This window comes from Rissa tridactyla, chromosome 12 (assembly GCF_028500815.1).
Source record: "Rissa tridactyla isolate bRisTri1 chromosome 12, bRisTri1.patW.cur.20221130, whole genome shotgun sequence".
NCBI classification, from domain to species: Eukaryota; Metazoa; Chordata; class Aves; order Charadriiformes; family Laridae; genus Rissa; species Rissa tridactyla.
In genome coordinates, this window is record NC_071477.1 from 9,744,879 (window position 1) to 9,810,577 (window position 65,699).

General features: G+C 39.0%; 2 protein-coding genes across 7 annotated transcripts; both read right to left on the bottom strand.

Moving 5' to 3' along the window:
* Positions 1-1,509: 1,509 nt before the first annotated feature.
* On the bottom strand, positions 1,510-34,214 carry STAU1 (staufen double-stranded RNA binding protein 1). Of its 5 annotated transcripts, XM_054218336.1 has the most exons (16): positions 34,061-34,196; positions 28,242-28,308; positions 23,259-23,535; positions 22,295-22,419; positions 20,323-20,479; positions 18,794-18,935; positions 17,895-18,060; positions 12,082-12,180; positions 10,517-10,747; positions 9,818-9,961; positions 8,827-8,973; positions 7,958-8,030; positions 5,613-5,932; positions 4,742-4,864; positions 3,141-3,226; positions 1,510-2,507 (listed from the first exon to the last, which is right to left on the bottom strand). In XM_054218336.1, the coding sequence occupies exons 3-16, from the start codon at positions 23,449-23,451 to the stop codon at positions 2,420-2,422; spliced, it is 2,094 nt and encodes a 697-aa protein (XP_054074311.1). In that variant the 5' UTR covers positions 23,452-23,535; positions 28,242-28,308; positions 34,061-34,196; the 3' UTR covers positions 1,510-2,419. The 5 variants fall into 5 exon arrangements, with proteins under 5 accessions (XP_054074311.1, XP_054074312.1, XP_054074313.1 ...); XM_054218337.1 differs by lacking the exon at positions 28,242-28,308 and having other exon boundaries at positions 10,517-10,729; positions 34,061-34,214; XM_054218338.1 differs by lacking the exon at positions 28,242-28,308 and having other exon boundaries at positions 1,510-2,493; positions 34,061-34,214.
* Positions 34,215-38,773: 4,559 nt separating this feature from the next.
* CSE1L (chromosome segregation 1 like) lies at positions 38,774-65,426 on the bottom strand. Of its 2 annotated transcripts, none has more exons than XM_054218537.1 (25): positions 65,284-65,426; positions 62,369-62,464; positions 61,671-61,813; positions 58,970-59,071; positions 58,379-58,524; positions 57,982-58,072; positions 57,598-57,705; positions 56,618-56,710; positions 55,174-55,341; positions 54,948-55,077; positions 54,169-54,234; positions 52,123-52,325; positions 50,707-50,791; positions 49,881-49,942; positions 48,994-49,130; positions 48,728-48,831; positions 48,050-48,147; positions 47,265-47,415; positions 46,530-46,738; positions 45,681-45,778; positions 45,388-45,473; positions 44,230-44,311; positions 43,643-43,789; positions 42,615-42,846; positions 38,774-41,939 (listed from the first exon to the last, which is right to left on the bottom strand). In XM_054218537.1, the coding sequence occupies exons 2-25, from the start codon at positions 62,451-62,453 to the stop codon at positions 41,850-41,852; spliced, it is 2,916 nt and encodes a 971-aa protein (XP_054074512.1). In that variant the 5' UTR covers positions 62,454-62,464; positions 65,284-65,426; the 3' UTR covers positions 38,774-41,849. The 2 variants fall into 2 exon arrangements, with proteins under 2 accessions (XP_054074512.1, XP_054074511.1); XM_054218536.1 differs by lacking the exon at positions 65,284-65,426 and adding an exon at positions 64,438-64,879.
* Between the last annotated feature and the right edge of the window lie 273 nt (positions 65,427-65,699).

Sequence of the window (65,699 nt, forward strand, 5' to 3'; positions counted from 1 at the left end):
CCAAGAAGGTGAGGTGTCTTGCAGACAGCACTTTGCTAGTACTCAGAAATGTATGCTTTATACCAGTACCAGCTTGCTAGTCTACTGCAGCCAGAGAATTTCACCTTCTCCTCAGTTTTCTTATATTTCTGTTCTTCATAGAACATTTTATTATCTGTTGAATCAAAGTGTCATATAAAGCCTTCCGGTGATTACATGTAATACATAATCATTCTTCCTAGCTTTGCTGTGTCAAGCACAGAGCAGACAACAGAAAAAGCAAGTGATTGTAGTGCTCTAGAAAAAAAACCAGACTTTTATCTAGAACTCCCTTTGGCTTACCCAGAATCCGCATAGTGACCTGAAGTCTTCCATCATGGGGCTGTGATTACAAGCTCTTTGACAGAAGAACCTTCTCTTACATTGCACCTCTAAGATGACAGATGCATTTAAGACTATTGGAACAGAGGTATCTATGGCAAAGTACCTTCATTCAGGTTCATATGAAACACAGCATTATCAACAAATGAACGCTGCAAAACAGAAGAAAAGGCTCCAGTCCCATCCAGAGAGAGAACTCCTAAGTAACTGCGGATAAAGGTAGGCAGACCATTTACATTGCTATCAATGTGGTATTTTTTTTTTTTTTGCCCTATAAATTGTTTGGTAAGCAGTTTCTAAGTTGTAAGAATTTGCAATACAAAGCCTCAGCCTAGCAAGTTTCTTTTAATTTTTAAATGTACAGCATTTTAGTTCTACAAATGTAAAAAAAAAAAAAGAAAACAAAACCCAAAAAACTTTACAATGTTTTTTTTTTTTCCCGCTTATAATGCTCAAAACCAACTTGATTCAATAAAGTTTGGTATGCAGTTAATGTGGCCTGATTGCTTTTGATAATGCAAATAAAATGGCCGAGACATTTAGCTTTGAGAGACAGCAAATGCAGTAACTGCTTTCTGTGATGAGAGTTACTACACGCGCTGCAAACATGTGTTTAGGAAGTGCTGCTACAGATCACCAGTAAAGTACACACTGAACGTAGTTCACATCCAAACGATACACTTTCATGTGTCAGTCTACCGTGCCAGATTTTGTTGCTAGAGGGAAAGTTTTGCTTTGAAAGTACCACCCCCGCAAAATTACTAAGTGCAAGGCAAGGTTATGACTCAAATTACAAGCAAACAAGGAAACTTAAAAGTAGAGACTTAAACTTTGAAATCATACCAACCTGTTGTGCCAGGTTTCTTGTCATAATCTTAACTTTAGTTTAAGCTCCCATTAATACAGTTGCACTAACACACTGTGGCACAAATAACAAAATGTACCCACGTTACTTTTGAATTTCCTTGACCTTGCCAGGTTTTCACATCCTCAACATTACTAAATAGTAGTTATTTATATGTAATTGATAACCATTGTACAGTTACTCCATAGCTTTACAATACTGCCCGTACTATATCACAAGCATTACAAATCCTATAAAAAAAGCAGCCCCTGTAGTGGCATACAAGAATAAATTAACCAAAAAAATTTAGTATTACCATTTATTGGTGACAAACACTACGTTTTACTTACATTCCATGGGGAGAAAAAATTCCAGCGTAAACAATGAACTGAAGCAGTACTTAACTTGCAAGGCTATCGTGCTTTACCTGGACCATATGCAAAAAACTTTATTGCGCACGGTTCAGTGCGCAATAACACAACATCAAAAGCAACACAGTTTATATATAAACATAGGTAATTTTTTTCAGCCCTACATGGAGATGTAATTAAACAGTATAAAGCACTCAAGGAAAATCAATCTGCAGTTTTATATGCACTACATTGAGATCATATCCTGTAATGTAGTGAGCTGTGTGCCATCTATACACACAATCCTTAAAACATCGATCAGAGATCATTTAAAGTCACGTTGCATTCGAGTTCCCCTACCCCCCACTCAAAGAAAACTAGAAATTAACCAAAAGTGATCAAACAAAGTTTAAAATTCCTAAAGAGTTTTAATTCATTCAACCGTTGGATAATTAAGCTAAGGTTTGTGAAAATATTGGACTTTTAAAAACGGTGGGCACACAATTTGTTTCCAGTGAAACGTTGCTATTTCAATAAAAACAAAATAACCACATACATGGATATGATCTTCCCAAGTTAGTTCACAGATAACATGTCAGTCTCAGAAGACAAAGTTTCTAAACTGTGCTATTGTTCTAGATACAATTAAGAAACTTTTAAATGAAAAATTTATAGTGTCATTTCAATCAAAACAACATAATGAAACTAAAAATTTATCACTGTTTGAAGAAAAAGCAACGGTTATGATTTAGACACTACAGTAGGTTGTAAAGACTGTAGCACTCTAAAACAGTTAGGTTACATTAATAGGAAGCATTTGATTTTCTCTGGTGCTTTCAGGTTTGGGTCCAGTCAAAAGCCTTTTTTAGGCAGTGCTGTCCAGTGTTTGTCCCAAAGTGTTTGAGTTAGCCGGTTTGAGAAGAGGGTCACTTTCCATTTCTTGTTTCACACATCTACAAATGAGAACACACCTGTTACTTAGGAGATAAAACACTATTTCCATGAACAAGAAACTTCTAAATTGGATACAAAGAATTTGAGATGCATACAATGATTTGTTTCCATATAATTGGCCTCCCTTTTAAATCAATTGTCACTTTGTTAATTCCAGAACTTTGAGAGCTTATTATCTAAATGAGAGGCCAAACTCCCCCCAAACTCAAAGAGAGTTATTGGCAAGCCCTCCATGTTTCAAGCTGTGAAACCTATACATTGCTTACATTTTACAAACAGAAAATTTCTCGAAAGAGAGGAGCAGCTGCAACGCTTAAACATACCGAAAAGTCACACTATTTACAAATATATGTAAATAAATAATATAAGCAGAGGGATCACAGTCAGAATCGCGCTGTATCACAGTCATTACATTTTATCCACTTGCTCCTGCTTAGTAATTTGCATTTGACACATGAAAATTACAAGCTTGATCATAAAACCTACCCTCTCATCCTTCTGAAGAAGACAACAGCCCTTGGCATTTTAACTTTTCTGGCAAAGAAAAAACCCTCACATTTTATTTGTTTAGAGAACATCCTAGGGTTAGAAGTTTCCGTTAATTCAAGGGAAAGTCAATGGGTCACACTCACACAGACATTGGTCCATTTCCTGTTCGTGGCATCTCTGTGGTTTGTTGGTCCAACTCAGACAGCAACTTTAAAATATTCAGTGCAGCCTGAAAAAAAGAGAGAGCATTCAGCAATTCAACCTAAGTCCACTTCATTCATTTAGTGAAAGCAGGACCAGGGCTCACTTGAAACAAAGTAAATGTTCTAATTTTGGTAACATGTTTTTTAAGATATATAATTATGATGGAAAAAATGCAATGGTGTAGAATTTCATCTTGCTACGTTAAACAACAGAATGGTGCTGCGGCTAGGGGATTCCCATTGCAATTGTTTTAGCAATGGGGGAAATTTAAATCAGGAGTACTATTAATATCAAGGAAGAAGACACGAAATCAGTAATGTCTCAAACTGTACAGAGCTTAAGACAAAGAACATTAAAATACACAGAACCAAAAAGTCCTTTGCAGAAAAAGAAAGCCACTTACACAAGAATCAAAAATACAACACAGATAGGGCACATGTGACTGTTTAAAAGAAGAGTCAACGCGACAGGGCTAATGCAAAAGTCAGTCACCTTCTTTGAGAACTGAAAATTTTTTTCAACTTTATTCAGATTAATTTCAGGTGCACCTTTTCAGAATATCCCTGATTAGTTATGGCACATGCATTCCTGAAAGCTGAAACTGTTCTCACGTTGGCCCAGTTGCAACGCTTAAGCTCTGTCTATGCTTTTCCCTTCTACCTCCTGCCCTGACTTGTGTACTTAGTCTTACAGGAGCTCTTTGCAACAAGATGTAGAGATAGCTATGAAAATGTCAATATCAAGTGACAAAGATAAAAGGAATCTGTATGAAATTATAGCCATTAGAAAATTACTGCAAAATTTTTTAGTATAAAAAAAATCAGGTTTTCCTAAGTGCATTGACATATTGCAAACTATTACTTTAGCCGGCAGTCAGTACTCAGGTCGCCATTGGTTACCAAAAGAACTAAACTCTTTTCAAATTATAGTAGACTCTGTAGATACTGTTAGCAGTATCTAATGTCTTTTATAGACAAAGTCCCTTACAGTTGACAGTCTATAAGACTCATTCTTTCACAAAGAAATATTTCAGCTCCTGTGAATAAAAGATTGTTTTTTATAAAGGGAGCTTAACAGATTGAGAGTGTCTCCAGCTATCTAATGGTGAATTGCCTTTCTTCCATTTTGAATTCTGTTCCCGCAGAAAGTCTGGTAACGTGAACCCAAGTATGATGGTTCCCAATGAAATAGCAGCCCATTCTGGTACAGAAAATAAGCCGATATGCTCTTATGTTTTAAAAGTTCCTTTTCATACATTTTCTTTAATATACACTCATGCAAATAACATCAAGATAAAGTGCTTTTGCAGACCAAAATTGTGAGCATATATTAACCACTTTGAAGGTTATTTAGATTAGATTCTGACATTATTAATCAATTATTTCAGCAACCTGTGAAATATTAGACAAAAATTAGCCAGGGAATTGTACAGCATTTCATTCACTGCTATCCAGTAGTAACGTGAAACCTTGGTCTGTCTGCTGCATCCCTTAGCTCACTGAAGGCCAAAGAGAAAGCGTTTCAGCAACAGTCATCATACCATATCGTGGCAAGATTCTACATCCTTTCCAATTCCATGACTGATCAGTGGTGGCTGAGAGGAACAGTTTATAAGAGATACAAACTCATTCTTGTTATTTTTTGGAAAGTCTTTATATTCAACCTGAAGAAAAGAGAAGGATTTATTTATTTTCAGTTAACCAAGTACAGGAAATAGATCACAACTGCTATAGATTACTTGCCCATCTATGAAGCTGAACTTTAATCATTGTCAGCCAGCAGAACCATTTACTTTGAAGTTTGACTTCACTTGCAATGTTCTTTAGTAATCATGAGAGCTCTGCAAGCCTTCTGAATAAAAGTGGCTACGTAATAATGGTTGTTGCCAGGACCTTTACTCTGATCAGAGCTATCTGCATTTAAAATTTTCCCTATTATACTTTTTAATCCACTGAGCTCCTTTAACATATTTATATAGGAACTTATATGCAATTCCGATTAAAGGGACCAAACACAAGAAAATGTACAGCTTACAGCAAATGTTAATGTATGAATGATTATTAAAAAAAAATATTTCAGATCAGCCAACTTCAAGTTCATATTATGTTCATACATCTGGCAATTTTCAGAAAATGTTAATTTCAATTTTATTCTTCCAAGAATTCAGAGTAGCACTGAATTAAAGCTGAGGCTGCAGTACAGAAATGTACATTTGAAAACTAAATAAAAAAAAAAAAGCTGTAAAATTCAGTACACTTCATAGGTAAAGTAAAACATTTACATGAATTTCAGCTTAACAAGCAGCCTCCGAATACATCAGTCACCAGCAGAACTAAAAAGCTTTAGAACAAGCAACAGGTTGGACCGGTTTGGATAGCTTAGGAAGAAATCTTGCAAAGCTGAAAGTTTACCTGGATTCCTTGAACGTTGGAAAGATAGTCCAGCTGCTCAGAGGGCCTAGTAAGTGGTCCGTGGGGTACGTAGCCTGATGAGTTGTTATTCTTTAATATGGTCTCAGCAGTAGGAGAAGTACCACCATACAAAAGCTCTCTAGCAATCATTGCTGTTACGGTAGCCTTGGCAGGATTTGGGGCTGCCCTACTGAACTCTTTGGTGTGGTGTCCTTGGTTGGCTCCTACAGCCTGTGCAACCTCAGGGACCATGGGAAGAATTCCAGCAGGAAGCTGCTGATGGCTGAGATAAGGCATCCTAAATTCATCTTCTTTATTACCTGAGAAGAGAGAGGTACATACTAAACAGATGCTAGCTATTCCTATGATGCCTTCTGCGGGCACATGAAGGCATATATAGGCATCAAAAGCCACTTCTGGAAAAAAAAAAGTTTCAAATTACTTTGAAAGGCTTGATTCACCTTTGGTGGGTCAGAGATTCATCATCACCAAGACAGTTTCCTTACTGAATAAACAATTCAGTGAAACACCTGCTTCTGCCAAAAGAAGCACCTTTACCTCTGGGAGCAGTTTCTCCGGGTCAGTCAAGCTTACAGATGCCTCAGACAATTGCAACCACATTTCAGATATATCTTTTGGTTTCAGAATTTTTTATTTGATCATTTAAACTGTAGGAGCAAATAATGAAACCACAGAATGGCCAGAGCCACTGTTAAATATTGTAAAGACAGTGACAGATAGTCCACAAAGTTTAAACTGTATATTGTGAAAGTGTAAACAGGTAGGTAAGGTTAAATGTAATGTTAGCACAGTATGAAGAAGAAAGAATGACTATTTCCAGCAAATATCCAACCATGGTCAAGCTGACAGCAATTATTGCCACTATGGCATAAGTTAGATTTAAGAGGGATAAGAACAGCTTTTTACCAGGAACTCACGTACACAGAACTATGGAGGAAAATTACAGAGGTGTGCTCAAGAAAGGCAGAGAAGAGAGTGCCACTGAAATAAACTGAAGAGTGAGTCTTACGGCAGAACAGCGTTCAGCAGGACTGAGCTATTTCAAATCTAAGGATGAAAGCCAAAATCTGTAGATGGAAGAAAGCAAGGATGGCAAAGTTCGAATAAGAAATCAGGAAGTTTACCGAGGATCTTATGGATGCAGTGCAACGTTACTAAAATCCAAGTCAATTCCAACTATTCATGATTTAAGCAACAAAATTATACTTAAAAAGCACCTGAAACATACTATCCAGAACAGATATGTTGCGACAGACAAACTTTCCATAACGACTCCTCCCAACAGTTGACATTAGAGAAAGCCAACAGCTGTGTACTTGGTGGCCAGGTTTGGGTTTTTTTTGTTCCAGCCAGTCATCTGTGGGTGACCACTATAACCATCATCTGTCTGAAATAAATGCAGGCACAGTTCCTTGCTCTCAGTCATTAGAGACCAAGCACAGACGAAGAGGTTGTTCTGTACTACAAGGCCATTCCTTCCTTCTCCAATTCTGCTTTAGGAAGACCAATTTCAGTTAGTACTGACATCCTTTCTCGTCTTCATCCCAGTAACAGTCTTCAACATACTGCAGTTATTCCCTCAACATCTGTACGTTGATACGGCCAAACTTACCACAGCTAACTCTGCCTCAACAAATTCAGCACCACCCTCCCATTGCTACTCCACCTCAGGCTTAGAGTGACATTTCTGGGACAGTCTTTCAACCTGCAACCATTCTTCCAAATCTAGAAGGCTGTTCCTAGGTGCCAGAAACCCCAAACCTTTTCCCAGGAAATCTGCTCCCATCCCCCTTTGGACCCTATAACCGAGAAACGTTCTGCTGAGCCAGAGAGGCTGATCTCTCCTCCTCCCCTTAACCTTTTTCCCCATGGAAATTGCACCCACTTCACTCCTGCTGTTCGTTGAAGGAGCCTGGTCCCTGGATCAGAACCAAGCTCGGTCCTTTCTTGTCCTAGAAAGCCCTAGACACAGGTTGAAACCTGTCCCAAGATCCCTCAGATTGAGGTAAGACAAGCCCAAAGGCTGCAGGTAGCAGCAGCTGCACCTCCACTAACTGCTCGACTAACCCATTAGCACACACGCGCTTTTAGCTCGGCCCCGAGTCAGTGGCCAAGCAAGCTGAATACTGTATGACTTGGGAGGAATAAGCTCTTTGGGATTTGAACAAAACCTTCCCAAGGGGTAGACGGAGTTTGCAAGCCAGCAGTTACACACCTCTACTCATTACGGACTGTTAAACGACACTATTGAAGGGACTGAGAAACGCATCTTAGATACACACACACACTAACAGGGCCACGCTTCTCTCAGTAAGGTTACTTACTAGTTGAAGTCTCTTCAGAGCCTGGCTCAAAAAAGGTTACTTTTCTTCCATCGGCTGGTTTCTTTACCGGTGTCTTAAAAATAAAAGGAAAAAAGCCAAACACAGCATATTCCTTTAAAATTCTTTTGTCCCCAAGTCTTCAAGGTCAACTACTCAAAATTTTACTGAAAAATTTATTATTCCAAAACCTCAATTATTACATAGCTACCAAGAAGACACAAGTTCAGTGATTCTTACTGAATGACTAAAACTATCTACAGACCAGTGAAGTGGTACTAAGAACACAGATTTTGAGAACTTGATACCATAATAAAGCCAGTTAAACTAACATTAGTTATGCGTATTGTTGAGGACAACACACCGGACACAAATGAGCATGCACACGAATAGGAGAAAACTAAACCCACACTTGCCATTTTAACTCTCTGGTAACATCTGCTGAATTAAGAGGAGAACACAATGCTCTTTCCCTGCTAAGGACCCACCAAAGAAAGAGACCCATAACAAACTTTCCACTGCAGTTGGTGATAAGGTGACAGAACACTATTGCTACCACAAAGTCCTATAAACTACATGTCTGCAAGTTTCTAAGACCAATACATCAATTATCACAGGTTCTGAGCCATTCTATAAAGAAGAAATACATTCATTTAGCCTTCTGATGAGACTTTGATTTATTTGCAAAATTGAATCCTTAATGTTTCCAAAATTAACTATTTTTTAGAGAACAGTCACCTCAATACAACTGCTTCCTGGCTAGTGCAGAAAGCATGAATTTACTACAGACTTACTGCCTTGAAAAGCTGCTACTGTTTCAATTCAACTTTTGCTGTAGTATTAAACCGCGACTGATTGTTAAAAACTCTTACCTTCTCTTCTGTCTTTAATGCTGGCTTTGGAGGTTGAGGTTGAGGGACTTTGAAACCTAAAATTTCCAACATATTTTCAGCTGCATTGCGTTTAGCAACTTTTTTGTTCGTGCCCATTCCTTCGGCTGTGTGTACACCAACTTTCACCTGGACAAGAGAGGACAAAAAACCAAATCAATTCTTAAACAGAAGTATGAGAATACACTTACTAGTGATCTGTGTCTCAAGCACGCCATGAGTCACAAAATAGTTCAAGTGATCATTATTCTACGCAAGTTGTTTATTATCAATGATCATTGGCCTCCGAGCACAAAAAACCCAAACAGAAGTCACAAAAACAACTACATTTCATCATCTCACCTTGGCAACAGCCTAAATGCTCAAAACTGGTATCACAGCAGATAAAAATTTTCCAAGCTGAAACTACGGGTTTAGCAGATTTACTAATGTAATGGAAAGAAAGCAACTCACTTTCCTGTCTTGGCCAGAAGAGGAGAGAGGTCTGGAGAACGCGCTTAAGTATCAGAGGCTAGTAGTACTCAAAAATACTACTGTGCTATTGGGATTTGCAATGCAGAGTGCAGAAAGTGCTGCACTCTAAAGCAGCACACAAAAACTCAGGGGAAGGAGGAAGTGAAGGATGCCCGGGTTCCTGTTAATAAATCCTACATTACAAAATGTAAGCAGCTCAGTACCTCTTAGCAGAATATTAATATTCCTGTTAATTAAAACATTAGGCAATAACAACATAGACTGCTGGTGCCCTATGCAATTTTTTTTAAACATGATTCAGATCACTTCTCTTGAACCTTTATCTTCCATGAATGTAGCCCACTAGATGTTTTCTTAATAAATTTCACGGACATTTGGACATAATCCTGTTAACTTTGTATATCATCATGACAACTTGATTACCATAAGCCAACAACAACAACAAAAAAAGACAGACATTAAAACCATGCAACTGGATTTCTCAAATTAACATACAAACCTGCATAACAAACTCCCTGCGCCTTGGAAGGCCACGTTCTGTGATGAGCATGTACTCTGGTTCCTTTTCTTTCTTGGCCTGCTGTATCTGGGCAAGTCTGCTGATGGGATTCATTCCTTGACCATATTCTGGACTCGTCTGCAGCTAGGTAGAACAATGTTTAGGAAATAAGGCAAAATTTAAGAATATTTGGTTTAACAGACAAAATGCATCATGTCAGTGAATTCATGCATTTAAAAATTCAGGAATTTAAAAATACTGAAACAAAAGTTGCTTAATGAAACACTGTCATAGCCAGAGAAACACTTGGTTTATTCGACTCCGCTGTCACAGTTGACCACAGGTAACCTACCACTGGTAATAGTTTTACAAGTTCTAATCCTGCTATATTAGGAGGGACAGGCTCGCAGGAGAAGCTGCACAAGCAACAGCATGCAAAACCCAAAGCCTGAAAGTCAGAGCTTGATTTTTATGTGCCACTCATTCTTCTATAAGGTTTCCCTTTCGCCCCGAATTTACTGATAACTGTTGTAAAAGTGGTGCCAGAACCCCATTTAGAGTGGGAGCAAAATATCATTTGATTGGTAGTATCAGACCGATGATAAAGGTTGAGTAGTTGAAAAGTGTTTATAATTAACTCAGTTTTCTGATCTGATGATTATTTATAACAGTCAGATTTCCAATCTGTTTGTCTCTTACCTTCACTATTGATTTTGTTTTCTTTTTGATTCGTGGCTTCATTTTCTCAACCGTAGGAAGGGGTGGCAATTTTTTCAGTTCTTCTAGGACTGCTATTGCAGCGTTTTTCTTGGAGATCTTCTTGCTCTTTCCTTCACCTTCACCCATGAATTCTCCAACTGACACCTTGGTTACAAAGCTCTTCATATGGGGAGGACCACTTTCCTTGGTCACCTGTTTCAGAGGGAAAAACTGAGTGAAAGCGTGATAAACACTTATTAAAAATGGTAGGGCACATTGTTTATAGCAAACATCTCTCAAGAACTACGGATAAAGAGATTTTAGATTCTTATACAATCCAGAAAGTAGAGATGTAAATCATACTCACTCTAATAATATAATCCCACCCAAATAAACATATACTTTAAAAAGATTAGATGCAGCAAGCAGTAAACAGTATTTACATATAAGTCATTAACACATCTTATTCAATTTACTGATTTACTCTTCCAATATTAAAATATGACTGTTTTTATTTCATCAGTGTGTATTTCCACACAGTTATCACCTCATTAAATGCATCATGTTATGGTACTAGAACATTACAGAAAAAGCAATTCTTTAGGATCCAGAATTTTAGTTCAGAAATCAAGAATTCTAGAGACATCTAAGAGACAGCTGTCCACTGCAGATTTAGTCTTTTAACTCCATTCATAATACATCATACTTCATAATATACATAAAGTCGAAAAGTAAGAATGAATTAAGCACTTCCACCCACAACTGGCTTTATGTGACGATATGTTTTTACCAGTGACGCTCAGGCTAATCTGCAATAATTGAAAGCTTCCTGTAAAATTTCATAGAATGGTTTTAGAAGCAATTTAGTTACACACAATTGCATTTTCTTACTATTATAATTCAGATAGTTGACTTAAATGTTGCTCTGCCAGCTCAGGAAAGCAGCACGATAAATTAATATTTTAGTGAAACAGAGATGCTCCTGTGGAGGCTATGGATTTAAGATAACTAAAATGATCAAGGAGGGGCAAAGAGGCAGCAAGCAGCCAGGCCAAAGGGAAAGGAAAGTAAGATGCACATGAGGTCACCTCATGGCAAGAAAAGAAACCTATTTGTGAGATTCTGCAACTTGCGGGTAGTCCACATCAGTGCGTAATTACGCAAATACTTCCATAAATGTCTTTCAGAGTGAGCTATGCTCTTTTGCCTCAACTCTGCACTTCAATGTTCTAACCATTAATGTGGGGTTGTGTTTTGTTTCTTCACTGTAATACTGATTTTCCAAAAAGCTTGAAAAAAGATTGCACAGACAACCACAGCGTAGCTGTTCACTCATGTGATGATTTTAGTGCATGAATTCGTGAACAGGTGGATTTTTCTTTTTTCTTCACTTTACCATATAAACTCCCGAGACAATCAGGGTGACTGTCAAAGGTAAAAGTGTATTCACAACTAACAAGACATGTTAAAAGTCAGTTGTTTGGGTTATCTAGAAGAAACTCAACTTAATGTGTAACCTTAATATTCTACGAAAAACAAATCTAGAGCTTGTAAAATAAACATACCTCAAAATTCACAGGCAAGTTCCTTTTAAGTGCAATCTCAAAAACTTGGCTTATTTCAGATTTATTGAGATTTTCATCATCTGGTTCTTTTCCGTTAACCTAAAAAAAGCATACTCTATTTAAAATAAAGATCCTATTAAATTTAATTTTATCCATCCAACCAGTTTACTGAACTCTCAAAATTTTAAGTAGTCTAACCTTTCCTGCCATTTTACGTGAATGTGTAGAAATGCAGCACATATATTACAGAACTGAAATTTAAGAAGGTCATTTAAGGTGTACGTGTAAAAGCTAGCAAACCTTCATATTTTCATCTGCTCATTACAGGAAAGAACAAATGGAATAAGGGCCAATAGGTTTAAAAATCTATTTATAGAAAAACAAACTGAAGTGTTAAATGAACTGATTTCCAAATGGAAGTACCTTTATGAAATACAGTTTTCATATACTGATTGGACATTCGTACCAAAAGCACTAAGACAGTATCAGATAAGAGAAAGGGCAGGAAAAATAAAGATTCTGAGAGTGGGACCGATGTGAATAAAGTATGGCTAATTAGACCCTGCCACAGTCCTGTCTTTTAACATGCTCCCTTGTAAGCGCTTTGTCTACAGATCTTCTCAGCTGAAGAACATACTATCAGGAACTTGCCTTAAATCAAATGGTGTACATCTCTGAGAACTTACACCTGCTAGGAGGACAGCAGTGCCAGGTGAAGCTTACCTACAGGCACTTCTACGTATCTCCAGGTAAAATTTTGATTGTGATTCCAAAAATGTCTTCACTGATGTTGGGATCAACATGAACTAAGAGGCATGGTAACAGCAACAGAGAAATTTTAAGACTAAGTGTCCAACAGTGATATTGGAAAGATTATGATAAAGATGAACAGCAACAATTTCACCAATTATATCATGCCACAATACTAGTTATGCAACCAGGTAACAAAAATGATTTAAATATTTTATTGGAGCAGCAGAAATATGCTAGAGAGCTCTCATTGGTTAAAACTAGTTTTTATGGTAGCAAGCATCCCCAAAGTCCGTTAGATAAAAACATGAAGGAATTTTTTACCACCAACTTAAAGCAGCCTCTTCCCATTCCAGAAAAAAAATACTAGTAAAATTAATCTGTGGTTTTCACTCTTCTCACTGTCTCATCAGATTTCACGCTGTTCTTATGGGTTGACTTTGTATTTCAGGTTCGAGTTGCAAACGTTTCAGAAGAGCACACATAGCCCAACATCCTTGTAGAATGCTAACATCTGATACTTCTGATCCCACTACTACATCCAGTCTTCAACCTCTACGTGGAGGTGTACACTGAGCAACTTTCAGGTCTGCAAAAACTGAGACCACATGATGGCACCACTCCCACAAGGAGCCAGGTAGCTGTGCTGCGCCTCAGACTGCATGGCCATCGACTGCATGACCATTGTGGAGGCAACACCTCAACACCTGCGCTAGAGGAACCATACTATACCTCAGCAGAAGGAACAAGGCAGGTAAAAACTGTCAGAACCAAGACTGAATACAGGAGCCAAAAGTCTTGATCACCATATTCTAAAACCTATTTCAAATGCAATTGGTAAGTCCAAAAGGAATAGCATCATATACCCAGAAAAATGAACTACTAAGATCTTATTTTATTACGGTCTAGGTATTGCAGCAAGTTTACTACCAGCATCTCTACGAACGATCTGTCACAACCCTTACTGTCAAAACATTAGCACAATCACTTGAATTACAAATATTTTTCCCCTCCTTGTAATTTCAGATATATTCTAGTTTTTCAAATTACAACATTTTTCCTTGCGAAGGAGACGTGACTTGTCTTTATTGGGTTAGATTTTTCCTATTTAATATCCTTTCAAGAGAATGCAAATAAATAGCATGTAATTGTTTGCTATATTACAGTGTATATTCTTGACATATTCCAAATCTGTTCACATGGTAAAAAACACAGATACTTTTCTCCAATACCTTAATCTAAAAAGAGTAAATCAATAGCAAAATAACAATTAACAGACTATAGCTACTTTACTTCTGCTTGAGTTCTGGATTAGTTTATTTGATAAATAAAAATTAATCATAAACACACGCTCTCCCTCTTTCTCTTTCCCTGCACAGCTCAAGGCAGATGATCTATAAAGTCTGCTTTTAAAGGAGTTTGCATGTGTGCATAGACTGAACTCTCCAAGGAATTTATGCCTCTCAATCAGAATGAGACTGGGAATATAAGCATTTACCACTTAGCTCTCATCAAATTGTTCAAATCTGCCTCTAACAAGTGAAAGAGAGTCACAAAAGGAAACAGAAGTGATAGATTAAAAAACTCCCAAGCAAATTGCAAAAGTAATATACTCCTTTAAGAGGGATTCACCCTTCTCTAGGAACTCTTTCAACATGCACTTCCTCAAAGACTGCTTTAAGCAAATTATGAAAACCGGTGGAGCTGCTGATTAGAACTGCACTGATTTCAACACGGCTATCAGTCTGACTATTTTCTTCCATGTTAAGGGTATAAAAAACAGCTGATATTTACCAAGTAAGACGGCAAAATACGTAGAAGCAATTCTCGTTTTAGTATTTTCAGGCAAAAGTTAGAATTTCTGCTAGAAAGCATAACTTTCTATGTTTTAAGTTGATACTTTATCACCTCCGTCTTTGAATATGCAAAGTATGCAAAGTACCGCAACTTTGTCAGTGTGTCTTCAATCAAACTTATTTAGGTTGGAAGGGGCCTTTGGAGGTCTCTCCTCCTACAGCCTCCCACTCAAAGCAGAGCGGATTTTAAAATTAAATTGGGTTGTTCAGGCAGGGCCTTGTCCAGTTGAAAGCTAATACTATTAATTTTTTTTTCGTGCCACTTGCTTCTAGATTTGTGGTCTGAGAAGGTGTGGGAAATGGTCATTCTTACCCTTAAAGTCTAATCATTTTATTCTACAATTTCTTCTTAAGCACTGAATATTTTCTAATTTAAAAGTACAAGAGTAAAATCCCGTAAATACAAAAATTTGTAAAATGAAAAAAAAAATAATTACAAAATCACCCCCCTCTCCAAGAAATACGAGAGTTCGAGGTTAAGCGTATTCTGTTTACACACACATGAATGGGACACACAAAAATAACTACATTTAAAAGGAAAATTACTGGCAACATCAAGTGACAGGTAGGAATTATCAGCATTATGTCTGCTTGTGAAATCTTAATTTGCCTCCATTGTATACACGCATTATAATAGCATCTCTTATGATCTTACACTGCCGTATCCTTCAAGGGCCTTGCCTCACTGAATGCAAGAATGAACAGTGCTCACTTAGTGGTAAAATATTCCTTATTTTATCTTATAGAATCATAGAATGGTTGGGAGTTGGAAGGGACCTTAAAGCTCATTCAGTTCCAACCCCCCTGCCCTGGGCAGGGACACCTCCCACTAGACCAGGCTGCTCAAAGCCCCGTCCAGCCTGGCCTTGAACACCTCCAGGGATGGGGCAGCCACAGCTTCTCTGGGCGTCTTCCTCTTGTCTAGTGCAAAACACTGTTACAAAAACAGCAATTCCCTCAGACATTCCTAAAACTACATTTGAAAGTCACAAATGTTAATGAACGTAGTATTTAAGTACCAAACTTTAAATTAAGGACTCATTTATCCGACTACTTATTATAAAACAGTATCAGTGTTCAAAGGATTGCTCTCCTTAAGCATAGCTGCATTCCCTACTGTTCATTTTGTAGACAAGTCAAACATAAATAGAAAAATAAAATGACAAATGCATTTTTCTTGTGAAAGTTTAAGTGACTTGTCCAGCATATGTATAGCAGGGTCAAGACAGCATTCAGCTCCCACCGAGCTTGCAACTGTTTTACTCATAAAATAATTCTCCTTCTTGCAATCTCTGGCATCATTCACAATAGTATGTCCCTTATCATGTCCTAAAAAAAAAAAAAAAAAAAAAAAGACTCTGTAGGTTTACTTCCTTTACCTCTTGCTTTACACTCCTTACACTGAATGAGACATCCTATAGAAAAGGATATGTGGTCACGTAAAGACAATTGCAGTGTTTGTTCTGAAGACCTCATGTTACTCAACTGTAAACACAACTCTACAAATATTCAGAAAGTCACTTGTTCAGAAGCATTTCTGAAAAAGCGAACAGAAAAGAAGTCAGTTACATGTGATCCTGTTATTTTCTGCAGAGTCGGACTCCTTGGGTCCAGTACACACAACTTTGCTACCTGAGGTGGAGAAATGGCTGATGAGAGTAGGTTATCTTTTACGAGGGTGAGTGCAAAAAGAAGATGTTATATATCACTGACACAGAACGACAATACTCAGGAATCTGGGGTTCCCCTGCACTGAAGGAGAACATCTCCCTCAGGCTTGACCTCTCCTGCATGGCCTCCAGCTTGTCCCTGACCACACTCTGCCTATCACCGGTTCTAGATTCCAGTGCAGAACTCATCTCCACTCTTTCTGCTTCTATTCCCAGTATCACTCTCTTCTCCCTAATAGCATTTGTAATCCCTTGACTCTTAGTTGCCTCTACCATTCAATAACCTGCGTTCCTCCAGGAGAGCTTTGTTACCTGAACCGCTCCCATCAGTGCCTCCTCAGCCTCTTCCCTGAACCATCAGATCCTGTGGTTTTGCCTAATTATCCAAGCAATGCTTTCTCCCACAAGCACACTCAGAAGTTTTAACTCAATGTCCCTTGGCTTCACAACACATTTCCTCAGTCCTCTTGCTCTGCCGTTCCTGGTAGTTCCCAGCTGTTTTTTTTTCCCCCAGTCTGAGACCCCTTGTTACCTTCTTGCCCAATTCTTCATTTCCCTCCTTTCTCTGCACGTAGCCAGACTCCGTATCCTGCAAGTTCTTATGCTCCCCAGACTGTAAGTTATCAGTCTAACCTCCACTTCCCGTTCCTCACTTCTCTGGCAATGTTCTACTCACTCTTCTTCTAGGTTTGTATTGCATGACCTCCTCCTCAACATGATCTAGATGCCAGCATGGAGTACATCAATAGATCTCTTGCTCTTAGTTCTAACATCAAGCCCTCATAACTCAGACAGGCATAATGAGCCCATATAGGAAAGGCTAAATACACTCTTTGTAGTAGTCTTTGGCCAAAGCAGTCAGCCAACACACGTGGAGAGGGTGTATGCAGTCAACCAGCCCCAGAAGCTACGAGTAACTCCTGTGCACACAATGAGACCATCTGCCTAAAGCAACTTAACAAAAAAGCACGAAAAAACCCAACAGGGTCTTGCAATAGAAAGTGCTGGGCAGCCATAAATATATAGAGGGATAAAAATTTGCTTCTAATATTCATATCAAAATGTGCGAATGAGTTTACTATTTCCATGAACTGCTCTTCTAGAACTTCTGTGGCTCTTTCTGAAATCATGTAGGAATTTTGCCCAGGAAGCAAACCCATGTCTAATTTCTATGTTGCCCATACTAGAATGCAAGTACCCCATTTACACACTTCTTCAGAAGTTTGTATATGATCTGTACCTGATAAGATATTAGTTCCTATCTATGCCTCCAGTGCTCATATCTGACAGAGGTCTATAGCATTGCTGTGGAAAAATACGACAGCAAAAGAATTAATTTCTTCATTTGGGAAAACTCTAGTTCCATAGAAATTTATATTTTTAAATCAAATTGTTTCTACTGACACAAGTAGGTCAACACTGCTACACCGAATTAAACTCCACAACTGTCATATTCCTCTCAATAATGGAAAAATCTACAACAATATCTCAGTTTATCTTAGCAATTTATGCTTACAATACCAAGATTAATTCCCACCTCTGGTTTCTCAGGCAAGGGCTCATTCTGCAGAACTTTCAGTGCTTTAGCAGCTGCATCATGCTTAGCAGCTTGTCTTGTTCTTCCTTTCCCATGAAACTGCTGCCCTCCAATCGAAAGCTCAACTTGATAAAGTAAGGGCCCAACAGGAAATGGGTAAAAGTACCTGCAAAGAGAGATTTACATAAGGAAATGGTTTGTCTTACAAAGTAAACAGAAACATAAGTTACACATAGATGAATCTCTTGGATATCAGTAACCACGACTTAGCACTGAAGCACTAGTATTAAGCAAATTTTTGATTTAAAGTCTAAAAGATTTTAGGGGGAGACCTTAGAAACAGAGTATCAACATTTCTGTTTTACAATATGAACACAGATCTAACCAATTAGAACAGAGAAAGGCAATGTTACTGCACTTTTATAGACTTAAGTTTTGAATTCTCACTTCTTATGCCCATATAAAATTCTTCAAACTGAAGCTTTAATTTAAACGGCTTTCAAAAAAGCATCAATCTGTTTTCTTCACTTTTGCTTTTACACAGAAAGGAAATGTAGCTAATATTTAGCTATTCACTTCGTGAAGCTGGCTATATCCGAATGCCCTCAAAAACGCCTCATCATGTGGTTCAGTTCCCTTTTTCCTCCCCTTCCCCCTCCCCCCTAAAGAAAAAAGAAAACCTTACACAAGACAAATTAGAGATACTAGATACTAATGTGGTGTACTTATCAAAACCTTTTCCTTCATGAGCTGGCTCTGTTCCAAGCTGAATACCCCTTTAAGGGATGTTGCATTTTTAGCCAGTTTTCAGAAGATAGCATCAAAGCACTGGACAAAGAGAGCAGAAGTTCAAAGATATAAGACTGCAAAACCAAAAAAAAAAGTTAAATGATACGTACCGTGGAGGAGGATAAGTGCCACCTCTCATAGTATAGCTGTAAGTTGATCTCATCCCCGTGTAAGGATCGATAGGTTTGTACATAGGTTTCTTTCCCAGCTTCATGCAAAGTGCATTTAACTCCACTGTGGGGGTTACACTGTCTAAATAAAAAGGAATGTAAAGAGAGTTGTCCACCTGTCACAAGGAACTGAAACAATCTAAACTCTTGTGCTGTCTCAAAGCAGGGAAAAATAAGCTCAAGTTTTGCCATGTGCAGTATCTTAAATGAATGAATTATTAATAGAAATGCTAATGAACGCAAAGAAAATAAGTCTATATGATGCATATTAAATTAGCAGCCTAGTACAGCTGTGACAAATCCTGTTACAAAAAAGTGAATTTGTTGTTTGGGTTTATTTAATTCTTTTTTAAACTTGCAAAGCTACCTATGTATTTTTACAGCGTATCTAACAATGTGATCTGCAGAACAGAAATTTCTCTTCCCCCCAAAACACTTTTAAATTAAATTAACAGACATGCTACATACCTACTGTTTCTGTTGTTTACTGATAACGATCAAATGTTTCTCTTTGTACTCAATGACCTAAGAAGGGGGTTTATGACTCTTCAACTTTCAAATTGCAATTTGCTTTTTCAAAGGGAAGCTATATCGCTACTGAGGGCTACAAACATTTCCCTCAATGCAGATACCCTGTGGATGAAGAACTGACTCTGAGTACTCTCATTTGAGAAAGAACACTCACGTAAGTGGTCATTTCTGCTATCACAGGCCTCACTGGCTCAAAAATCAGTGTGTACTCTAGTACAACAGGATCTTGTTATAAGGCAATTGCCAAAAGAAAATGAAATTATGGAACAGATTCACAGACAAAATAAGTAATTGCTAGCTTCTAACAGTTTCACCGTTGACTGTAGAAAGTGTTTTTAAAGAAAGAATTTAGGTGATATGAGTATACAACTGGCACAAAAGATGAGTTTTAACCTTTGCTGAACATACTGATGCTGCCCCAATAGCTTTGGATTCAAGTGACTAAGAGTAAATACAAAACAATCACATGTGCAGCTAGTTCATACTTAATTTTACATTTTAAATATATCTTAAGAGCAATCTTAGTAAAGTAATAAGTACCCTAAACATAGCTAGCTACAACTTAAATGCTTTTATACACACCAACATTCGTTTCTTTTTAAAGAAGTATAAATGATGGAAATTACAAAGTTCTGATCCAATCCCTCAACACAAGTTTAACAGGACTTTTGTTGTTGTTTGTTTTTGTTTTTACTTACATTTCCAAAGAAATCTGTATTGGCAAGCTTTTGAATTATCCCATCGCCATAATCAACCACATTCATCTGCCCACACAAAAGATTATTCTTTGCTTTGACCAAATTCCTGTTTGGTTTTGCCATTGTTAAATATGCAGAATCACTATTTTTATTCATCCTTATGCAACTTTAAAATACATACAAAACCAGAAAGCTGTGTTCTATTTTTTTTTTTAAAATCAGTTTGCTGTGACATAATACCTGGATTTTTGCCTTCACTACGAGATGGACGAGCCGTAGGCTTAGGGAATTTTGTCCCTTCCAAAGCTTTGGCAGCTGCTGCATGTTGCGCTTTTTTAATACTAGTTCCTTCAGCTTCCCAGTGCTGGTCCCCAAGAGTCAGCTGAACTGTAAACACCTCAAAAATAGAAAACGTTAATTTTATTATGAGCTGCTTCACAACTCACGTAATTTATTAGACCCTCTTCCACAAAACAATGAGTCTTTTAGTGATGCAGAAGTTGAGAATACTGTAATCAAAGCTTTCCTCAACTACCATGTCATCTCTAGATTTTAAACGCTTTGGACATCGATAGGATTGCCCTGATTACTGACCTAAGAATTTCACAGTAATTGTAGCTAGCAGCTATCCTGCATACTGCACGAGACTGGATAGGCTAAAAAACAAAAGACACCACGTGTATAGAGGTGACAGCTACACGCATAGCTGGTATGCCATCATTACTCCGAACAGCAGCCTTGAAATTCAGACTTTTATTCAACATAGCTCAATCCTTGCTTTAATACTGTGGGTTTTCTTCAATGATATTTTTCAGCAGTTTGAAGAAATGTAAGTTCACATTGCACCTTAAAAGCTTCTACATGCCCACAGGTGAGCACAAGCCTATTTGATTAAAGAGCAAAGCTCTGTGACACTTCTTTTTAAGTATGTGGAATAAGGAAGGATATTTATTGTCCTAAATTTTCACAAATTAATCATACAACGGCAATCTAAGATCTCCCTGGTAATTAGAGGAAGTTTAATTTCAATCAGAATGAAAACACAAGTGAACACATGCTCTGAATGCTATTCCAATACTTTTTGTAAATGCAAACCTTGCTTCCTTTGCACATTGAAGCTGACGTTACACATATTTTGGACAAACGATTTTAGTTCTTAATATTATTTAATTCCAAGGCAATTTCTCTAACATACAACGAATGCTTTTCCAGGAAACACCCTAAGGAGATGATGTCAGATTAAATAGACACGTCTCAGGCAGATTTTCCTTGTATGCCTTGACCTCAGTCCTCATACAATACAGATCTTCAGTGAGGATGAAAAAATTTAAGATATGCCGTGCCATGGGATGCACCCCACATGCTGCTCTACCCTTGACATTCCTATATTCCCACTGTGAAGAACTAAAGATTCTTTTGCTGCAATAACTGTTCCACAACAGATAAATGTTCAGTGATGTTCAATCATACCGTACTTCAGGCATTAAAGAACATAAACCGAGATCCTTGTTTTCCAAATATCGGGCAATTAGGACAAAAAAGTTCATTTTATTTACAACTAAAACAGAGCAACAGCAAAGTAACATTCAGTTATGATCCGCACAAGAGAGAACAACTCTTAAAATTAAGTAGTAAAACTTATTCCAGGCATATCGACACATACAGATTTGTACCTCACCAACTACATAGACACAAAAGCGTTACAGCTACTTATGTAGTATTTTTCCTAAACAAAAATAATTGCCATAAATCTTCCTGCATCTCACGCAATGATTTGGACTAAGAAACTAATTTAATCTTTTAAAGTTTGTGGGATTATCTCAAAATGTACCACAGGAAGAACACAGAAAATCTGGAGAACAGGCAAGATGTAGAACAAAAGCTTAACATCATACTAGAAAATGACTGTATAAAGATCATCCATATTTAATACAAAATTTTTTAGCAAAGACTGCAAGGGACAAACCTTGGTTTGCTAAACGAAAGTTAAAGTCAAGCATCTCATAATGGAGCTAACATAAAGAACTCTTCCAAAAAGCTAAGCAGTTTTAGGTAACAGCTTCACAACTCCTTACCGTCAGTACTTTGTGAGCTTCCCATCCCTCACCATTATTCTGTATTATCTTGCACCGAAAGTATATACTTTGCCTTTCCACTTATGAAAGTGAAAGAGCATGAATAGCAGCAACAAGAAAGTTCTATGAATATTTACCTTAGAATGAGCTGGACCTTGCTCACTCAAAAGCTTATACTCAGGCTGAATCTTGTTGAAACGGGCTAACTCATTCACAAGACACATTGGAGTCTTCTCTTTGGGGTTTGCCATGTTTGAAGGAGCTGAAAGATTACATAAAATCAGATAAATGAACAGAGAGCCACGAACCCTACTACAATTTTTAATAAAAAAAAAATAATCTCATTGTCTTAGCATTTAGTTGTCTGCAATACACCAGTTCTCAGAAAAGATTTGCTGGAATAGACAGTTCTGGTCATTAGCAAAACAGGCAACAAATTACTGAACTCTGGGATTTCCAAGCAATGTGTGTGCCGAAAAGACAGCATTATTAAATTTAATGCTTTAACGTAAGCCAGAAGTATGAAGTTAGGAGACTCCCACATTTAGCTTACATCTTACGTAGTACATTTCAAGGAACAAATCTTCTACGTATTCATCATGGTCACCTGCTTTGAATAATTTCAAAAAGTCGGTTCATTTCTTTTTCCTTCTCCTATGTTTCCCTATTATCTATTTTTTATTTATTACCTTTTATTTGTTCTATTATATTTTATTAGCTCAATATATTTATCACTAAACTGGTCATGAAAGAACTGATGATAATAGAACTAAACTAACTATTCCAAACAACATAATTTTTTTGTATTTAAAACAAGCTACTTGTAGAAAAGATGGATAGCAATGTTTCAAAACCTCAATGTTATACAATTTTAAATATTCTTTACTATTACAAACATTTCAATTCATTATTAGAACTTCAAGGACAAGTACGCTTCTGTCTGTCTCGGATTTCATTCAATAGGAAGAAAGCATTACAAGCCGCTGTAGTTGGAAAAACGGTACTTTTAAAGCATTTGTAGGTGCAAGACATCAGAAATGTATCATGCCAAACTATAAATACTAAGAATATATACACTTATTAACAGACACTCAATCTTACCTGCAGCTGCATTGGTGGATGTAACTGACGCAGAGGGTAAAGCAGAGTTTTGGATAGGTCTACCTGCATTTTCAGAGGGTAAAGAACTAGTAGTAGAAGGAATACTCAAAGGCTGTGAGAGAGATGGGTTTTTATTCAATATTTGGCTCCCTGCAAGGGCAGCAGAAGGATTCTGAATTTGAACTTGAGACATGTTCACTTCCAACCAGAGCGAATTACTGTAGGTAAACAGCTCTGAATGCAGGCAAACTCAGTGTGATGAAGCCAAATTGCTGACCTAAAAGGTAAAGATGAAAAAAGAATTATACTAAATATTTAGCATTCTCTAACTAACAATCTATTGACATTATTTCTTCATCAACAAAAAGGGGAAAAGGGGAAAAAGCGTTCAATCAAGCATCCATTGTTTCCATTCTGTATGCAATAAATCACTTACACATCCAGTTTTAACAACATATTTCAATCTATAAGCCCTAACATCTAAATTTCACATTTCTTTCACTTATAAAAGAGTAGTACAGAAGCTTTATTTATGCTTGTTCATTTAAGATAACTATCCATCTGTTTTCCCCATCACTGAATCCACTTACAATGCAAATCCAGTTACTGAAACTGATAGCCACTGCTTATATACTAAACAAAGAGCAACTTTCATGAACAGATTACATTTCATGCATTCTACCATTTGAAGTTAAAGTTTTTAACTTGGAAGGGCAAGCAATAAATGCAGTCTTTACAAAACAGCTATTCAGAGCATGCATCCTTTATTATAATCATATACTTTGTCCCCCAGGCCAGCGAGGAGAACGCCCAGCCATTTATGAGCGTCACAACTAGTGTCCAGCAGAAAATGCCGAAGTAGCTGTGACTGGGAGAAGTGACGGTGTAAGAGTTCATAAACTTCATAAGCGACATGCATTTTGAAGGTTACCTCTATTTATGTTAGAACGTGTCTCAGTCAGAGTTCAAGCATCAATTTAGAGCTATTTGGCCTTGCAACACTGTAAACAAGTGTTGAAAGTGCTCACAGGCACCCATGCTCATTTAGGCAAAAACACCTCCAAGTGATGAACTTGCACCAGTCCATGTGAAACACTCTGACAGGTCTTTCCTCCACCGACAAATAATATTAGATTTCTCTTACACGTGGATGCAACACTATCTTCATGCTCAGACAGTTAAACCTAAATATATACTAACAGGTTGCCAGTCTGAAGGCTATCATTGCTGCCAGAGCTCAGCTGCCCATATCTGCTTACGATCCACGTATCAATTTATTTATTAAAAATAAAATTTACAGCCAAGTAAATACATTTTACACACAAAGGCACACACACATGCACACATACACGGGTCACCTATAGCTTTTATTAGGGCAGCAAACAAAGGTTTATTCTTTCATAATTTACGGATGACAAGGAGAAATCACTGCTCCAGATACCACCAGGGAGCTATTAGTAGCAACACAACTCCACTAGTGCTCTGTAAGCTTCAAATTCTGAACCTGTGAATGGACTTCCAAATGTAGGAGGAGCAGCAATGAGTCAGAGTGAAGTTTTTAGCTAGTTACTGACAAAACAAGCCTAAGAGGAGAACCTAGGTGAATATGTTAATGGATACAAAGATCTATTTACTGATTTATTTATTACATAAGAGGAAAGAAGCTACTGGGAAACAACAGATACACCAACAAATCCACCATCTGGAATATTCTCACTTTGAAAAAACATCATAAACATGTCAGGCTTATCATACTACCAGTTGAATAACTTTGCGTTTTACTAGAGAGCAAAACTAGTTCAGATGACCTATATGTAGGTTATACTCTCAAAACAAATCCTATATTTGACTACTAAATTTGCAGAAGTTACACATTGGGTGCACTGTAACCGTGAAAATGCTATTAGGGAGTCTATCTAAAGGAACTCCATGAAGTTCTAAGACAAAGATGAAAAGTATGTAGAATAAGACTCCAGGGTAATAATTTTATAACCACTAAGTTTCATTCCCAGGAGCATCACCAGAAACACTGAAAATTTTCAAACATAATACAGCAATAATAATTGCCTGGAAGAGACTATGAAGTCTTGCAGTGCAATAAAAAAAGCTAATTCTCCTTTCCTGCTGAAGTGCAATGCCCTTCAAAGTAATTGAAGTTAAACAGTTTCTAATCCACACATTTTGAGAAGACGACACCAAAAGTTTTTAATTTGAAGTCAGTAACATCAGGATCTTTCAGATTCATGCTGGAAAGGAAGTCTGAAATCCTTTTCAGAGAACTCCACCTACACGTACTTTGCTCTGAAAGCAAGGCACTATCCTTCATTGATTTGCCGTCACCTGGTTTCAGGGAACAGGGAATTTCAGCTCCAAAATACATACGTTAAAGTGGTTTTCTAGTCATACAATGCAGAGAAGAACAGTATACCAATCCCTAGTAATTTTTTTTTTCCCCAAGAAGGGAAGTCCCTGACAAGGATATAATTAGTTCACTTTCTATATTTACGGCAGATTACTAGAGAACCTCCCAGCGGAGCAGCTCAGACTGCTCTCTACCCAGCTCTCTCTCCACCAAGAGTTACAGCCATCAGTCTTCAGCCTGAAAAAGCTTTTCTGCAAACACCTCTGCTTAGAATAATATTCAGGACAGACAATTCAGCCATTATTCACAAAAATCTGTGGAGACCTGAGGTCACATCCTAGTGCTTGAAACAATAAGGTTTTGGAAACTGATCCAATTTCGAATAGACTTCGGCTGTGCACGTTCGACAACCAGACAAAAAAATTGCTGCAGGCACATCCACAGCTTATAACCTGCTTATTCTCAGCACGGAGCCCAGTTGCCCAACTTCTTTGGAGGTCTGGCTGCTCAGACCCATCTAAACCGACTCGCAAGGACCTAGGAAAGTGTGTGAAGCACACCTGGCTGGAATTCACCACGCGCACTCCCCCAGCCTTTCAGCAAACAGAAGAGTTCAGCCCCCCCTGGACCTTCTGGGAATGCAAAAGACTTCCAGCCTCACAAGAAACCAAGGATTCAGAGTTTAAGCACAGCTCACTTTATGCTTATGTAAGGTGGTAACAATCCCACACACCCTTCTTTGGAGAAACGCTTTGCGATTACAAGGTAGCAGTGATTTGATGACCAAAATTACCATACAGATGGCCTCTGGAGCCATTAATTTAGCAAGAAAGATGTACTCAACAGGATGGTGTGAGTGCTCCTTTCCAGGACTGTTTCTAAAGGGGAAGGAATGAAAAGCTGCAATGCTTAACCAAAAAGAAATGTGAAGGAATTAATAAGCTATATTTTTACTTGAAATAGAAATGTGAAACCTGTAGAACACACCGCTGCTCAAGGTTCATCCCAAAGACATTCAAGCAGCTGAGTACCTGGGCACGCCAGTCTTGCACCACAGCTGAACTGAAATTTATTATCAAGGAGAGAACTGAACTGCAATGGAAATAAAACTTTTCCAGTTAAATATATCATTTTTAACCTAAGTGAATACAATGCTTGTTTCTACATAAATTACTATGTCATTTCCACATAAATCGCTATGTCATCATCATCATGTTTCTCTCTCCTTCACCAATACACCAATCTCATATGTTTTTACATTCAGATCAAAACTTGAATCTACGTCCTGTGAGTTATCACCCATTCAGGACTATTGCAGAGTTCATTAGATTGAATTCAGGCAGAACTGAAGCAAAGCAGGCATTAAAAACATCTTCTGAATTGTTGAAATTCCACTTTACAAATTTCTGACAATTTTAGGCACTACATAGTAACTTACAAGATTATATGTTACAAGTTTATATATGCAAATATATATTGTATTTTCTTTTTAAAAACATTTACCTCGCACTTTGGCAAGCAACTTCAAAGAACAGCCTGACAAAACAAACTGGTATTTTGTTTGTATTTTTTTCAGCTACCTGTGAAGTTTATGATACTGTAGTTGATTTGTGTGAAGTATTTCACTAGGGTATAAGAACTCACTGTCCATCATTGCACATTTAATTATAGGTTATTTGGGGCCCATAAAAGGGTTTACAGTGCTCTTACAAAGCAATCTGCCCTTACCCTACAACTGCCTTACAAAATCCTAACAAGAAAAAGCACCCTAATCCAGAAAGTTGAGGCTAACGACTTATAAAGACTGTTTCAGTGGATAGAGAACCAGAGATGCCAGTATTTCAGGTGATTTTTCCACATAATCAGGGGTTAGCTACTTCAAACTTTTCAAGACAAATACAAGCACAAATAACTGACCCCTATACAATACTCTAGGCATTACCAGAACTTAAAACCACTCAAACATCAAAAAATAGGTGAACGAACAAATGTCTTGCTCATACCATCTCAGCCAGCAGCTAATCACACAGCTTGCTCCTTTCCCACCCTTCCACGCTTACTTTTTGCTAACTCAGACATCAATATTTTAAATTTCATTGAGATAGTGTTGCGCTGGAATATTATCCTTATGATGGTAATGGCCGCCATCAAACAATTCAATGACCTACGGACAATAAGAAACTTAGAGAGATGGATTTTCAGATGACAGAGCACCGCTCCCCACTCCAGTTTTTAGATTTTTATCTTCTTTTGGCGCATCAGCGCTTGGAATATTCCCAGAAATTTTGAATACATTAAACCACAAAGTTCAGAAGTCACTAAGGTAATGAAAAGGCAAGCAAAGAAATGCACAAAGATGTGAACATAGTCTCAGTCCACTCAGCCAAAAATAAATTAAAATCTTCCTATATAAAAGAAAGAATGTAGCATTTTCAGATAAAAGTTCTCTTGGGGCTTTTTTGTGTTGTAATTCTCAAAGGTGTTGCAGATAGAAGCCAGAGGATCAAACAAAAAACAGACACTTCCTGTGGATAATCACGTTTTACCACAACTTGTGGTTTCTTTAATATGATGCAAATAAAAGGCAAGAAACTTCAATGTTTTAAGTAAGTTTCCTGTACCTTTAGGAGATCCAGAAAACGAAGGTTTGGATTTAGTTCTGAATAGGACATTTATGATGGAAAATACCTAAAACGAAAAGCAGAGAGTTAGCATTTTGCTTCCTAAAGCTACAAAAAGATCTCCTGTAGTAAATGTCTCACCACTACGTTGAGTTTGCCTCATGCGTTTGAGTGACAAGAATTTGCATGACCATGACGTTCTCACTGACAGACTGCTCAACAGAGCTACGTTTTTCCAAGCAGAAATTCCAACCTGATCCAACAGTCTTCTTTCCTTGCTCCTTCCCCAAATCCAAGTGACTTTTCATACAGGAGCAGTGGAATCTCGCAACAGTGCTTCTTTGCAGGACTATCAGAGCCACTTGCAAATTTCCTTTGTGTAGTAAGGCTTCCAGTTGCGTAGAAGTTAACCTTCTTCCTAACAGCCCTGGAGATCAGCTACTGAAATTAGACCCAGGCTTTAATTCACAAAGCCAAAGCAAAAGCAAGCCACTAACCTGAGAATCTCTGGCAGCTATTAACTGCAAAAATCTGATACAGATTTTACCTTTTGGCTACATCTCCAGTCTAATGATTTCACTCATAAATAGGCATATAAAAATATCAGCCTAGCTAAAACCATTTTAGAATAAAATTGTTTTGGTACTGAATATGAAACCTGTCACTGCATGGGCTGCTCTAAATGGAAATCCAAACGTATTTTATTCTGCTTACAAATATAGCGCAAAGTGTTTAATCCTTCTTTTCCATGACTAAAGCCAACTGTGCGCAGATGCTAGCAACATTACTACCAGCAACAAAACGGGTAAGATCTCAATCTTGATTGAGGTTAGAAGAGGATGTAGATAAACAAGCTCTTGAATTTACTTCAGCCAGCCATTTCAAAACCCTACAACAAATCTTAGAACCATAACCAGTTATCCTGAAAGAGTCCTGTGGAACAGACGAGGACACAGAGCCTGAAAAAGGCAGATATCGTGCCTATTTTTTTAACTGGAGAGTGAAGGAGGGAGATGAGAGGATTACGGTCCTATCAGTTCAACTTTTCATCTAGAAGTTTTTCAGGAGGCTTAACTAAGCACCTGAAAACCAAGCAAATGGATAATATTCCCAAGCGGGATCAAAACCAAGTTGTACAAAGGCAACTGAGTTTTCTCCAGCCATCTCTGATTTTCTAACCCGGCTCAAAAACGAATCAGTTGATCTCAGCAGGAACAAGTGCGAGGTTCTGGGCAGCCACTGTCTGCCGACCAAACACAGGACAGAAAAACCACCAACTGACACCGGCAGAGCGAGAGAAGAGTTACAACCAACACAACATCATTACCCAACACAAGCCAATGCTGACAGGCTCTTTTAGAAAAAGCAATCACCACACTGAGAGGGAAAATGGAAAAATAGCCTGAGAGATATCAGCAGTGGTCCTTCTGCTCTGGATTCAGTGTTACCGAGCCCTCAGCGGGTGCCCTGCATCCACACACAGGTACCACGCTTCAAGACAGATGTGGACCCAGTCAGCAAAAAACAAAGTAGGAAAAGCACAAAACACTCAGCTTTAGAAAACTGTAACCTGTAAGAAAAACACTACAGGATTTGGTCTTGCTGAAGAGGAGAGGGTTGGCTGAGGCCTGGCAACCAGCAGTCTTCAAGTCATCAAAGGTTTTTGGAGTGGAAAAGAATAATCTGTCCTTCGTGCTAAAAGTGACAGAACTAGAGGCAAGAGGCTTAAAAGTGTATCAAGAAAATGCTTTCTGATAGTAATGGCCGCAATGAACTATACTGCTTTGGGTGACAGAGGCGACTTCACCGTTGGCAAACTTCAAGTAATTGATAAACACCCATTGAGAATGAGAGTAGCATAGCTGACACCACGGAGGGACGGACTACTTCACCCCCTCGAGTCCCCCCCAGCCCGCATTCCCATGACAGCCAACACTTCGGCGTACCTAACTGTAACTATCTTATCAGAGGAAGACAACGGCCTTGTTGTTAAACAACAGGTTTGGCAAAAAGGGGGATCTCACATGGGTCCTACTGCAGACTTGCTCTGAACTCTGACAATGAACCACAAGAGAGACTAAATCCTCAAAGAAATAGGTTTTATTTGTTGTCAGGACCAGAATACGGAAAGGTGTCCTATTCCTTAGGACACACACAGTCAGAAGGCTGGAAATTATGACATTCTCATTATGCTAATTGTTAGGAACTTGCATGTGTACCCCGTTAAAACTTCCTGTGCATTCATTCACGACCTAGCACCGGGCAGGGAGGGCTTTGTATGGAACGAGAACAGAGGAGAATGAGAAACAGAACAGATAGCAGATAAACCCATCACGATTCAAATTACAAGGACTTCTTGACATCACCAACTAAAAATCATGTCATAATCAACCAAGAAAAAGTTTTAGGTATAGGAAATGAAATTTTAAATTAAACATTAATTTCTTCCTGAAAAGCGGATGCTTCATAACATCGTGCACCTGAACAGTTACCGACACTTCAGTCAGACAGCAAGGAAGATTCATTGTTCCTTATCAACACCGAACCCTGTTCTCAAAGCAGGAAAGTTCATTTATCCCTATTTCACAGATGGGCAACTAGAACACAAACCCCACGTCCTATCCCTGCAAACGGACGCGGGTATCCGAGCTGGGGGTTAGGCAGAACTGAAACAACCAAATGAACTGCAGAAAGCGCACCATTTACCCACAAACTCCTTTGTCACCTGTATTTTTACATGCCCATAGCTCTATTGCTGCTCAATGTCAACCAACCCACACCTGGGCAAAACCGCGGCATTGCATGCAGCAGCGCTGATCCAACGGGCAGGAGCCGTCTGCTGAGCTCCTCCTGAGCAGCAGGAACCCTGCCCTGCTCAAGGCAGAAGTCACCCTCACATCCAAGACAGACAACACCACCACTGAACACCACCACTTTCGCCTCTTGTTTGCAGACTGGGGAATATTACGGTGCATTCATTACCTACATAAAATACTGGTTAGAAAGATTCCCCCTCTCCTCCCTCTTTTAAAAGGAGTTTTAAATAACTCAAATGTGGTGGTTGAGTCTCTTTTGTCCAACACTCGACCATTTTGGAGCATGAAGGACAAATTCCCACAAGTTCTAGGAGGTTTGTTGAGATGGTTCGCTTCCCAATATACCTTTGAAAAACCTGCATCAGTGGTAGCTTTATAATATATAACATAAAATTCTAAAGCAACAGTGAAACAGTGTTTAATAACAACACCTAACTCTTTACAATTGGAAATATTCAATATTTACTATCAAGATTAAAAAAAAAGACTACAAATTTTACAGACTTCAGGCTATTTACACAAAATGTAAAATGCTAGCTGAACAATGTTTCCTCCTTAGATAAATCTTTATAATATTTGGGCAAGATGAGGTACAGCTCAAAGGCAACATTCACTGTAGAAAATGATGCTCTTTTTGAGTATGGGTAAGATGAATTTTCAAGGGCAGAAACACTAAATATTAAGCAAATTAGTTCGGGAGCTAAGACATGGATTATTAATAAGAGAACAGGTGATGAAAAGCTAAAATTTGAAAGTAAAATCTGAAGGAAAAGAGGGAACTAGCAGATGCACACATAAACCAGACCGTTCCAAACATAATGCAAAATAATAAACCAGCAAGTGGGAAGTCAATCATGAATAAATATAAATGCTTAAACACTTACTTCTAGCTGAATTAGTTAGTACTGTGACAAAATATTTAATGAATTTTTTTTTTTCCTGCAGTAGAACAGGTCAAAACCGCCCACTGATACTGATTAGTTAACACAGTAATCAATGCACAGGTCTCCTCTATTGTTCCAGTTGCATCTTCAAGAACTCTAATAAAACAATCAACCCCTCAGCAAGGATCCTAGACAAAGCCATTAAAAAAAATTTTTTTTTGAAATTTCATATGTCCTCAGAATAAAGCTGCTGCTTTTCAGTCAGATCTGAAAGGCACAGAACAGTTTTCAATTTTGTTTGGACTTTGTACAGTTACATCACCCTAAATTTATGTCAACCCATGAATACTTCAATCGTGCCACAAAATACTTAATACTTTCACTGATGGTACTGATAGTGAAAAAATTATTAATGTTATGAAAAATCTCAAACAAAGAAAGAGTGGCTGCTTAAAATTATAATAAAAAAAAAGAATTGTATCTTGCATGCATCCTTTAAGAAGAATTTTAAAATGAGTTTCTGATACAACATCAGAAAATAGAAAATACAGTAAAAAATTCATCTCATCTGCTCTTTAAATTTTCATCAAGATGTGACAGACATCCAGTTAATATCTCTGTAAAAATTTGAACATACAAATTCATTGCACACCTGAGATGATCAACAGAAAAATCCGAGACCAGTTTATTACATCATACCTAGAGCTGCACCATTAAAACTCAAGTTTTAATGTTCACTAGTATTTTAAAAAAATACATTTCTGCCAGTTTGCACAAGGGAACTATGTAGTACCCTTGCACGTTCTAGTTAGAAGAAAGAACATTTTATAAACATACTGTTCCAGAAGCAGACAAAGGACTTCATTCAGATATTTTATTTCACTGCTATATTTACACCTAGCCTCCATTTACATTCCAAATGATCTTCCTCCCAGGTTTGCCTTAAACTTGCCAGAAAAGCAATGGCAAAAATACCCAGCAGATGAATAAATCAGAAAAATGGCCATCAACATTACTGGCTGTAGTACGACCTCGATGGACAACCCAAATAATTCAAACCCTGTAGAACCTCTAGAAGTGGTGTAAAGACTCAAAAGGAACTTGTTGCTGTTACATCTCCTGAAAAACTTAGTGTTGTGATCAAAACACAGTGAAAAGAAGTGAGGCTGGGGCAGCGATGGCTCCCAAACGCAGTGGGCAATGAGGAGAAAGTGTGATGATGCCCGTGTTCAGAAGGAAAGCTAATGCTGCTAATGCCAGCTGTCTCGGTGTTTGCACTGTAATCCGTACGCGGGGAAGGCTGGGGGCGTCTCCTGCTGTTGTCACCATATCTACACCTTTTATCTGAACAGTCAGACAAGTCTAGCTCAGTCTCGGGAGTTTTGATACCAAGATCATTCGCCCCTGAGACTTTGCAGAAGTCCGTGACTGTTGTCACCCGCTCTGGGCAACCTGGAGCAGTGGGATGGCCGCAGCCACTTTCTCCAAGGGCTTCGGAGAGCCTAAGCCAGATCTGCTGCCGCCAGCCCCTGCTCCTGGGGGGGGCCCGGAGCCACCACTGTCACCCTCCAAGCCGAAAGGGGGATTTTGGGAGAAGGATCGCCAACATCACCCGCCCGGCGCGCTGGGGGTGCCCGGCGCTGCCGCTGCCCCGTCTCGCAGCGCGCAGGGACCCCAGCCCCGCCGCTGTCACTGCCCTCCCAGGGACCGGCCAAGCCGCCTGCCGCCCCCACCGCTCGCCCCACGGGCTCGGGGCCGCCGCGGCCGGGCGGGGGCCGGCGCTGACCCCGCCAGCGGGCCCCATCCGGGCTCAGCGGGGCCGGCCCCGCGGCTCGCCCGCCGCCCCCTGCCCCACGCCCCCCCGCGGTGGGGCCGGGGGCTGCCCACCCGGCCCGCGGCCGCCCCCGGCAGCCGGGCAAAGCCCCGGGCGGGGCGGAGGGGACGCGGCGGAGCGGGGGGCGGGAGCAGAGAGGAGCGGGGGGGGCGGGCCCGCCCGCCGCGGGGGCTGCCCCCTCCCCACGGCCCCGCCGGCGCGGCCCCCGCTAGGCCCCGCCGCCGCCGCCACCCCCCGCCCCGCTGCCTCGGCGCCGGGGGGAGCCCGGGCCGCCTCCCCCCTCACCTGGCTGCCTGGGCTGCGGCTCCCGGGCCGGCTGGTGGTGCGGGCCAGCGGGCGGCTCAGTCCATGGGCCGGGTCTCGGGGGGGGCCGGGGGGCGACCGCGGCGGCGGAGGGAGGCGGCGGGCACAGGGCAAACACTAAAGAGAATGAGCGGGGCCAGCTCCGGCCGGGGAGGAAGTGACGGCACCGCGCCGGGAGGCGGGGCAGGCGTGTAACCAATCGAGAGCGGCCGAGCCCCCGCGGACACCGCCCCCCTCCGCGCTGTCAGCCAATGGGCGCGAGGACCGGCTGGGAGCACCTCCTTCTTGTCGGCGACTACGAGTCCCGGCGTGCCCAGGGAAAGAGCCGCTACCTCCTCGGGGCCGGGGGACTACAGCTCCCGGCGTGCCCCGCGCGGCGGAGCCGGACAACATGGCGGCACCGGAGGAGGGAGGAGCGGGCCGGGCTGCCGCCGCCAGCGGGGTCGCTCCCGGCCGCCTTCCCCCGGGGCCCGGCCCCCTCCCGCTCCGGGGCCCGGCAGCCCCGTTCGCTCAGCGGGCGATGGCGATCCGAGGGCCCTGGCGGAGGGGCGTCGTGAGGGCCCGCGGTCCGGGCCGGGGACAGCGGCCACGTACGAGGCGGCTGCAGCGCGGCGAGGGGCCGGCGGGACCGGCCAGGCCGCAGCCCCCGGGCAGAGGGTGGGTGCCCAAGCGGCCGCGGGGATGGAGCCCTTCCCGGCGGCCGCCCGCCCCGCTTTGTGCTTCGTTGCTGTTCGGATAAAGCAAAGACGCGCATAAAATACCCTTTTTCTACTTTGCTCCCTGCACTTCTGGGAAAGAGAAAAATCTGAAAGGAAAGAAACGGAGAAGTTGCCTGGGGAAGCCTGGTCTGCCTTTAGAGAAAGGAAACGAGGCCGAGGGCGAATCTGCATTCAGGTTAAACATCAGCGTGAAGGTGTTTTCAAATAAGAAAAGAACAGGTAGTGTCAGCCAACACATCTAGGGACAAGTATTTAAAAAAAAATAATCTCAAATTTCAAAACATGTGGGTGGGAAGGAAAAGTCATGCTGAACCTAAGATAAACCAGTAACTACATACATGCAAAATCCTTTGAACAGATACTGCCCAGGAAAAAATTGCACAATTTGTGTGTAGAGCTGCACACAACTGCCGTTATTTAACGTGGCAGCTAACTGGGGTACGCTTAAATTCAAGCTCTGCGTTGGAATCTAAAGAGTATATGTAAAAGGCGTGTAAGCTAAATTGTTTAGTTCCTATGCACAGCTTTAATTTGCCCTCTTTGCAGCCATCCCCCCATTTCCCAAAGCCTCCTCCACAACTGTCAATAATTAACTGCCGCTACCTTACCCATGGCTCTCACTTACTTTGTGATTGTTTCTGCTGGACTCTTGAAATTACTGCCTGGAGTGAATCCATGTACATTAGCTAAGTCAAAACCAAGATGGGAATGTATTTATTTTGCATTAAGAAAGCAAAAATTCCAGCATGCCACGACTAAAGTCTATGATTTCTAATAATTTTAGATTTGTCAGACAAATTGAGCCTTTAAATACTGTTCTGTTGCTTCAGATACTGTAGCTCTTGAAAGAAGAGTGCTAACGAGGTTAGCAGTAGCACGCAGCTGTCCGGTCAACTTCTGACACAGCACAAGCTTTCCTGCCCGGGTCACTGTAGCAATCAAAATGCCCTACAAGATTTAAATAAATGCCATCATTAATTTTTTTTAAAGTTAAGTATCATTAAGTATTTTAAAGATGCTTTTCCTAACCTGTATGATTTCTTAAAGCAACATGACTGCTTTTTCTAACAAATCTGCACTAGCAAAGAAGCCAGCAAGAACTGCAGTCCAGTATTAAACAGTCCTCAGTTGCGCTAGAATAGGTCAATCCATTCTGCCAGAAAAAGATACTATGAGAACATTTTGTTTTAGAAATATTTTATCTTTCTTAATAGGTAAAAATACACTTTAAGTTACAAGATTGCATTTAAACCCAACGGCATCATTAAATTGCAAGTCAGTAATTACTGCCATTGTTCAGCAACAAAAAGTGGCATCCAGCCCACAACATTTACTAACCAAATACATGGAACTTAATTCTACAGTAAATGCAAAAGCCTTCATATTTAGTCGGGAGAATCACAACTACAACGTTTCAGCAAAAACAAATTAGAAATAAAACCCAGTATACCTAAAGCTCCATATCCATTGCTGTATTTAATACTGATATGGATTCCAAAGATACCATAAAGAAAATACATCATACACTTAAAATCAATTGACAATATAGCATTTAAAAGACATTCTCCAGTATATAAGTATAGATAGATATATATCCCATATCACACTTAAACACCTATTCATATGTTCTTGTGGTCTGTTGCATAATAATATGTGCTGTTAGATGCTTTAATCATTCCAAGCCAGCAACAGTTATATTTCAGAAGGAAATGAAATTCCAACTGTTGTGTAATCATTACTCTAAGGCTTCATACCCTCTAGAACAGAAACAACATCTGTGCAGGTTTCCTGTAGAGAGTGAGGTGGAGACAGGGAATTAAAAGCTAGCTTTTTTTTTTTATTTTCCCCAGATTGAGTTACATTAAAAATTCAGTTTTATGGTACCTTTTCCCAGAAAATTGTGAATGCCTGGATAAGTGTAAAATCTGCACGATTGGGACAAAAAGTATCTGCAGCCAGATTATGAAGTTGAACATAATTTAAGCAAATCCATACGTAATTCGAAAGTCCAAGGAACACTTGGCGCCCCACCTCAAACATCCAACACGTTTGTCCTTTCAGCTGAAGGATATTTACTCCTCTAGTATGTGTATGATTAATAATTGTTCAAAAACATTACAAAAGACGATTCCACTCTTCTTTATGCAGCAGTTCAAACAAGGACAGAGACATATTTCTAGCTAATGATTTGCAAAATATTTGAAACTTTCATTCTCTTTCATGAAGAAAGCAGTACTGTAATTACAGTATTTTCAGATGTTCATGTAGAAATCTGATATTTGTTATTAATATATTTTCTTTGTTAAATACTTACTTCAAAATACCCCTTTACATCAGGCACAAAAACAGAGTGTGAATTTCTCTTCACAGCTTTAGAAAATGAAAACTTTTTACTAGGAAGCTAAATATACGAACTAGCTGTGCTAAAACCCCTTTATGCTGCTTTTCTGACATGTTACTCATTTGTAACAAAATATCTTTTACTTTCCCTTAAGATTTATTACCTTAATAATAAAGTATTTTGTTCTATTCTCATCTTGAATACAATACAGTAAGTCCAGCATAAGCTTTGACCTTGTGCGAATTAGAAGATTATTACTTTGAGATAAAAATTTTAAAGCCTACAGTCATTTTGCAACCAGCTGTCAACAGAAGCCACTGAGCTTTTCACGTACTGGCCGGTACCTGCTATTATAGCCCATATTCCCCCAGAACACCTCGCGTTTCCTCTACATTATACTAATGGCAATAATGACTGCATTTAAATAAGTAAGGGTAGAAAGCTAAGAGGAAATAAAGCATTTATCCTGCTTTCTGATAGCTAGCTAGCTGGATTTAAATTTTCACAGAGAAGTCATGCCTGGAGCGTACCTTTATCAGTTAACATCCTCATAATTTTAAAAGCAAATGCTTAAAACAGGAGAAAATGCCTTTGTAATACTTCTGCTGAGGGCTAAAAGAATGTGCATGACCCTTCTCTTGGCTTTTTTTTTGTTGATGGAATCCACAAAGCAGGTAGCAGGTATTAAGAGATACTATTGCTTCTGTGAAGAAAGGATTAAGCCGTTTTAAGACAAAAATCAGTTTGATATGGGGAGCTTTGGGACAAGGAAACCACCAAGCCATTCTGGAGCTGCATCCAAACTCGCCCTGCGTGACCGGCCGTGGGCAGCCCGGCGGAGGCAGCTCTGTGTCAGACGAGACAATTTACTCCACCAAATGGAGCTGGATGCCTAAACCTCCACACTGCTGCAGCCCAGCTGCTTCTGCTATCTACTCGAGCGAGGTACATAGATGCCGCGCTGCAAACTTCTTCCAACATTTTGTCAAAATGTTTTCGAAGAGATTCGCGAGCATTTTTGACAGCTTGAAGCACGCCGTCTCGGGACTGATGAAGAGAAGCTCACTGAATGAAAAACCTTTTCTGTACAAGAATGAGCGAACTTCAGAAAAGGGTGAAGAACTGTAAACAAATAGATGGCTGTGACTAGCTTCGAGCCGGAATCTCGCACAATGCCTTATGGTTAAAACTGGTGCTGGCGACAGTGCAGACACGCTCTGACAGCTCTGCTCTGGCCTACCCTTTCTGGACAATGTTAAGGTCATGGAACAAGTGAAAAGTCCATGCAACAATCAAAGGAACGCAGCCTGATAGAAGGCCATTCAAGCAAGCTACCGAGAGCCTGAGGAAAAACAAGTTTTCTGAAAGCAGAAGTCAGCTGAGAGAAAGAATATGCTCTGGCCTCACCAGAGAATTTTGGAATGAAACGTCTGGCTCACTGAGAGGATGACTCTTATCTTAGCACATACTTATATCAAGAAAAGGGAGTTAGAACTTTGCTTTAGTATGTGCTGCCAACATTGCAGGAATGCTGGTAGTATCACGGCCTGTTCACTACCCAAGAAAACAAGAACACGTTATCGGTCTTGAGGGTGGGTTGATTTTGCTTTTTTAATTTTTTCTTCCCCCCCCCCCCCCCCCCCCCTTAAACCAACAAAAGGTATTTCTTCTCCTACAAAAGCCTCAGAACATTATTTGGAAGTTGAAAACTACAAGTCAGTGGGCTCCAAAAAAGGACAGATTAGAGTTCTGTGGTGTCGAAAGATCCCCAAACAGGTGTCCCTTTACCTATTTCATACTGAAAATGGAGCAAGTAATCTTTTGCCCCTTGAACTTGAATAATCTTCTCCCATTGTCAATTGCAAGGGAGAACTGGCTACTTATTTTCAGAAGTGTTTCGGAAGAGGACCAGGAGTTAATTGTCTAACATTGAATTAGATGCTCCCAAGTCCTCAGAAGATCCATTGATACCAGCTGTTTCCAGCCTGGGCTTTCTGAAGAAACTGGTATTTGCCCAACTGTTTAACAAGGAATACACCCAAGGGCGGCCCAGAGAAGTTTAACAATCTTGCAAAAACTGTTAGGACATTGCTTGCATCAGTTTCCACTAAACTTAACAGACAAATGTAGTTGGAACATTGTGTTGCCTCCCAAGTCTTGAGAATGGGAGGTGTCAGAAGTAGCAACCAGGTCTCCACCTGAGTGAAGGTCGAGGGCATTGCCAATAACATTTGCCTGTACCGGGAAGCAGAGATGCATCCACTTGCCTGCACTACACTTGAAAAGTTCATTTCCCTGAAAGGGTAAGTGCTGTCTATAAACACTTGCATGCCTTATGAAGTCTGCAGAATACATCAGCGCTAAATAACATGTCACTAACAGTGCCACAGGCACAGCCATGTCTACAAAGTCTGAGTTACTCAACTCAGAGTGAACTAAAGGACAAGTATGCCACTAGTATTTGTTGAAGTCACTTAGGCACTTATTCACACGGAACATCTGTCCAACAACAAAAGGTCACACGTTGGGGGAAGTGCAAGATAGTGAACATTAAGATTCACTGATAATTTTCCATTCAGAAGAGCCAATTTTTCTTTGGCTACCTCTCAAAAAGTTTCTGGCTTGTTGCTGTACATTCTGTCCAGTTCCACCTAGGGTTGGTACTGGCAAGATAAGAAATGTCTGTTCACTTACTTACGCATCGCAGCAACCTAAAGAAATCTTGCTTAGAACTGTAGAACTACGACAGTCTAATACAACAAGCCCCTTAATATTGCATAGTGCTGGAGAGCCCCACTTCGGCACAAGGTTATGTAGCATACATGCACAGCCCGTCTACTCCAAGAGATGCAAAGGGAGCATGTCAAAATACTGAACGTGACCACCAGTACCGATTTAATTTTTGTTCTTTGAGGCTGACAGGGTAAGAAGGTCTGCAAGTTCTCTGTAGATTTGTTCTCCCTATTACCCAAGGAAAAAAGACAAAGCTGCAGAGCGGACAGAGCTCAGAGGATCCTTTGGGCTTGCAGGTTTTGAATGACCACGGCTCAATTAACATTGACATTCGAGGTAGGCATTCAGTTCCTTGCAAACGTCACACATCTCCCATGTGGTTTCAGCCTGTCTATTGAAATTCGTTCTGCAAGGCGCTTCGGCAAACTTATAACACACATCAGTCTCTCTCATCAGCATTAAGGCAGATGCTTTTCATTATCAACACTGTATTATTTCACTCTTGAGAACTGCTTTCACCTCATACCTATGAACAGAAGGTCTGACACAGCACTGCAAACCAGATTCAAGAAAACCTGTTGATGCTGACTCATTTAATACATTTTTAGGCACTTAGTTTAAATCCATTGTCTAACAAGCAACTCATTTCTTTATATTTTAAGAGAAATGGCCAGCACGCACTCTCACATGGCAGCCACAGACACTAAGAAAGAACTGAAAGACGTTTGATTCTTCTGCCCTATGTTTCACCCTCAGTAAATTCAGTAACTTTCTTGATACAAGGCCCAGCTTCAACAGGTATTCTAACTACAAAAAACCAGTCCTGATTCAAGTCATCTGCAGAATTTCTGTGGACAAGTAACTAAAAAAAAAAAAAATAAATCTGTCATGTATGACATTGCTTAGTATCACATAAGTCTGAGACTTCACTCTTGCTCAGGAGTTTTCCAGTCTCTATAATTAGATTTATTTATATCCCTGAAGTACCAGTGCTCTAAAAGCCTATGGTCTAGTATTTTGGTGCCCAGGCCATTTGAGAACACAGTAAGGCCCAGGCATTCCACTAGTCACTTAAACAGCCTTAACTGCAACGTAAACTGATGCACTTAGAATTCAAGGCTACCAAACCTAATCAGTATATTTATGAGGAGACAGGGAGAACATCCGAGTTAAACTTAACTCTAAGATGACTCCTTTAGTTTTAGTACATCACTAAAAATCCACTGGGAGACTGATACCCACTCTAAGAGGGTATATTAATTGCTTTTACCGCAATATACTGACATGTCTTGTACAAAGAGAAGGGGTGCACCTGTTGATGAATATCAAGAGTGATAATAGCTTTGGACCTTCTGCCAAAGTTTTAGATTTGCTCTGTATGATCCTACAATATATTTAAACTGTTACTTAAGATAAAGAAAAATCCTCACAGTCCCACTATTTTATATTCTATCCTAAGTTTAAAACATTATATTTTTTTTAAGCCAACTACATTCTTCTAAAACAGTAAGCGCACAGTGACAGGCATTTTAAACAAGTACTTCTTATTTATTCACAATTTAGATAAAGTTTAAGGAAAGACAAAAGAAATACAAAGGACAACATCAAAATGAAAAGGAATTTTAGTGACGGAAGTGAGTTTCTACAGCCAGTGCTCTCCGTACATTTCAGAATGTTATCCAAACACTGCAGATGCAGATCTCAAATAAATCCCATAACAAACTGCTATGACTATTCCCTTTGAAATTGAACTGGGAATGGAAGTTAGCCACCTTTTATCTATGAGTACACAAACCACCAAATTCTTTCAGTTTCTGCTTAAAGCCACATTTATCTTTTACAAGATGGATTCTGCAATAAGTTTTCAAGTAGCATTTTTAATTTTGTCTGAGCTCTGCTATAAAGAAAGTCACTGTCAACCTTCTGTATAACAAAACCGCTTTTGACTTTTTGATCTTGCTTGTGGAATATATGCAATTCAGAGCAGCGTCACACTTGCAGCTTGGAGGTATCCTTGGAGATACTGCAACGCTTCTGCATTCAGACTAGTACTCAGCATTGACGGAACCTTAAAACACACGACAGAGCAGAAGTGTCAATGTGTGTATACATTAAGCTACTGTTATATCCTGTTAATCACTGTGTCAACATATGGTACAAAGTCAAACGACATCCTGAGAGCAGCAGTTGCTGGAATTACAATTTCTGACGCTGACAGTTTTACGTTCTACTTATCTGAATCAAATATGAAAGAAGAGAGAAAAACTTGAGTTATTAAAGCAGAAATTTGAATGCAGCAATCATCAGATCTCTCAGGCAATCTTTACTTACCAAAATCTGGAACAAAACAAAGATGCTGTGGGTTAAAAGAGTTAACTGTAAAATTAACTTGTTTATATTTAACATGAGTTGCCTGTAATTTCCTGAGTACATACAATTGAACCGGAGAAAAGTATTAGTTATATACCTACAAGTGGATAAATTTTCATTTAAGAACTGGAATACTTAAGCTTATTGCTAAACTAAATAATGTGAAAATACAGCCTTTCTAAGGTTACTAGGGAAAAAACCTTATAAAAGCTATATCCCATTAAAGAATAAAAGAGAGCAATACCTAGCATTCTGGTTATGACGTACTTAATTTTGCTGATTATCAAACATTAGCAAAAGAGACCCATTACCAAAAAAGCATTTCTTCTCTGCAGAATTTCGCATTGGCATGCCATGTATAAGAGCCACCTACCCGGCCTGGGCACGCTGTAGACAGTTTGTGAAGAGACTGTGCCAGATGGATTCTAGGATTGTTCACCATTTGACCTACAGGATCGTGTTCTTTTTTTCCAGCAAAGGCCAGCTGAGAGAATGCAGTCTGATATCCTGGAGTATCTTCTATGTCAATGAAGTGTTCTTCATCAGGGATAGTGTCATCCTCAGGCAGTTCAAAGAGGCCAATGAGGGCCTGCAACAAAGGCGTCCTACATGGAAAGAGGGGAGGATAAAATTGGAGTGCTTAAAATACATTAGGACAGGGTGTATTCCACAAGAATGTTCAAATTACTCAGAACCCTTACAATTTAGCCCTTGCAGGTACTTGCTTAGCTACTGAAATGTAAGTGGCCAATCTAAGCTGAAGAATTGTGGGTCTGTGTAGTAGATGCTCATATTAAAAGCATGAACAATGTGTTTATTTTTTATCAGGTCAAATTCTTAATGAATCATACCTAAGAAAAGCAACTCTTTTCCAGATTATACCTTTTTGCTAAGTACGTTAAAAAAAAAAGAAAAAAGAAAAAAGGAAAAGTTCTAGTTCAGGGATCCAGTTATTGTCATTAAAATCAGGCTGCCTGACATCCTAGACTGGCTTACAGTCTTCCCAGATAGCTTCCCCCAAAATTCTACTGTCATGCTCAGGTGTACTGACTTTTAAATGTCCTGAACAGTTAAAAGTCAAAACTGGGCCTAGCTTTTCAGAAAGACTACAAGCGACAAGAAAGGCCTATATTTTCTTAAATGCAGTCCTAGCTAGCCCAGTCAATGCTATCTCCATCACAAAAATCTCAAACCGGTTCTGGCATCTGCTTTGAAAAATACAATTTTATTTGTTGAGAAGAGAAAGTGGTATGAAAAGCCTGAAACTCAGCCTCATAACAATAGCAGGCCCAAAGAAATCCCAACAGAGTTTATTTGAAGAATATATTTTGATGATAGCTCACATTTTCAAAAAAATCAAATAGCCTCACTAGCAGAACTTTGAAGAAGTGTTCTACATACCACAGCTTGGTGTACTCAGTGTCCATCATAGGAGGACATTCTGTTAATATTTTCGTAATGCCAACAGCACAGATTTTCTTTTCAACTTGTCCAGACACTTTCTGGATTTCAGGAATTATAATTTTCTCCAAAACCATTCCAAACATCCTATTATGACATTTAAAGAAAAAGTATTAGAAAGCCTTATCAGCCTCGCGGTAACAAAAGAAAACCAGAAACAATATGAAGCACTCAGAAAAAGAAAAAAACAGAAAATTTCTCATGATGCTGCCCCATTGCCATAGATGCCTGGTAGAAATTTAAGTGTACAAGCTTTCCACAACGGGAGAATAAAAACATCACTCTTTCCTTTTTATGATCTGCTTAGGAGATTAGTATCTTGAACTATCAACAAGGAACTGTAGGCAGCAAATCAGAAAAAAAAAAATTGCTAGACAGATAAATTAACCACATTAGAAGAAACATTCTGCTAGTCAAATTAGTGACAAATGCAGCTTGCAATTTTAGGTAAAGATGACAACTATTTCCTATTTTAAAAGGCAACAATTACACAGCAGTCTTAAATAAAAAAAATTAATCATACTAACTTTGGCTGTATGCTGTCAAATATTTCCTGCAGACCTAATGCACCGTATTTTATGCAGTACAAGTTAATGAAGACTAGGAAACCTGTAACAAGAAAAAAGTCAAAACTCAACATGAATAAAAAAAGAATAGCTTTAGAGTCAGCAGCAAAATGCAGTCTAACAAGATTTTCAAGGGGACAGAAAAGGCAATCTTTATAAAGGTTCAGTTTTAGTGAAGTCCATCATTTTGCTGCCTTGAAGTTTGTCTAAAAACTGCTGATCTTTTCATGTCCCGCAGCACACTAAAACATGGTGATAAAACCACCAAGTAAAGGTTTGGCCCTTTTCCCCCCTTATAGCAGTTCTAAAGCATTAGAAGAACTATTTGCAAATTTTTCAGATCAAGGACCAAAATAACTCTTCAATGCTTTTAGCCGAAAACTTCATGCAATGCAGTTTTTCAGATCAGTTGGGAACCCATTTGCATGGCCTTTGCCCCAGAGCACAGATGCAATGCGTTAAAAACACCACCATTATAAGAAATCCTATCATTCTTGCTCCTATCGGGTGTCATTAATCAGACTTTATAGGATTAAGTAATACACATTGCATACTTTGTGTAGTTTTAGTATCATTAATTTAATCAGTATGACAATAATCTTCCTGTTACAGAAGGAATAACCAGAATATTATTTCAATAATTTGTCACAGCTTTGCTTGTTTAACATAAAACCTTATCAATAACTTAAGTGATATCAAGGCAGAATGACACAAATGCATAGAATATTTAAGAGTAATAACACACAACTGTATGTAACAAAAGAAACTGTGGTCAGTATTACTGTGTTCTGTGAGCATATGAATTTGCTGGTATTAGTTGAGGATTAAATGGAGACACTTTCAGATAATTAATGATATCGCACAGAGTAAGAAAGAGGAATACACAAGTCTCTTCCCTTATTTTAGTTCCATTCCTTCAGTTTTCATGAAATAAGTGTCACCTGCTGCGACAACCTTGATTACACAAATAATTCGAAGCAAGTCACTAGTGTTAAGAGTCACTAGTATCCCTTCATCTGCCTAATCACAGGACATGGCAGGATGCTTATTCAGCATAGCTGCATGTTCTAACCGTTGGCACCACCACTGCTGAAGCTTTTTATATAGCAAGGAACTTACTTTTAATAAATTTAGTTGTTTTGGAATTTTGAAGTCTTTGGAATAGTAGAATGAAGATCTGTTTCCTGTACTGGTCAACTGACTCACTGGAAATTTAAAAGAATAGTTATTCAATCCATACTGGGATTTTATTAATGTCACTTCACAGAAAACATGTATAAAATTGTTCAAATCTATTTTAATGATAAACGTGACATTTTCAGTTTTTAAACAATAACTATGAAATGTACAAACATACCAAATATTAAAGTCTACAGAAATTAGTTTTTAATGTAATTTCAAGTCATACTCACGGAGGCATATGCTCTATAATACTGTTCAGAAGATAGAATCCTTGATGGTCATTAGCTTTAGAGGCAATCAACTTCTGGAACACACCTAACAATCCGGGCTGTAAGCAAAGCAAATATAAAACTCTATACAACAGTTCTCTATATGTGACCTACCAGAAAGTTGGCCCTTACCATCTAAGACGTACACCAAAGAAAAAGCTTTCAGAACCTAAAACAGGATTCTGTTTCCGCAGTTAAGGACAAGGAAGACAGATTTCTGTCGGGCCCAAGTGATGTTCCTTTGAGCATTAAGATTAACCTTGATCAAATGAACATCAAATCCAATTTGAACATGCATGTCTGCTTCATCAATGGCACTGTCTAATCAAGTCTGACTCTAGCAGATCACGCAGCAGAAATAACAAAAGCTAAGTATGCAGAATAAATCTCCCACTGAACTCACTAATCCTCAGATCCCCCCACATTTTGGTTTCTCCTCACTCATCTGAAGACTGTTCTGAATAGAACCTTTGAGTTTTCCTGATTCACAGTGTTCAACATGAGGCAAACAAGCCATGGAAACTGTGGAAACTTACCTGTCTGCAAAAAACTAAGCACAGGAATTTTACATCTTAATTGACAAAAGCATGACAGTCTAGGATTTCTCTTATCCACATAATGGAAAAGCATCCAAAAAGCCTGCCCTTCACAGTATTTTTTTGTCTTTCTGCATAAACACCATTAATTTCAAGTACAAACACAAATTCAGCACAAATCCAGCTATTCACTACAGGAAAAAGTTCCTTATAATTTTAATCTTAAATCAACATGTCTAGAGTCATACACTGTGACTAAAGCAATCCAACTTACAATTTTGTCAGCAGCAGCACTTGCTATCGTATTGGCACCCCGCTCTAAATAAGCCTGCAGGAGTCGGACCAAAGGAGGAATGTTTCCTGTCCTTTCCCATAATACTGGCTGAAGTAGATGAGGAAACAATGCCATATAGGATGATGGGATTTCATTTTTATGCATTTCCAGAAGTAGGGACATCACTTGAAACACATATGGAATGAACTCTGGAAAAGAAACGATGACATTTACAAATGCAGCAAATATGGTCACTGTCAATTCATAAGAACTATATATCTATTGATTGAACCTTTAATTTTATGATATTAACACAAGGATTTCAACAAATAAAACCATGGAGAAATGTATCACTTCCCAAATTCAATTATTCCAAAAATTTGCAAGCACTGTATATATTAAAAAAAAATTAAAAAATCTATTTCTTCTATTTGTTAAGGTTTCAGAACATGGAAAACAAACTACTAGAAACAATGCAATATAATGAAGAAGAATAATAAGAGGCTTTGGGGTAGTGATTGTTAGGTATTTTAAAATACATTTTGTTTTAAAAGTTAATACAGTCGATGTACCCTATGGAACAATCCAGATGCTTCCTAAAAGTGTTTATAAGGACTGTGAACACGCTGTGTTCTCACTTGGATTTCCTGCGTCACAGAAAAACTGCCATGAGGTAAATCATAGCAACCAATTATAGCAGAGAGGGAGCACAAGCACTTACTGATTTTAATTTACCTTGCACATCATTCTGTAGTATCTCAGTGAACACCATAAACAAAGCCTCTTCAAAGCTTCCAACTGCATCAGGGTTTGCTTTGCATGTTATCCTTATCGACAAGCATATTGATTCGAACATGTAATGGTTAAAGTGAGGTTTGCTTGGATTCTGAAAACAAACAGATAAATCAACCCAAACTTGCAGCCAAGCAACTTATGTAGCAAAACAGATATATTTTTATTTCAACTGAAGTCTAAAGTAGCAATTAGGAATAAGGATACTTATGACTTATTAATACGCTAATGAAAATAATTCCATTGATAAAAGCAAACATAAAAACCTTTAAAGCATAAAGGACGTGTGTTTTTTATGAATATGTTAAAGATGAGTGTTTTTCAGAATCTCTACATAAACTGGTAAGTAAAGTATGACAAAACAAAAGCTGGAAAAAAGTTATTTTTCGATCCTCTAAGTGCCTAGTCAATTCTTTATTGAACACTTCTTATACTCCGCAGCTAAGTTTAAACTATACATAGTAGAAGTTTTTTGTATAGTTGATGAAGTTATTCTAAAGGATTCTCTAATGTTAATCTTCAAGAATATTAGTCCAGCCTGAACAAAAATCTACAAGAATTTTAAGGAAGACAGTACTTCACTCGAAGGCTCTTTTAACTTATGTTACTCAGAAAATATTGAATAATTTACAATATCCTAACAGAACACAAAGAACAAGGGATAAAAAAAATCTTTAGAGACTGCTCTAAAAGGTAAAAAGTGAACATTTTGCTCAGATAGTCTTTACCTTACTGACAGCCAGCAGTTTCTGTGTAAGCTGTGTGATGACAGAAGGGATGTATGGAATTATGGATTCCTGTAGCAGAGAAAAACTCCTCATGATGGCTGCAAATAAATTGAAAGTATTATCTTCTGGAGAAAAACATACACTTCTGTCACCCATCATATGCCTAAATCCTTTACCTTTCACTATTAAATCGGATCCCAAGGAATTAGGTACAGTAAGAAAGAGCACCTACTGCAAGAGCAATCAATCTATAATCATGACAAAGGATAAAGCAAAGCCTCGTTATCCCCATTCTATAGATGGAGCACAGCAGATTAAACAACTTTGCAAAGACCACCGTTTATCTTGGGCCAGTCTCAAATCTTGGCAAACTATTAGCCATAACCCGCTCAGATCTCCTACTGACACTGCTCAAGTAGCTGTCCTGACTACATGAACTACCATTTAAGAAATAATTTGTCATAATACCATTATGTTTAGTGTTTCTCTTTGGTACCATACATTTAGCCAAAGATGCCTTAATACAGCCTGGTAAATAACTGCAGGCTGAGCATACCTCTTTAGCATGTTTGCATAAATGAGTTTTTTCAGATAAAAATGTCAGTAGCCTGTACCTATAAGCCTTTCTCTAAAGTCAACAAAGTTACTCATATATTGTAGAACTCATAAAGCATTTACCTTTCATGATGTATTCATTTTCAGATGAGCCAGGAAGTGTCAGTGCTTTAAAAAGGTTTGTTAATAGCACTTCTACAAACGGTGCCATTTCTGCAGCTGTAATGCTGTTAAGTAAAACACAGCTCTTTAATGATGAAAGACAGTCAAACTTCAAGCATTTTACAATATTGTAATACTAAAAAAATAAAAGATCCCCTACATATATTTCTCATCCTTAATGGACAAAATCTATGTAGCAATGCATTTATTTCTGCCTGAAAACTTACAGGGTAGTATTATTTGTCCCCCTCATGGTAAACAGTCTTTCAAGAGCATGGGCTGCGTAAGTATGGACTACAATACTTTCTGCTTGAAGATGATTGATTAAGAGAGGAATAGATACCAACAGTTGTTCTTTAGGTACCTACAAAAATATAGCAACAAATTATACATATGTTACATAAAAATACAGATGGTTCAACACTAGAGCATAACCACTTTAAGCTCATCAACTACAAAATGAGAGCTTGGCAGAGGAAGAAATCTTAGAAGGCTCCTCCAGTTGCTATATCACACCTTGACAACCAAGAGATACTTGTTTCTGTCATTGCTTCCCCCAAACATCAACGTTACGTTTCATTATCAGTAAGTGCATATATTCCCAATGTATATTTATTTTTCCATTTTACTTTGTCTTAACGGGCAACTAAAAAAAAAAAAATCAAGCTTCAAAAATTAAATCAGAAGTATTTCATAAGAGATTAATAAAGGTAATCTAAAATTTAGAAATAGCACTCGAATATTTTCTTATTGCATCTCAAATCAGAAGAGGCAAAGGACAAAGTTGCTGTACTCTTTTAACAACCACTTCAACAATACGAGCAATCAAGTTTATTTAGACTAACATTCACTTGAAAAAGTCTGAGTATGTCACAGAATTAAGCACGCTAAGACATTCAGTGCTCCAACAGCATATGGATAGCATATAGACTACATGTTAATTGGATATTTATAACAATATCACTTATTTCAAAACTAAAAATTCAGCATGAAGTGTCATACATGACTATCAAACACCTGTTGAGTTAACATATGGCCAAGTAAGATAAATTAGGCTTGGCAAGTATAAAGTAACAAACTACAATATGTTTTTACCATAAAAGAAAAAACTTACTTGGTTTCTAAAAATCATGATATATTTGATACCATCTGCTTTTAGCACAGGGAATTCATTCACTGCAATAGAAAAATATGCAAATTTTATCGATAATTTTCATATAAATGTAATTACTGAACATATACTATATTTAGAGGTGACATTAAGTCATGATTTTTCCCCTCAAAAATAATACATACAGTGTTTTTCTACATTGCTTAGTTTCTGCATTTCTGTATGGGCACTGCTAGACAGAATATCAGTTTTGGATACAAATCACACCCCAGTACTATTAAGTATACAGTCCAACTCTTTCACATGAAATTTCTCCTTTTGGCTCTGATTTTAACAGCCTCTACTACATATTCCAAGACAATCCACTACGTTCCAAACATACTGAGATAACTGCGGAAGCATAACATAAATTGTGTGGCTTAAATCTAGACAGCCGTAATCTCATCAATATGGGCTGATACAGGCTATGACCTAGCCTTTAGTATTTTAACTTCTCAGGGTTTTCTACAGCATGGAAGTTTGCCATAAGGTCTCAAATACAGAAATCAAATTACTTTGATTCAACAAGTTTAAGCACGTAGCTGATAGTAACCACGTGTGTACATGCTCTGATCTTGCAGATAGCATCTGGTAATCCACCTTTCTTTAAAAGCTCACTCATTGCCAGCCAAACAAATTTGAATTCCTGTGTGCCAGGCGTTAACAATCTTCTGTCTCAGAGATTATGCTGATACATGAGTGCTTGAGCCTTAAGAAACAATAGCCACTGTCAAGGTTGTAGATATATGACAGAAAATGCCATAACAAAATTAACATTAACTTAACTTACCACTAGCAGACTTTAAGTCAGGTTGAATGTGATTCACAAAGAATTCTGTCAGATTAACGAGTTCATTGGCTTGTGTTATTCCATGCTAGAAAAAACAAAAACCAAACCAACTCTATTTTTAGATGCTGACATTCAGCTAGTTTTCTTACTCATTTTTATGTGCTTTTAATAAAAGGAATCTAAAGCGTTCATGAACGTGATGAGATTGTTGAAACTGCATCTTCAGTAGAGAACCATCCAATTTCTTTTTCTTAATATTTTTAGCATGTAGGTTTCAGCTGTAGCACTACTGAGGTTCAAAGTTACCGGCTCTGAGTTGAGGAATAATAGCACATAACACAGTAATAATCAACAAAAATTTCAGATAGAAAATATCAGCATCTTACTAACTTGATACTTTTTTTGTGATAAGCCTTTTAAAAAGGAAAAGTTTAGGACTCAAACTCCAATTCTGAATTAGAGCAGCAAAATAATGACTTAGTTTTCTCTTACGAAAAATGCAACTAATTTTTAAACCAGGATTTTCAGATGGGTATTTTTCAGTGAGGTGTTCTAAGTGATATTATCCTATATTTGCCACTGAATAGCACAGAAGAAACATGTACAACTTAACAGTTTTCTAATTGCTAGAAGACTGTGGTTCACTACTGTTGGCAATTGCTGTGCAGTAGTATATAACTAGACTTTTAGGAAAAGACTGAGAACCTTCAACAAAAGTGCATAAAGATGTTGTACAACATGTTTTACTGTGTTGACCTCAAATCTGTCTTGTAAAGCCACTGAGATTTGAACTGTAATAGCATTTAAAGTATGTATATTAAAATCTGTTCTATAGGACATTTGATACGACGCTACTGTTTCCAAATACAGTTCAGCTCAGGTGTGGCTTTTCAATGTATCCAGCCTATTAGTTGCTTTCTCCCAAACAAGTAACGGTATCCATTTCCAGCCATCATTCACATACCATTTCCAAATCATAAACACACAAATAACAGGAAACATTGGGAAATATAATTACAAGAACTGCAACAGTCACTTAAGATTCCTCCTAGTCTGCTTAAAACACTTCTGATCTGTGCAACCAAATTTGGCCTTCCATAGCTTACAAACTCTGGGTCAGTACCATTTAAAAGCCCAGAGGTTCTAGACCCAAGCTGATTTTGTTTCTTTGTATGGCTGCTTCACACATGCTAGTAAGACTTGCCAAATGGTCGCAAAATGTTGTTAACTTTGCCCAATCTACCTGAAGATCAAATACCACCAAATTACCAACTGTGATAGGATTATGTAATGGACAACATTAAACTACAAATACAGTTGCTCCCATTCTGAAACAGCATAAAATGAACTGCAGTCCTCATATACACTATAATGTTTGAATGCATATGGATTAAAGTGAATAGGATGTAAAAGTACCTTCTGTGTTTGAGCTTTGGATGCCAAAGACGTAACAAGGTAAATAGCTGCATCCTTGTGCTTCCAGTTAACAGATGGATTCTTTGCATATTCTTGCAGCATAGAATTAACATATCCAGAAAAAATCCCTGTCACAGGTCCTTCAAAAAATTTGCACAAGCCTCTGACTAGATCACAAGCTGCTCTGCGCCTGGTGTCAATATCTGCACAAGAACCAAAGATTCTTTGGATATGAGAAAGTATACAGTTTTTCATATTAATAAACATCAAATTAATATCCTAATAGTATACAGCTTCTCAAGTTACAGCCACACCTTCACTCTTCCACACTGATGTGTACGAACGTGTTTAAGTCTTTTACTTACTGTCATAATAGGGACTATTTGTACAACAAAAAGAGGAGCGGACAGCTACCAATACTGCAGGAGCATTCACAGGTTTTACTGCCATCTAAAGAAAGTTTCAGTAAACACGCAGGGGGAGGCTTTTCACTATGTTGACAATTATGCACCTGAATCTGGCTGGGATGGAGTTAATTTTCTTCACAGCAGCCCATATGGTGCTGTATTTTGTACTGGTGACTAAAACTGTTGGTAACACCCCAGTGTTTTGGCTGTTGCTTAAGAGTGCGTGCACAGTGTCATGGCTTTCTCTTTTTTCTTCACAGCAAGTAGGCTAGGGGTGGGCAAGAAGCTGGGAGGGGACACAACCTGCACAGCTGATCCAAACCAACCAAAGGGATATTCCATGCCATGTGACATCATGCTTGGCAAAAAAAACTGAAGGCAGAGGGCTTTCGGGAGGTAGCCATTGCTCATGGACAGGCTGGGCATCAGTCTACTCGTGGGAGATGGTGAGTCATCGAGTACTCCCCCCTGCCCCCCTCCCTTTTTTTTCCCTCCTCTTTCTTTCACTTAAGCTGTTTTTATCTCTATCCACAAGTCTTCTCACTTTTACTCTCCCTCATACCATTGCAGTAGGGTGGGGAGAGAGCAAGATGATGTGTTGTGTGAAGCTGCTGGCCCGCCACACTGCATCAATACATTTTTGGAAAAAAAAAAAAAATCTATAAAAATTCATTGTTTCAAGAAAGGAAAAAAAAGTCAGCTGGCCTTTAATACAATATACTAACAGAAGCAAAGGAAGGAAAATAAAGCAAGTCAATTTAAATGCAATAGAGGAAATAATCTCTGAAGAACACAAATACTTCTTGCCTCAATTCTCTTAAAAGCAGGAGTAGCTAAAAAATAAAAGCTTCACAAATACCTAGAATGCAGCCAATCCTGGGTAAGAATGATAAAACATTTGCTTGAAAAAAGTTCAAAAACACTTTCCTCCAATTTTTGTCCTCCACTGCAAGTGTACAGTAATTTCTTAAATCTATTATGAAGTGTCATTAATCTAAAAGTGTCAGCGAGCAAACTGTTAGTGGCATGGAACAGCATATACAGAATTGTCCTACAGATCTAGATTTGGCTCATCTGTGCTCTGACCCAGCTGAAGACCAGAGAGCTACAACCAGAAAAATCAAGTATCTCTGTTAGCACAGCACTGTGTTTTCAGGACGGTTACTGTATTGGCCTGAACACAGTGCCAGCATACAAGGGCTGGCTGGTGTCCAGCTGGCTTCATCACAGATTTGTATGCAACACCGGTCAGAATTTCAGTTTTAACACGACAGACTACTAAATACAGGCACAGTCTCTCCATGTTATTTAAAACTCTACACATAGGAACTAAATACACGACTGTGGCCACTATTCAGCATTGACTTACAGGCTATATTTGCTGAAATGAGAGCATGTGCCGTGCAGGAGACATACCAATCCAATTAAGGAAAAAACCCTATTAAAAACATTGTTCAAAACAAAAAGACATTGCGATGGGCACATCATGACAGTAAACTTGATCAAAAACTGGATAAACTCTCTTGGGGGGGAGCCTTCCCAATTTAAAAATAAAGTTATGAAAGCTTCAGTAAATTGCTTCAGCTCTTTAGAGCTATATTTAAAGACCAAGTATTCTTAGTATAAATCTGTGGATTACCAGATCCTTCCAAATCCCTTCTTATATATTCTTCAGAATTATCTTCAAATGCTTCTTCATCAGCCGCTGAAAATATGAAATACACAGAACTTTAAATACTGAGGGGTCTGCGGTTTTTATGCTAAAAAGGTGTGTTATTATCAACTTGCTATTTTTTCCAAGTACTTTCTATAACGTTCATATAAATTAATCAGAAATATCCAGCCAGACTAGCTTGTTTAGCTTACTGCTGCCCCACAAATTAATCTTTAATATTCATGAGCTGATGTATTCTTGATTTAAAAAAAAAAAAAAAAAAAAAAAAGAAAAAAAGATAGGACATACTCATCTAAGTGTATTTAAAGAGGCTTCCAGAGTCACCTGGAGGCTTCTCATCACTGCAATACATCTTCACTGCATTTTAGACAGTAAGATCAATATGAGCCCATCAAAACATGGAGAAATAGACAATTACAATTGAATAGGCCTGATATCCATGCCTATTTAGACTCCTTCAATTATTCTGAAACTCACTTTAATCATGAAGTTATTGGTGGCACATGACCTAGACTTCCTATACTTTTCAATTTGAGATCCCAGTAAGACAGAAAAATTATTAGATATATTCATACAATTCTACAAAGCCCATAGGGCAGCAGTCTGTTGTAGAAACTTGGTTTTGAATCTAGTACTAAAATATACAAGAGGTAATCCGCAATTCTTAGTCCTGCAAAGCCACGTACCATTATAATTAGTTAGATTTTATTGTGTCTTTGAAAATGTAAGTCTCAAGAAGTTACCTCTAAATTCCATATTGGGAACAATAACTTTTTCACAGATGCTTGTCAACGTATTCTGGTCTTCAAACAGATGCTTGTAATGTGGTCTCTCACAAACTGAGGCGAGAAACTGGATTGCATTACTAACCAGCTAGAACAACACAAACAGAACACACACAGTTTTAGCATGATTGACCAATTTCTAATTCATTATTAAATGTGACAAGATCAGTTTATAACAACTTACCAAGTCATATTTCACTTCCTGGCCTGTTGTGACTAACAAATTCCAGATTGCCGTTACAAAACGTGGCAGGTAGGGCTGGAATTCTTCATCATACTTTTGAGCATATAAAGCAGCATTATCACAAATTTGTGATTTTAAGAGCTCCAGTAATCCAGCTTCCTCTTCATCCTCACATAAAAGAAAACTAATAACTTAAACATCCAAACTTCAACACCACTTAAATATTAAAAGTATCAACATATTTGAAGGAAATAGTTACACTTTTATTTTACCATGTTCTAAAGTGGTGAAAGAAATCCCTCTCACATCCTTAGTATTACTGTATTTTGCTGATTTGAACTGGAACTGCACTGCAATTCATAAATCACACCTATATTTCAATTGAAAGTACTATGCACTTTAAATCATTTAGACCCAATAAAGTTTGACATGAAATTAATTTACAAACATCATAGGAAAAAGACAATATAAGGCGTTGAAAAAATATGCTTAAGAGACATCGTATCTTGCTACTTTAAATTGGAATAGTTGTAAAAGTAGTTCCCTCCCCTTCCCCATACCAGCACAGATGCTTGTGGAGCCACAAAGCAAAGTGAATTGGGAAATTGAGCTGCACTTAAAAAAAAAAAAAAAACCAACCACCAAACACCACCCCAGTTCTGTCTCCCTCTGCCAATCCCCACCTTTCAGTTTTAACGCATGTCAGTACCTGACACACAGCTGCATGTCTGTCTGTACTGGGCAATAGCCCACAAATGCAAGAGAAGAGAAAAGAGCTTAAAACAACCGTGAAACTATAGCACGGGATAAACTGAATATGCCTCCTTATGTATTGTAAAGAAATTTATAGAGTTGCTTTGGCTCCATCATGTGGCAAACTATTGTGTTGTATCTGGAGGACATCAGCATTTAAAGTGCAGAAAGCATGCACAAAATTAATTTGAGCTCTGGTGACTTGGTATCTTCTTTCACCTGTGAAACTACTAATTCTTATAATTAGAGAAAGATAGCAAACGCTAAACTAAAGTACTTAGGGGGGTTATTCCTTTTTTGTTCAACTGTTTCAAGTTCTTTAAGATATCCTGTTTCCTAAAATATAGTGCATGAACCTGCTGAAAGGTACAGAAAACAGCACTGTGACTCTAACAGTCTGGTTACTTCAGCAGGTGTCCTCGAAAGAATCTGCTCATTGATGATTAGCTGTAATTCCATTTGTGTGCACAGCTGTGCACAGGGTATACCTGTATCCGAGATACAACTTAAGAACTGGACCTCAAATTTCTTAGGCAACAGGGCAACTTCTCTTAAACCCCATTTCCTTACAGTCGTTCTATTCCTTTGTTTAGCCAATAAAGAAAAGACTACATTGTTCAGAGTTAGACCTAAGTTCTCAGCCAACCCTCTCCACTACAGAGGCAAACCAGGAGGTTTATGCAGTACTTACATCAGTCTGCAAAAGTTTATTATCTAAAGTTAAAAGACTATGAAAATTTGTCATCCATGTTTCCATGTTATCTTCAAAAAACTCGGGAAGATCCTGTGAAGGAAAAGCATAAATCTATATTTTAATTTCTGATTGCAATGCTTAGATAACATATCTACATTGTAAGTAGTATGTATGCACCTTATAATCTACTGAGGGACAATAAAGTGTGGAAAACAATCTTCAAAATGAAACACTACCCCCTCCTCTTCCCAAACGAAAACCTGCCAAAGGCTTTGGAATACACTATTTCCAAATATACTAGTTAGTTACAACCTATAGAGTTTTATAAAGAAAGAACCTTATTGCCTCTTACTCTCAGAATAAGACAGCATAAGCCTCCCTTTTAACTCCAGCTTGACCTTTTTCCCAGTATGGAAGAACAGCCCAAGCAATCAAGACATGATCATCACACTTCAGACTTATGTTCGCGTGGAGACACAAAACATATGTCACCTCAGCAAAGTATCTTTTTACCATTTTTCAGATAGTGCATTTATTTAATAGTGTTAGAAATTTAGATCTGATTTCAGAATAAAAATACTCCATACTGCTACCAGAATTACTTGCCACCGTAGTGCTACAGAGCTACTAGTTTTAACTGACTTTTTTCTATGTGACTGAGTTCGTGCACAGTGAGCACAAACTCAGGCATTTGACTTCTGTCTTTCACAGCTCATGCTTAGAGAGCTACCCATACAAGCCTCCTTGCTATGACAAGAGGTTAGACTCTCTTGAACTTTTGTTTAGATAGGGCCAAGCTAACATGTTAGTTAACCCCATCCTCACTGTTCCTTTACTCCAGTGTTGATGCAGATTGTCAACTTTTATTTTTCCAATAAAGCATGGCCTTAAAGGCTGCCTCAAATGGATCCTATAAATAAGAGCATAACAGCTTTGGGAGATCAAAGCAAAACAATTAGAAGAACAAGGAGGTTCACCTGAAAATTTAAACTGTAGAACAGCTTCGCAATTAGAATGAGAGAAGAAAAGAGAACCTTCAAAGCACTAGCATCATTTGCGTGAGTGCTGCAAAGTTCAATAGTTGCCTAGAAAAAGACATAAGATTCAGTCAAGTAGCACACACACAAACCACGTTGACAAGAGGTATTTTAAAAAAAAACAACAACAAAAACCAAAACCAAACAAACAGAAAACAGCTCTTTTTTCTCCTCATCAATCCTCTCAAGTCTCGCTTCATGACTTCAGTTTGAACCTCATTAACAGTTTCAAAGCAACCATTCTTAAGTTTTCATTTTGCAGGCTTTCACAACAAGCATTTCAGAATGCTAAACTTGTTTTAGAAATGATTCAAAAAGAAATACCTTAAAGAGATTTGTCAAGGGCAAAGCAAAGGCATCAAGGACAAGTTTGATCTCTGTCCATAATTCATTTGACTTAAATTCATGGCGGTACCTGACAAGTGAAATACACAAAAAAATAAAATACAGTCTTCCATATAATTGTTTTTTTGTGCTCAACCTTCAAACAAACACTGTCAAGTAAACGATAAACAAAATAGTTCATACTAATATATATTAACATAATACCATGCAAGGTGTACAATTTGACAAACACTTAAGTTCTTAGTAAAAAGTCAGTAAGCGTAAGTATAAGCCACAACTGTAGACTTTGTAAATCCACAAAATTAAGTCTAACAGTAAAAATTTAGAGTTGAACAGAACTTTACAATACATATACTAACGCCCTTATCTCCAATACCTTTTAAATAAAGAGTGAGCAGTGCGAAGAACCCCATTAATGACATGGAAATCTCCACTTTGAAAACGATTCACCATTTCTGTCAGTAAGTCTGGCCATTTCTGAGGAAAGTCTTCCCGACCAATAATACTAATAGCATCACTTAACTGTAAAGGAAACGTAACCATTACATGATATAATAGCAGGCTCCTCACTACAAAAAACACATCAGTCACACCAGATGTTGCAAATATCTAAGAAAAATGCTTATTATTCTTGTCAGATTCAAAAATCATCAGGTTAAATATCAACTAGTTTTCACCACAAATAAATAAATCTCACTTTAAATCCAATGTGTACACGGAGTCTTACTTTCTGGAATTACTATATTTAACTGTCTAATGCTAGAACTTAGCTATAAGATTATACAGTAAGCGCCTTTAAAAAAAAAAATAAAGTAGGCAGAAGTAGCTGTGACAATATACTCCAAGTTACTTGCATTGGGATGACCGCATTGGTAAGGAAAGTGAGCTCTGCCAATAATCAAAGCCTCTAAACACACTTAGAATATTCCAAAAGTCTCATGGACATAACCAGGAATTGACATATTACCTGCTTTTGAATTTGTTCTGGGCTGCTAAGCATCAAGGGCACTATGTTGGCTTTAATGGCTATCCTGTCTGATTCACATATTTTGTTCGGTTCATCCTCAACCTAAAATTAAAACAATAATTAAGTCACAGACGTATCAGTATACACTAGGCAACAAGCAAGTACCAGCATTTCAGAAACCAATTGCTTATGCTGATTTATGTAACTATTACATAGTTAAAGAAACTAAGAAAGAGATCTGTTAAAGATATTGCCTACAACGAAACTGTGACAGTAGTACCTGAAAAAAGCTGAAAGAAATTCCGTCTTTCTGTAAAACCTTGAACTAGTTTTCTCCTTCTCAGTGACTTTCCAAATCAGCAATTCAGCCATAAAAAGTGTGCGTGCATATGCCAATAGCAAACCTAAGTTTAACCAATAGCGTCCTCTTCCACCACACCAAACCACATCTCTGTCCTCACTTCTGCCAACGTCAAAGATTTGTTTTGTGCAAGCTGCCTCAGGCCATACTTTCTAGAAACCGTACATGAAGATGGGTGCAGGTTACACCAGCAAAACCATAACATTGACTTTAAGAGTTATCTAATCAGTTCAAAATATCAATCAGTTCAAAGTCCAGTCAGTCAATAGTGCCAAGTGGTAGTAAATTACGAAATTTCTAGTAAAGAAATAAAAAAAATAAGGAGGCTTGTCACCAATTAGCCACGGCAGTGATAGTCACATTATCTGTGATGACAGCACCAAAGTTAAGAAACCTAGAAATCATCCAGCAATTTAGAAGAGGCAAGCACCTCCAGAAAGTAATTCAATGATCTTAAAATACTTAAGCCAGATGGCATTACTACCCTCCCTCTTACCTCCCTTTCATCATCTTCACATAAACTTAAAAAAAGGTTTATTAATTTCAAAATTTCAAGACTTATTTTTGTAACTGCTTGTTTATAGCTAAAAATAAGTCACAAAGAACTTTTCCACTTCTATCACATTGCACTGAATCAGAAGAATGTATAGAATCATTATATTTATATTAAAAACAAACAAACAAACAAACAAAAAGAAGATGACCTCTAAAACCTGAGCTTTACAAGTTCATATGATGTGAAAGGCAGCAATAACTGTACTAAGCAAGTTCCAAGTAGGGAGGCAAGACTTACCGCTACACATTTAGATAGATGAGGACAGAGGTGGAGGAGAGATCAGCAACAGCAACTCCTACTATGGAGTTATTTATAAGTTTTTTCAAAGAAATGAGACCTTTTTACAAGACAAGACATGAGAGGCAGCACATAGACGAGTACTTTGTACATACTTTAAAAATAAATTTAAAAAACAGACTCTTCCCTCTGTCTAGAAGTGCCCTGTAGACCTGGCTCTCCAAGCTCTACCAAATCCAAGTCCTTGAACAGGCAAAACCCTTTTACTTCCACTAGCCTAGTATCAGGCAAACCCAAGGTTGCTAAATTAAACCATGTGACCTAGGTAAACTAGCCTTAAGGCTGCATTTTATGTTCATAGAGCTGCTCTTGAAATGAAAGTTTCCATTTCGGACAAAACAACGTGCTTGAAGCCACACAGCAATCATAACGGTTCTCTGGATGCACTTACTGCATAGCATCTCCACCTACTCCAAAACAAAATCTCATCCTGAATTACATCAGCAATCCATAAAAAGGAAGCTACTTAGAATTTTTTCCATAACAGAACATTATTTCTACTTACAATAAAGATGCAATTTGGGAGAAGTGATTGAGAATACAGTATTACAGAAACAAAGTTTGAGAAATTTCACACCAGACTGAATGCACCAATCTGATTAAACATACAGGACTGCTATAGTTTCTTAATATTAGTATTGGGGGGGGAGGGGGGAAAAAAAATCACATGCAAATTTGTAAATAGGTACCAGCTAAGATACAATGTGAAATACTGACCAGTTTCCCTGTAGTAAAGCAACATTATATAATTGATAATTTTCAGATACAAACAGTACTATCAGCCAGACAAAGTATAAACAGTATAAATGAAAATTGCTGAAGGAGTTGAGCTTTCAAGTATTTTATACCATAAATTAAATTTCATGAATGCTGAAAGCTCTGAAATGTTTCTGACCTCTTCAAAACAAAGATAAAATGGGATTAAATGGCAATACTTCTATTTTATGCCTACAAATACTTTTTAAGTGCTAAACTGGCAAGGCCACCAAAATAAACTGTCCCACACTATTCTTTGCCCCAGAAGCACTGACATGAAAGGGAAGTTAGCGTCATCACTTTCAGCTGCAGTGTTGGCTTGAAATGTTTGTAACACTATGATAATAGATACTGGTGAAATTGGCCAGCTCATGCTTAACTAATAGTAACATTATTTAAAGAAAAGTAATTCACAATTACTTTTGTTTAAATAATGTTACTATTAGTTAAATGAGCTTTAAAATATTGTGCTTCTGCAAAATATGTATATAATATTACAGAAAATTATTCGTTCATCATTTTATCACCCAGCTCTGGCTTTTTTTAATAGAACGGACTCCAATGGTCCAGGTATCAGTCCCTCAGCAGTAAGTTACACCTTGTGTTTCTTCTCTGAATGATCTACTTTCTTTCACAGACATACACGCATTCTTCAAGGTTACTGCAAAATATCTTATTGTACCTCAAAAGGATTATCAAATCTTAGCATAACTACTCACTAGGATACCTACAATTCTCCAGTTCCTTTTAATATAATTCTTGAACGTTACAGATGCGCAAACTTTGATGACGTTTTCCTGTGATTTCTCCAATAGCGTTAAGAGTAACAGCGGATAATTCTGGCTTCCTTCCACTGACTCAAGAAACTTTTCCGCTGTAAGAGAATATACTAAGGTTAGCAAAAGCTGAACTGATTTTTCTAATGGGAGTCCTATGATTCTTCATGTGTCTATTTAAAATAATCAACACTTGAACACTTCCCCAGAATTTCACAAGAACAGAAACACAGAAGTCTGACAAAAGGTACTGTAGCTTCTTTACAACTAAGCTCTTTAATGCTTCTGCTATTAACAAAAGCTCTCGATTCAAAGCAGGATGTGGAAATATTGCCTCCTCACCATTTTGAAAAGCCATAACACGACAGAAGTAAATCCTGGTTTATTGTGAGCAGCAGCACTGTCGTAAATAACAACAGTACAAAAAAAAAAAAAAGAATAATACAGGAAAATAAAATTACAAAAAGCAACTAAATTAAATTTATATTTACATCCATCCCTCATTAGTTTTTTGGGCTTTTTTTTGTTTTAAAAGGATACTGAGAATTTATGCAATAAACTCTTTGCAGAAACATCCACTGGAGTTTGCTATATATAGACAGAAGGGCCAAAAAGAAACTAAACTTTTTTGGTCACTCCTAAGATTCACTTACCAGGACGCCTTATAGCAGGATCTGGATCTAGTGTTTTCTTTAGATACTCAGTTAAAGTCTGTAAATTGGCATCACTCAGCTCCATTTTGGCAGAACCTAAAAGCCACAAGTAGTTTTGTTATAAATACAGATCAGAAAATCTATCCTATAAGCTACACACATGTGAAATTAGATTCCACAGAAGACACATATCAGCTCTTTTTGACTATACCTCATAAATCATGGTCTTATCATAAGTCTCATCCAATAAAACAACAGGTAGCGTGCACCAAGCACAAAACAGAGAACATTCAATTTCTTCAACTACATGTAACCACTATTGTCCAGTTTATTGAATCCAAACTTTTAGAACAGGATCACACATCCAGCAAATCATGAACCAGGTATAGCCAAAAGATGGTCTCTTGCCCTTTCAGGACAATAGGAGTTTGATTTTGCTTTCAAGAACTAGTGTCAGACGCAGAAATCTGCTCCTGGTTGAAAAAGCTGAATAGTTCTGCCCTACATAACAATAAATAGAACAAATTAAAGTGTATTGAAGAGTCAAGGCTTGTTTAAAATTAAATACTCATTATCAAAGAAAACTCTCAACAGAAAATTAATTTTTTCAGAAAGACACAAAAGACTGTGTAAAGCCAGAGAGTTTGTCCACCCTGTAAAATTAACTTAGATTAGGGTGGGAGTTAATTTAAACTGCAATACTCGTTACAGAATAATCCTGTGCAATAAGTCTAAATTACTCCTCTCTAGTAATCCTCCCACACACATTCTCATACTTACCACAGTGCTATATTAACTTCACAGCTTTAATTAGAATAATTAAAATTACAGTACCACTAAAAGAGCAGCAAGACATGCTTTAATGGACATGTTGTTGTTCAGGATATCATCATCAATTCTGCCTATCTTTCTTACCACCAGCAGCACAGTTCACTCGCTACAGAAGTAATGAGGAAGCAAAGATTTCCATTTTTTCTCTAAAGCTTCTAATTAGTAAGACAGACTGAAATTTGTCTGTCCCATTTTGGATTTGTTCTATGTTTATCATCAGTGCAATAAATACAGTTTCTATTTAAACACACTTGCAAAGGTAGTGAGTTTTAATGATACTATTTTTAACTATTGTATCTATATCATTAAAAGAAGAGAGAGCAACAGTATCCTCTTAAATTAAATGAGCATTAATGAGTAATTGAGATCCCAACATATTTTGCAAAAAGTAAAAATCCACTCACAGAGTCCTGCCTCCCATGTTCCACTCCCCTTCCCTTTCGGGGGTTTACTCCTCTGTAATCTTGTTCACCAATTCACATCAACCAACAAAATCCCAACAAAGTACAGCATAAGCAAACAACACTAATAATAGCTGCCTCACCTGTTCTACAAAACGGCCTCCTACATCATCGCTATGATGTTGAAACTAATACTTAATATTTCATAATTTAAAAAAATATAAATTCCCTGCTCCAAGGAAGTTTGTAAGGCCAAAGTGCAAACCCATGCAGAAATCGCTTATGAAGATTAAACTTGACTCAAATGGGAAACCAAACTGAAAGAGGAGATGACAGTCCCGAATGGCCTTTTACAAAAGCCTTACATATATATGTGTAATATAGGTACCCATGTAAAAAATATGCACCTTAAGCTGACTATGAGTTTACTTTGAAGGCCAAACAAGATGTGAACCCACTGCTCAATCCCTCATACTAAAGAATAAATATTTTCACCTGCTACCTGCTTACTCTCATTTCTTCCTCTTCCTTTAGCTATTCATTTTTTTTGTTTTCCACTACAAAAATCTGGTGGTACCTGCTAGAGCAATGCGATGCTTTTTGCTGTGTTGCAACATATGGCTCCTGAAAATGCCACAGAAAAAGAGAACCTTTTCAGAGCACCTACCCAGAAGAAAACCCATAAGATGTGCTAAATGCATTAACTACTTGAATCAAATTAGTAACAGACTACTTAGGGGAAAACCCCCAAAACCAAAAAGCAGCAGTCCCCCAGGCCTTACACTGTGAAGAACTTCAGAGGACTCTCTTCCCGCATCCACTCACCCCAGCACTTACCAAACACCATCTATGTGCCGAAGGATGTTTATGGCCCAGATCTTATAGGAAAGATTATCTTTACACTCACTTTCCACTTCACCAAACCGCGGGGCTCAGGGACAAGCACCACTGGCCACGGGAGCGGGGAACCACCCACACACTCCCACTCGCCCGCTCCCGCCGGTTCCCCTCAGCCCAAGCGGCGAGGCCACCCGTGAGGCGGGGCAGCCGCCCAGGAGTCCTCCAGGCCCGGCCCCCCCGCGCCGCCTCAGCCCAGCGCACCGCGCCGCTTCCCCGGTCCCATCCCCGCCGCCTGCCCGGCCTGAAGCCGCCGGGCGGTTTATCCGAGGGACGGGGCCGCTCCATCCCGCCCGCCGCCGCCGCCGCCGCCGCCAGACTGCGCCTCCCCCGCGGCGACGCTCACGCTGCCTCATGTGGCGGCGGCCCGGCTCGGCTGCGGCCCCCTCCAGGCGGGCGCAGGCCGGCCTGGCCACCCTCAGCGGGCCGGGGTGGGCGGGGGCAGCACGGGCTAGCGGCGGCAGGGGAGCCCCGAATGGTACCGGCCGCCCTCAGACTAACTTGCTCCCCTCCCCCTCCCCGCCAGCTCGAGACTGGCAGCAGCGGAAGCCAATGAGGGGAGCCTATTGCTCAGCCCTAGAGGCTGCGAGCCAATCGCGAGCCGCGGGAGGCGGGCCGAAGCACCCCAGCATGGTGAGCTGCGCCTCTCGCTGCGCCGCGGGCCCAGCGCCCGAGTCCAGCGCGGAGCGCGGCGGCGGCAGCCGGTAACGGGCCGTGCAGGCCGCCAGGCTACGGGGACGCCCGACCGCCGGCATCCCCAGGAGGCGCGGCCCGGCCCAGCCTCACCTGGCGACTCCCCCCGTCGGCGGCGGCGGCTCCGAGAGCTCCGGCTGCGCTTCACATTCAAACCGCGGTGAGAGGGCGCGGCGGCGGCACCGTGACCGCATCACGCAGGGCGGTGACACCGTGCGGTAGCCGGGCCAATCAGCGGCCGCTCTTTCCCCGACGCGCTCCGTTGCGACCCAATCCTTGCCGCGCTCCCCGGGGGGGGGGGCGGCTGACCAATGGCCAGGCTCTTCCCACAAGGCCCTGCGGCGCCTGTGGGAGCGGCGGGAAGGGGGGCCCCGCCTCGGGGCGCCATGGCCGGGCCTGAGGGGGAGCCGAGGAGCGGGCGGGTGGCTGCCGGGGTCACGGCGGGCGGGAGCCGGGCCTGGGGTACGAGAAGGCAGGGCAGCACCCGGCGGGGGCGGGCACAGGCCGCA

Excerpts from the sequence above, each read along its gene's own strand:
- STAU1 (XM_054218335.1), bottom strand. The coding sequence starts at position 23,451 with ATGTCTCAAGTTCAAATTCAGAATCCTTCTGCTGCCCTTGCAGGGAGC. Across the intron at positions 8,974-9,817 it reads GCAGGGAGTTTGTTATGCAG|GTGAAAGTTGGTGTACACAC; the intron begins GTTTGTATGTTA and ends TCTCTTGTCCAG. Across the intron at positions 5,933-7,957 it reads CTCTGAAGAGACTTCAACTA|GTAATAAAGAAGATGAATTT; the intron begins GTAAGTAACCTT and ends CTCTCTTCTCAG.
- CSE1L (XM_054218536.1), bottom strand. Across the intron at positions 46,739-47,264 it reads ACTACAGAATGATGTGCAAG|AGTTCATTCCATATGTGTTT; the intron begins GTAAATTAAAAT and ends TTTCTTTTCCAG. Across the intron at positions 42,847-43,642 it reads ACTGAGTACACCAAGCTGTG|GACGCCTTTGTTGCAGGCCC; the intron begins GTATGTAGAACA and ends CTTTCCATGTAG.